General features: G+C 42.4%; 4 protein-coding genes across 5 annotated transcripts; all 4 read left to right on the top strand.

Moving 5' to 3' along the window:
• The first annotated feature begins 3,787 nt into the window (after positions 1-3,787).
• On the top strand, positions 3,788-5,690 carry LOC141641599 (UDP-glycosyltransferase 91A1-like). The gene is made up of 3 exons (XM_074450255.1): positions 3,788-3,886; positions 4,487-4,924; positions 5,127-5,690. Exons 1-3 carry the CDS (start codon positions 3,788-3,790, stop codon positions 5,688-5,690), a joined length of 1,101 nt encoding a protein of 366 aa, XP_074306356.1.
• Positions 5,691-48,527: 42,837 nt separating this feature from the next.
• On the top strand, positions 48,528-54,787 carry LOC141643321 (receptor-like cytosolic serine/threonine-protein kinase RBK1). Its single transcript, XM_074452433.1, has 8 exons — positions 48,528-48,953; positions 49,461-49,949; positions 52,559-52,819; positions 53,000-53,154; positions 53,241-53,320; positions 53,415-53,556; positions 53,701-53,850; positions 54,117-54,787. The coding sequence occupies exons 1-8, from the start codon at positions 48,941-48,943 to the stop codon at positions 54,276-54,278; spliced, it is 1,452 nt and encodes a 483-aa protein (XP_074308534.1). The 5' UTR covers positions 48,528-48,940; the 3' UTR covers positions 54,279-54,787.
• A 1,133-nt stretch (positions 54,788-55,920) lies between these two features.
• Positions 55,921-57,075, top strand: LOC141643322 (uncharacterized). The gene has a single exon (XM_074452434.1). It carries the CDS (start codon positions 56,051-56,053, stop codon positions 56,693-56,695), a length of 645 nt encoding a protein of 214 aa, XP_074308535.1. The 5' UTR covers positions 55,921-56,050; the 3' UTR covers positions 56,696-57,075.
• LOC141643320 (putative U-box domain-containing protein 50) lies at positions 57,056-62,024 on the top strand. Of its 2 annotated transcripts, none has more exons than XM_074452432.1 (8): positions 57,056-57,174; positions 58,353-58,465; positions 58,668-58,795; positions 58,886-59,330; positions 59,727-59,867; positions 59,975-60,520; positions 60,788-61,495; positions 61,703-62,024. In XM_074452432.1, exons 3-8 carry the CDS (start codon positions 58,734-58,736, stop codon positions 61,886-61,888), a joined length of 2,088 nt encoding a protein of 695 aa, XP_074308533.1. In that variant the 5' UTR covers positions 57,056-57,174; positions 58,353-58,465; positions 58,668-58,733; the 3' UTR covers positions 61,889-62,024. The 2 variants fall into 2 exon arrangements, with proteins under 2 accessions (XP_074308533.1, XP_074308532.1); XM_074452431.1 differs by having other exon boundaries at positions 57,066-58,250.
• Positions 62,025-71,575: the final 9,551 nt, after the last annotated feature.

Here is a 71,575-nt window from a genome sequence, read left to right as displayed (position 1 = left end):
CCACTCCCGCAAGTGACTCCACTCAGCCAGGGACGCGCCTCGAAGATCGCAGACAGATACAAATTACAATCAACAACAATCAATAATGATAAAATCTAACAACCGTCACAATACCAACATTATACTTATCAACAATCATAATCAAATCACCAATCCACATCATGTGACTAATAATGAGTAGAGAAACCCTACCTGGAATGCAAACACACACAGCAGACGATCTTAGCAGCTGTCTCAAAATCTCTCCTCTACGAATCCTCCTCCTATCACATAATCATATTGTAATACTATGGATTTTCTTTGGTGACTACTCGACCGAGTAGAGCCTACTCGGCCGAGTAGTGCTGTTGTCGTGGGTGTTTTGGTTCTGCCGAGGAATACTCGGCCGAGTATAGTGAATACTCGACCGAGTAGAGGATACTCGGCCGAGTATAACGTTACTCGACCGAGTATCCGGTCTGGCGAGTGTTATTTTGACGGTTTGATTAGGGAGTGTTTAAGATTATTTTTATATCCCGCGTCAGTTTCTAACATCATTTCAAACTTCATCATTTCTACGTTAACCCTAATCTCTACCTAATCACTTCCTAATCATTCCATAGCATTGTTGTGTGTGTAATCTTCGGAGTTCTTGCTTATAATTCCTCATTCTACTGTTGGTAAGCTCTATTTCTATGTTATTCGTATTCGTTGGGGTTACTGTGTACATTTATGGAATTGGGAATATGGGGGTTGTGCAATGTGTAATTGTGTTATGTGATTATTGTATAGGAGAAGACTTCGTAGAGGAGCCTTTCTGATTGTTCGAGTTCATTCTACTGTTGATTGCTTAGGTAGGGTTTCCCTACTCAGTTTACTGTTATTGTTAAGACATGTTTGTTGTGTGACTATTGTTATCTGTTGATCATCGGAGTATGGAGATTGTTGTGACGATGTTGGTGTGAGGGTGTTGTGACGGCTGTGATGTCGTGTGATTGTGATTGTGGTGGAGTCACTTGCGGGAGTGGCTTCACACCCTAGTTCGCCCTCCGTGGAACCCGCCACGGGAGGGGATGTGCACATTAAGGGACAGGGATTGTTTGTCGCTCGTTGAGGAGCTGGACTAGGTGGGATCGGCTGCGGTCACCCACTGGCGGCGAGGATTACCTGTTGCGATGGGTAATCTGGCAGGGCTACACACTTCGGTGTGTAGTCGGTTACAGTGTGAGAACGAAAGATTGGGATTGGACGATGATCAGTTGATTACTTCGTTTGTTTGTCTCATATCGATTGAGTAATACTGACCCCGTTGTTGTTTGTGGAATCTGCGGTGATCCATTCGGGGATGGTGAACAGGCTTGACAAGTATTGCTAGTGATGAGCTTGGAGACAGTCATGGGAGTATTGTCATCACCAGTCATAGTATCACCGTCTGAGTCTTAGTTGATTTCTTTTATTGTCAGACATTGGAGTTGTATTTAGTTGAATCAGTTTTTGGATTTGGTTGATGTAAACTTTATACTTTACAGTACTTTAATAAATGTGCTCAGTTCAGACGCTTTTGATATGTACTAACCTCGGGCAACCGAGATGGTAACACACTTTCATGGTAGGGTGGTCCTGGTAAGGCACCTTGGTATGAGGGGGTGTTACACATACAATTATTACATACACAACTAATCATAAAACCTCCAATCCCATAAATTAGGGTTTAAACAATCTTAACCAAATGCTATAAAATTGGTATGTAGGACTTACTCTTGACGCAAGGATCACAAAGACACAAAAAACAATGAAATCCGACCTCTCAAGCTCCGGGATTTGTCAATAATGCGGATGAAGAGAACAACGTAGTTTGAAATCTCCTTTGAGTGAATTAGGTTTATAAAAAAGTGTTTAGGGAATAAGACGACGTAATATAACTACTAATCCGCACTATTAACAAAACCCGTCAAAATATTACCCGTTAACCTACTTACTCGATCGAGTAGCTAACGTACTCGATCGAGTGCCACTTACTCGATCGAGTACCCTACAGCCAGAATACTGTTTCGTAAATCAAAACACCCTTACTCGACAGAGTAAGGCCCACTCGATAGAGTACCCAGAGACTCATAAAACCGTAGTATTATAATTTCAGACCAAAGAAAGCATCATAACCCCATTAAAAGACCCGCTAAAAACCCCGGACCACCCGCTACTTTCTCTGACCAGCCTTATTTTACACATCAATAGACCCTACACAAGGCCACTTTTGACCATCGTATTAATAAGCCCTGGAAAGCTTATATTTCCACCTTTCCAACGACTCCAAGAACACCTCAAATCGACATCGTTTGCCATCTCAAATATCGACTGAAAGGTTACTCCATTGCAAAATGTTGAGTTCTTCGGCCAAAAGGTCGTGTTTGACAAAAAAAAAAATTATTAAAGGTTGTGTTTTACAAACTTTTTTTTAAAGGTGATGTTTGGAAGATTTTTTTTTTTTTTTAATGTTGTGTTTGACAAAAAAAACTCATGCTTTAATAACCTATTAACCCAAAATGATAAATAACAAATCTTACTTTTTTTTTAAGAAATAACAATTCTTACTTTTGAGTAGGTTGATTAGATTATCAAGTTAACCAAACAAAGAAATTATGGGTTATTTGTGACGAGTTCGGGTAAAAAACCCTAACCCCACCTACATTAGATTTGTGTCGTGTTTGTGTCAACTCATTTACATAAATGGTTGCAATGTCTTGATCCTAATCCACTAATTTTGTGTTGGATTCATGTCGTGTTTTCGTGTCGGTTTCCTTGGTGCCGAGACCATAAACATACAAATCAACTTCAATTTTGCCAAACTAGTTGTCAAAGCAAAACCTTAGGCTCCGTTTGGTAAGACACTTCAGGTAGCTCATTTGACCAAAGTAGCTTATTTGACCAAAATTTCAGCTACCTGATCTTTTTGCAAGTATTTGGTAATTAGCTTATTTGACCAAATAAGTTACCAGAAATAAAATGCTACCTCGGGTAGCATTTGAGAAATAAGGTACCTTAAATGAGATATTTTCCATCTTTTACCCCTTTAATTTATAATATAAAATAATTATCATATCCTTTTACGTCATTTTACCAAAATCAACCAGGTTTCAATTACCTTTTCTGTTAGTTTACCAAACAGAGCCTTAGGGTGGGTTTGGATTCAGAAATTTGGAGGGAAAAGAAAGGGAGGGAGAGTGGGAAATTTAAAAAACCCTTATTTGAATATCAATTTAGGTTGCAGGGAAATGGAGGGGGAGGGATCCATTTTCCACCCAATAAAATAAATCAAAATCTCTCTATAATAAGCAAGATTTTGAAGGAAATTGTATCCAAATAACCACTCCCCATTCCCCTCCCCGTTCCCTTCCCTCCCTTTCCCTTCTCTCCATCCCTTTTTCTCCGTTTCCCTCCACTTTTGTTATCCAAGCACACCCTTACTTTGACCTGGTCTAAAATCAAAAACCGTAAATTCGGATTACATATGTGATTGTGTACTTCGCACCACCGAACCCATAATATAGCATACCGAGCTCACCCAAGCACACCCTTACTTTGACCTGGTCTCATAGAAAAAACGCCAGGTGGGCTGGCGATTTCGCCATGTACCATAGCGACTAGGTGGGAATGGGGGATTGTTTTTGGAAATATAGCTCGAAACCAAGTCGCCAAGCGAGGCGGCGACTTGACTCCTAAGCATAGGCTCGCTAAATCCGATCCTACGTGACCCATTTTCGGTAATAAATTTGAAAGTTGACCCATTTTGATAATTAATTTGCCAGAAATGCCCATTTTGGAAAAAAATTCCATCATCACCATCTTGGTTCTCGCAAGCCACAGCACAAGAACAATGCTTCAAACTTGCTTACAGGAGTTACATCAAGTGAGCATGACAAATGCTGCACAAAGGTGTGAAATGAGTGTATACATTATGTTTTTCAGTTGCACAAATTAAATGCACTCCTTGGTCTACTACTTGTCAATCCCGGATATCCGGACATGCACGCATGATTCTTGCATTTCCATCCCCTGCCTTTTAAACCACAAGATTAGTCCATTTCTCAATTAAATCAAGCACACCAACATTCTTCTCTGCAATTTTGCATCAATGACATCCGAAAACATGAAAATGTTACATATTGTTATGTTTCCATGGCTGGCATTTGGTCACTTACTCCCCTTTTTTCACCTCTCAAAATACTTAGCTTCAAAGGGACATCATATTTCCTTTCTTTCTGCTTCTCGTAACCTCCAGCGTCTCCCGAAAATCCCTAACAACCTTCTCCCGCAACTGACTCTCGTCCCTCTTCCGCTTCCCCTTGTGCCAGGCTTACCGCCACCACAGATACATCCTCTGGCAAGATCCCTCTCCTTCGTAAAGCTTATCGTGGTCTTCAAGAACACGTATTGAGGTTTTTAGAAGGGTCTTCTCGGGTTGATAGGATCATACATGACTTAAACCCATGGATTGGCTCGATTGCAGATTAGACTTGGGATTAAAAAAGCCTTCTTTATCACCACCAATGCATGGACGATTTCAGTAGTTGCCCCACCACTTGACAAACTCGATAAAGAAGGCTTTTTTAATAACCGTCCATGCATTGGTGATGATGATATAGACGGCAAGCTCCTTTGTCGTCTCCGTGAGGCTAAGAAGAGTCTTGGAAACATCGATGAAGTTTCAGAGGAAACAGGAGCTTCAATCAAAAACACTGACGTAATCCTGATACGTGGATGCATGAAGTTGGAAGCCGAGTCTCTCCAACTGCTCAAAACACTTCAGAAGAAGCCTGTAGTCCCTACAGGTTTGATGCCGGTTTCCCATGATGACGACCATGACAGCGACACATGGCAGACCATAAGTGGATGGCTAGACAAGCACAGAGAAAGATCAGTAGTGTACGCGGCCTTGGGAAATGAGGTAAGTTGAAAAAATGCATCGTGTTTTCTAGTTTTGGTAAAGGTAAAGAGCTTACTTGTATTGTAAATACAACGGTTTTTCTAACGTATGCCCTAAGGGCACACATTAAGAAGCCATTTAAGGAAAGATTCTCAAGATTAGAGCACACGTTAGAAAAACGGTTGTAAATAAGTTAATTTTTGTATTCACATTTCATTTCAAGACAACTTATGAAAAATATGTATCTCCTAATCTTATCAAGGTATCACCGAGTCAAGATCAAATCACTGAGTTAGCCCTGGGTCTAGAGCTATCCGGGTTGCACTTCTTCTGGGCCTTAAGGAGAGCAGAAGGTAGCACAGTGGACATTCCAAACGGGTTCCAGGAGCGTACCCATGGACGCGGGCTGGTTTGGACTAAATGGGCTCCGCAAAGCAGGATACTGGCGCATGATTCAGTAGGATCGTTTTTGACACATTGTGGTTGTAGTTCGGTAATTGAAGGGGTTCAGTTCGGAAGGCCGCTGATAATGCTACCATTTGTGTTAGACCAGGTGTTAAATGCCAAAATCCTGAAGGAGAAACAGATTGGGGTTGAAATAGAGAAGGATGAAAATGATGGGTCGATTGATAGACGGTCAGTAGCGGAGTTAGTGAGATTGGTAGTCGAGGATGAAGCCGGTAGCATATATAGAGAAGAGGTTGTGAAAATGAGTCGAGTTGTTGCTGATATAGGCTTACAAACCCAGTATTTTGACAGATTGGACGAGTTTTTGAGGAACAAATAAGAACAATGGGCCTGCTTATTTGTCCATCCTGGAACAAAATTAAGTTTCTTGTCGATTGTCAAAAGAGTTATCTAATATGAGGTGTACAATATAAAAATGGTCTTATCTAAATTTTTTGGGCACAATCTTATCTAATTTTAGTAACGTTAACATTGTCGTCGTTCTATAAATGAGCGGAGTTACGTTCGATATGAGCTTATATTATGTTAGTAAATTACTACGGAGTATATGTGTTCTGTCACCTTAAACTTCTAACACAACATCCATTTAATTGATTTATGGTGCATAAAATAATTTCTATAATCAAAGATTATGTGTTAAAAAGAGTAATTATGAGACATAAAATGGGGCATGAAAAGAGAATAGAGAATTTTAGCTCAGTTTTGATTTTTTAACCTCTATAGTAAGTAGGAGTCTAGGATCAGTTTGAAGTTTGAACAATTTTTATAGTACCCCTAAAACCCCTAATTTGAGCATTTATCGCATAATACCCCTTTTAACATTCTTTTTTCTCCTATGATTCAAATGTATCTATCAATTTATGTTTTTGAAGTCAAGGGTACTTTATGTATAATTTATAGGGAATTGAAGTGAGAGCGTGCCACCTGATGGTATTGAAAATAACTCGAGTGATACTAAAATTTGCTATCACCCGCTCACGTTTTCTCATTTTCCTAATTTGAAACATCAATAGTCTCGTGTACAAGATGACTTCTTTTAACACATCTAGCTTAATTCATTTTTTTGTTATTTAGATATGTTATTAGTGAAATAAACTGAGCGAACTTAATTGTATTATGATGATGGGTATGTTAAATCGTAAATCTAAATCTTATGAATATATTCACTAATTAAAATTCAAAAATACCACAAAAAATCCAAAATTTCCTAACAAGAAATGGAGAGGCCATTTTCTTTTGGTGGTCCAGATTGTATTCTGACATTATCGAATGACTCAAAATTTATAGGTAAAAATAAAGGGATAATGAGGTTTGGTGAGAAAAATATTATTAAATGAATTTAAGAAAAGAAATAGAGAGAAAGTAATGAAGAAAATCCATTTTCAATTTTAAATGCAGATTCAAATATTTTAATTTCACATAGAAAAGCTTCTAGTCCTCTTAACCCTCTCATCATTTCCACCACTTTATACCTACAATTAACGGTGATGTGTTTAAAATTTGTACGGAGCAAGTACACTAGTACACTTGACTTGAGTACATGACATTTGAATTCCACTCAAATGCATTAGCTAATCTTTCCAACGTCTCCTCAAGAAAATTGAAGTTTAATCCAAACACGACGTATCACGTATAGTGTATTTAGTGCACTTTCCCCTCTAAATTTATCGGCTTTTTAAGAGGGTTAGGTTGAGTATAATTTTTTTTAAGACTATTTTTGATTTTTTATGTATCTTATTTTACATATTATGATTCTCTTCAATAAAATTATGAAAGAACGGTACTCTCTCTATCCAAATGAATAATTTATACAACTTTATTTTGTGATGAATGAATAAAATAAATGTAAATTATTGAATAAAAATAGAGAGAGTACTAGTTTATCGAAAAAAAAAAAAACTATCAATAAAGTTAAGCAAAACTAATACACAAATGTACCTCCTTTGTTATATAATACTCCGTAGATTTCTTGGCACATAAGCTAGTATCCAAACTCATCTATTTATAAACCTCATCCCAACAATAAATAAACTTTTTCAAGGTTCGTCACATGACTCAGCATACTATTTTTTTTATCCCACATTTTCTTTCCACAAATCTGGATACTATATTGTAATCCCTCAACACCCATGTCCAACAATAGAGGATTTGTAGACGAACCTCTAAAATAATTGACACATCATCTTACAAACTTATTGACAAACCTCTATTACTAATGTTATTGCTTTTTTTTTGGTGCTAAAGAGGGGCAAAGCCCCGAAAACAAATAAAATACTAACTAGCAACTAAACGGGGTATAGCTACCCCTAAGATATCTTCCCGGATAATAGTGCGAAGCCCTTCCGGTGGATGATCAATATAATGCACATTAGTGCTCTTTCCTACTCCCTCATTCGCGAGCCAATCAGCTGCTCTATTGGCCTCTCAGAATACATGATCCATCTTGACAGTCCACCCTTCTAGCTTAGTCAGATTGATGCACTGTTGGACTATTGGGCGCAGACTATTGCTTAGCAATTGCTCATCTTGAACGAAACTCACGCATTGCTTATTGTCCATGTGAACCAATAGTTTTCGAATTCCCATGCTCCGAGCTCGTTCTAACCCAACCACTAAAGCACGCATCTCCACCCTCATGGAACTACATATCCCGCATGAAAACAGGAAAGCACTAACAAAGTTTCCGGTCTCGTCTCGAATGATGCCTCCACAACCAGCGGGACCTGGGTTCCCTTTTGAAGCTCCATCCGTATTTAAAATAAACCAGCCGTGCGGAGGGGGATTCCACCTTATAAACCTCTCCTCATGGAGAGTTCCAGGGATCGGTATGAATATAGAAAAAGGGTCGAAGGCTCGCTTCGTGGTATCAAATTGTTGTCTGAGGAATCGAATTGGGTCAGTCGGGTTCTCTTCTGATCTTCCGAATGTGACATTGTTACGCCACCGCCATATCCACCAACATGTAATGGCAAATTTCAGCGACCAATCATGTGTAGCGAATGGTATCTCATTGCTTGCATTCTTAGAAATCCATTGTTTAAAGGGCATTGTAAAGAAGGACGGGGCATTAGAACACTCACCAAGTAACTCCCAGAGGTCTCTCGAGTATGGGCATTGCCTAAGCATATGGTCCGTAGACTCTTCGATTCCTTGACATCTTGGGCAAGCAGGGTCGTCATGGATGCCTCTCCGAACCCGGTTATAATTAGTCATCAGTCTACTATGAGCGGCGAGCCAAATAAACATCCGAATTCTTTGTTGTACCGGTAGTTTCCAAATGACATGCCACGCCATGGGCTCTTCCTCCGGATTGATATCGGTTGTCTTAATCAGAGAAAGGGCTGACTTGATCGAAAATTTTCCACTGGACGAGGCATTCCAATATAGCGAGTCTTCGACATCAGGTTCCGGAGATAAGTAGTACGCTGCTATTTTGAGAAGGTCATCTCGTGAAAGATAATTAGAAAAGGATTCCCATTTCCATCCTGTACTTTCGTCCCACATTTCTGCTACTGTTGCTCCTATGATGGTGTCGGGGATAGGCATAATTGCTCTATCTGATAGGCAGCCGGAGTCCACCCACGAGTGGTCCCAAAAGAGTGTTTTTCTGCCATTTCCCACGGTTACTGTGCTTCCTTTATTAATTATTTGTGCTTGCGAGGTAATGCCGGCCCAAACATTGGACATATTCGGTTTGGGTTGGAACATGTCGACATCGCACCGGCCATTACAATACTTCGCTCGTATAACTCGAGCCCATAAGGTCCGAGGTTCTGATAAAATTCTCCACCCCAATTTAGTAAGGAATGCTGCATTTGATTGTCTAGTGGAACGAATGCCAAGACCTCCCAACGATTTCGGTCGCTGAACCGTATCCCAAGATAGCAGGTGTATTTTCCTTTGTTGCTCATTACCACCCCACAGAAATCGCCTGGTTGTTCGATCAAGAGAGTCACAAACCGATCGAGGTATTTTCGCCGTTTGCATACTAAAATTTGCGAGAGTAGAGAGTGTAGATTGTACAAGAGTGCTCCTTCCTGCTAAGGATAAGTACTTCGTTTGCCAGCCCGCCAATTTCCTACTAGCTCTTTCCTCGAGATGCGCGAATGTATTCCTAGTCACGCGTCCATTAATGGTCGGCATTCCCAAATAAGTTCCCAAGTCGTTTGTTGACTCAAACCCGAGAATGTTTTCGATAGCTGTTCTGTCCGCGGCATTCGTATTACCAGAGAAAAAAAATTTTGACTTCGAAATACTCACTTTCTCTCCCGATGCTTGACAGAAATTATCTAGCACGTATTTTATCACATACGCTTGATCCGTCCTAGCCTCCGCAAAAAGGACCATGTCACCCGCGAAGAAAAGGTTAGGAATCGCAGGTCCATTTTTGCATATAGGAAGTGGAATCCAATCACGATTCCTCACCCGGACATCGATCGCTTATTGTAGCTTCTCAAGACACATAACAAATAAATAAGAAGACTTCTTTGTATACATAAACAAAACACCCTTTTTATAGTAAGGTGTAAAAAATAATTCTTGATTGGTTGATGTTAGAAAATTTCTTTCGATTTGGTTAAAGTTGACTTTTGGCATGAAATTTGTAACAATATTTTATCTAATTTTTTTTTTGATAAATAGCGGTTCCAAAGAATGTTTTTCTTGAAAGTGTTGACGTGCTGTTAAGTCAATTAAAGACATAATAATAGAGGTTTGTCAACAAAGATTTGTGTACTTTTTAGAGGTTTGTTACAAACCTCTCTATTATTGGGAATTAGATTTGAGGTTCATAAATGAGAATGGTTACAATTTTGTATACAAGTTTGTGTTTTTGGTTGTGATTGATAGTGGACCCCATGTAATATATTTTTATGAGATTTGTCTATATTTATGAGGTTTGTCTTGTATTGAGGTTTGTTGTTAGAGAGGTTTATATGTTGACTGATGTAGCATTAGATAAACCTCATTTGGGGTTTGTCTATTGCTAATGCTCTTAGCAATATAGGTTTATCAAGAAGTTTGTGGGATGATATGTCCATAATTTTAGAGGTTTGTCTACAAACCTTCTATTGTTGGACATGAGTGTTGAGGTTCATGGATGAGAGGGGTTACTAATTAGCATCTAGGTTTGTGGAGAGAGAATGTGAGAGCAGAAAAAATTTGTTGAGCCATGATATAAACCTTGAAGAGCTTTATTTGTTGTTGGTAGGAGGTTTGTAGGTAAATGAGTTTGTATTTTAGCTTATGTGGTATGAGAACAAACCTATTAGAGGTTTATCTATTACCAGTGCCCATAAATTTTCAAATCCAAAAATAGAAATTAAAACTATTTATTTATTATCGCATCTTTTTTTTTTTTTTTGATGACGAGGAGGTTGGATCCTCCCCGGATACAGAACCCCACCCTGCTAGGCGCCTGTACCATGTGAGTTCTTTCCCGCGGGTATTATTCCCTCTCCGGGCGTCAGGTCCCCAGGAAAGTGTTCATCTAGGGAATCGAACCCAAGACCTCGCAATTTCTCCTTAGGAGGCTTTGAGGTTACCCTAAAATTCCACTAGACTCACACATCTTGGGTATCCAAAATGTCAAATGTGTAGTGTAGGAGTAAGTTTACTGCATGTTAACATTATTATGTAGTATAGGAGTTAGTAAACATGAGTTAGTCTGTTCGTTAGTTATACCCATCTCAAACTTTTGGATACGTTAGTTGCGGCAAAATTGACGAACAAATGGACTCAAGTAGGCATCGACCAAAACGACTTGTATGTTATAGAAATTTCTCCTAAATAAGACCATAAGGGCCACACTTGATAGTAACTTTCTTGTCTCTTCCTTTCTAATACATCTACCAATTTAAATACAACATTTTAATTATATACGAAGTATGAATTCGCATAATATAACTCGTATTATTTTAAAAATAGCATTATCATAAAATAATGAATAACTTATTACAACGAAGGTTTTCTTAAATTGTTGGTTTAGAAGGAGTCTACTCTGCGCAACCTTATCTTTTTTTTTTTTTTTTGATGACGAGGAGGTTGGATCCTCCCCGGATACAGGACCTCACCCTGCTAGGCGCCTGTACCATGTGAGTTCTTTCCCGCGGGGATTATTCTCTCTCCGGGCGTCAGGTCCCCAGGAAAGTGTTCATCTAGGGTGTTCCGGGTGTAATTCCAGAGCAGATATTCGTTACCACTCGTAGCTCGTAGGATGTCGTCTTTGCTTGAATCCTCCTTGCGGTCTCCTGAAACGATGAACAAACTGAGGGCTCGGCTTTGGCCGAGCGTACTCACTCCGACGCTCAAGTCAGTAAACTTAAAGGATTAAGTTGTGTTACTTGGCTAGGTATGTATTGTAGAGAGATGAAGAGGATATTACCAGATGAATAGTGTATTTAGGTTAAGTTGTTGGATCCTTTCCTCAATGAAGATTGAGGAGTATTTATAGACTTTCACCTTTTGTCACATAGTGGCCAAGTGGCCAAGTGGCTAGAAGGTGGAAAGACCGTTGTGCCCTCGGCCGATGGACCTGTGGCGGCCTGGTCGAGGGTCTTGGATATGAGTACGCGGATATGTGTCCCGGCTGGCAGGTTGTCAGGCCGAGACCTAGGTGACAGGCCGATGGGATGCATCGGCTGGGTTGTCTGAGTCGTTGACTTTGCTGTGGATATCTTTGACCTTGCTCAGTGTGTTGACTTGGTCAGCGGTGCAGAATATGCCCCATCAATTTGCCCCCAGCGTAGTCTATGCCGTGGTATGGGCTCCGATGTATGTTGAGCATATATTCTGCGCAAGTAATTTGCAAAATTTTCTGCATCGGCTTCTCCTGATTCTTCTGATGCATCGGCTTCTTCTCCGTCGGCATAATCATTCGTAGGCCGTACCATATCCCCCCTCCACATGGATGTGTAAAGGGCATCCGATGTGGAAAAGAAAGTGACGCCGGCCGAGACCAGGGGTTGAGAGTGCTTAGGTTGTTTTTGATTGCCCCCAGGCCGGTGCTTCCTAGCTTGGTTGACCATGTGGCCGGCGGAGAGCAGTTACATAGGAATTTGTTGAGGAAGATGAACAGGTGAAGAGATGTGAATGGGCGTGTTGAAGACGCTTGGTCACTATTGCATTGATTGACATTCAACTGTTGCAACGATTGACATTCCGCGGTTCCATGTCTGACACGTGTATGTTCGCTGATTGGTTGACGCTTCATGGGCTGTGCCCTGATTGGTCCTTCTTCATGGGCTTTTCTCTATAAATAGGGCAGTTATTCCGTGATTTTGGCCTCCATTTTATTTTCTCAAATTTTCTCCAAAATCTTCATCTCTTTTAAACTTTCAAGGACTGCCTTTGTCTTCCCAATCTTCCGAGTCTTTGATCCGGCTAGTGTTTTTCTTTTAAGGTAAACGAACGAGTTCTTTCATCTCTTATTTCGTTAGTAATTTGTTGTGAACATGTCTTCTGCCGATGCTGGACCCAGTAAACCTTCGTTGGGGAGCCCTAGGTCTTCTTCTCCTGAAGTCGATCCTCAAATTCTGGAGGAATGGGAGGATGATGATTCTTATGGTGATTTTGGTGATGATTTCGGTGAGGAGGAGGAAAGTTCTCGTCCTAGTGAGGGGAGACAGTACGTCATGGATCACGGCGATGCCTGTAAGGTTCGCCTTGATCGTGCTTGGTCCCATAAGCTTGCCAGTTGTTCCGGCGAGAAATTTTTCGAGGGCCATTTTTTCTTTGGTAGGGGATACGAAATTGTTATCCCTGGGGAGGGTCAATCCGTCTGTTGTCCTCCACCGGGCCACACCGGCGTATACATGCGGCATTTGGAGTACGGGCTCCGGTTTCCGCTGAATGGGTACGTTATGGCCATCATCAGAGCCATGAACGTTGCCGTCGCCCAACTGCACCCGCTGGCTATGAGAACCATAATCGGTTTTGTCTGGCTTTGTCTCTTTAAGGGGGAGGCTCCGACGGTGAATTTATTCCGCCGACTTCATCATCTTAAACCATCGATCTCTGGCCGCGTCGGATGGTATAGTGTGCAAACGGAGCAGGGTTATGTCTCTGTTGACAAACTTTCTTCTTGCAAGGACTGGCAAGGTCGGTGGGTGTACGTTAAAGTGCCGGATGACTATCCGCTGCCCCGCTCCTTCCAGCACCAAGTTAATTTGCGGTGTGAGACTAGGGCGGAGCATGACAGATGGGTCACTCGGAAGCATCTGAAAATGGATGCCAGCAAGGTCCATCTCAAGGAGGATGAGAGGCTGGCAATGAGGCTTTTTGAGGTGGACAAGAATGGGATGCCGAAGAGATGGATTCCCCCGACGCGGATCGTTCTTCAGGATGAGCCGCTTTGCTATGTCGGCCTCATACCGGCCCTAGCACGGGGTGAGTGGGGTCGGTGTGAGGCCCATCACCGCTCTCAATGTTCCTGCTTTTCGAACCTCGATTTATTTCCTCTACTTGACTCTTTGTTTCTTTTGCAGATCACTTTGGACCGGACCTATCTGAGGATATCCTTCGGAGAATGGGGCTGCACAAAGATAAAACCGTTGCTAACTTGCATCCCAAGGCTCTAGCCCATGACCGCAGGACGTCGCCGAATGATCTTATGGAACAGCGGCTGAAGGTCTTGAGCAAGGAGGAAGCGCAGGCGAGGGTTGTTGGCGGCGTAGTGCGTCGGACGCGGAAAACAAAGTCCTCAGCGGCAACGGCGTCGACACCGGTTCCAACTCCCATCCCCTCCCTTAAGAAGGTGGAGATTGTCGATATTCCCGATGAGGGGGACTCTGATGCAGAGGGATCTCCCCTTATCCGTAAGAGGAAAGGGACAGCTTCTGCCGCTGGCAAGGAAGTGCCTTCTCCGGTCAAGAAGGCCAAACATGGTACCTATCTATCATGTGGCTCAAATTTAGTCGAAATATGTTAATGCTGATGCCTTTATTAAATTTTGTAGACCAACCACTGCCGGCTTCCGCTCCCATTGGGCAGCAAGCGGAGGGGATCCCCGCGCAGGTCGGTGATCAAGGCGTCACCGTCAATTCTTCATCCCAGAAGGTTTCCTACTCTCAGCTGCAGCTGCAGGCTGGTGATCAAAGTGTCACCACCGTCTCCCTCTCCCAAAAGGCTTCCGTCGCCCAGCTTATAGAGGAAGGCACGAAGCTAATTAAGGAGCTGGCGAGGTGGAACGTGGTTACCGGCGCTCGCCTCATGGAGCAGGAGAAGGCCGTGGCTCGAGCTATTTCTGAGCGTAATGCCACTAAGCAGGTGGCTGCGTCGGCGAAGCTGGATCTCCTTAATGAGCGGAGGCTTAGGGGAGACGTTGAGAAGGCGCTCTTGGCTGAGAGAAAGCTCAGGGAGGCCGCTGAAAAGGAGGTCCTTGCTGAGAGAGCCAAGGTCGAGGCTGCGGCGACCGAAGCTGCGAAGCTGTTGGAGAAATGTAACCTTGTTCGGGCGTGCCGACCTCTATCTCCAAAGAGAGGAATGAATCCGGGAGTGTTTAAGGCCCAAAGGCGGAGGTGGTTCGGGGTAAAGAGGCCATCATTAGGCAAAAGGAGAAGGACATTGAGATGCTCCAAACCGTTATGCTCCCCAAATCGTGCGCTGAATTCCGGATTTGTCCGAAGATGCTTTGCTAGGGAAGTGATCGGGAGCTTTTCCCTCTTTCCGCTCCTTTCCGTGGGGCCAATTTGACAAGTCGCTTGATGACAAGCTCGAGGCTAAGGAGAAAGCCGTGGCGGAGAAGGCCAAGGAGGCGGTGAGAGCGAAAATGGAGAAGGAGGCGGCCGCTGCGAAAGTAGCCCTTGCTGAGAAGGCTAAGGCGGCCAAGGAGGAGGCCGATAGGATGAGGGCAGCTGATGATGCCGAGGCCAAGGCCGAGGCTGCTGAAGATGAGGCTGCTCGGAAAGCTGCTGGGTTGCCCGACGAAGAAGACGCTACTACCGCCGCTGGTGGCGAGCGGCAACAGACATAGGGATATTGTGTCTACCATTTTGCCTTTTGTCTTTGTAATCTTTTTGTAATTTTGTTGAACATATTTAATAAGAGCTCGTTTCTTAAACTCCGGCTTGGCGAGGTTTTTACCTCATTCTCCTTTCCCTTGTGCTAATAGTTGAGCATAGCGTTTTTTGTTTTATTATTGTTATTTTTTCTTTTGCCTCTGTTTCCGCCTTGGCTTGGCCGAGGCGGTCTTAGGGTGTGTTCCTCAACTGTGCGACGCTTCTAAGGCGTTTTGATCACTTTGCGAGTATCGACTGCGTTGGTAGAGACCGTCGAGGTATTTATTTCTTGAGGATGATTGCCATTCTTGCCGGTGTGACGGTATCAGCCGGTGAGTGCTCCTCGTTATTGACTGCCGCTCTTGTCGGTATGACGGTGTGTGAGCCGGCGTCGTTTTCTTGATAGCGTGTTACGTGGCGTCTACCACTTGGAGTGATCGCCAAGCGTCTACTACTTGGGGTGAATGCGACGGCGCTGTATTTCTTCGCAACGATTGCCGCTCTTGTCGGTATGACAGTGTGAGCCGGCGCCGTTTTTTGATAGCGTGTTACGTGGCGTCTACCACTTGGAGTGACTGCCGAAGCGTCTACTACTTGGGGTGACTGCGACGGCGCTGTATTTCTTCACAACGATCACGTCGCTCTTGTCGGTATGACAATGTGTGAGCCGGCGTCGCTTTTTTTTTAGCGTGTTACGTGGCGTCTACCACTTGGAGTGATCGCCGCGTCTACTACTTGGGGTGATGCGACGGCGCTTTGTATTTCTTCACAACGATCGCCGCTCTTGTCGGTATGACAGTGTGAGCCGGGCGCGTCGTTTTTTTATAGCGTGTTACGTGGCGTCTACCACTTGGAGTGACTGCCGAAGCGTCTACTACTTGGGGTGACTGCGACGGCGCTGTATTTCTTCACAACGACTGCCGCTCTTGTCGGTATGACAGTGTGAGCCGGCGCCGTTTTTTTTTTATAGCGTGTTACGTGGCGTCTACCACTTGGAGTGACTGCCGAAGCGTCTACTACTTGGGGTGACTGCGACGGCGCTGTATTTCTTCACAACGACTGCCGCTCTTGTCGGTATGACAGTGTGAGACGGCGTCGTTTTCTTGATAGCGTGTTACGTGGCGTCTACCACTTGGAGTGACTGCCGAAGCGTCTACTACTTGGGGTGACTGCGACGGCGCTGTATTTCTTCACAACGACTGCCGCTCTTGTCGGTATGACAGTGTGAGCCGGCGTCGTTTTCTTGATAGCGTGTTACGTGGCGTCTACCACTTGGAGTATCGCCGCCAAGCGTCTACTACTTGGGGTGATCTGCGACGGCGTATTTCTTCTTCACAACGATGCCGCTCTTGTCGGTATGACAGTGTGAGCCGGCGTCGTTTTCTTGATAGATAACTGATGGGAAAAATTTACACTTTGATGGAAGGTTTGGATGATTTTTCATTAGGTAAAGACATGCGTCGGGGTGTCCACAGCTGTTTTGGACACCTCCGCCGCTACATCGATTTTTACAAGACTACCAACCCCCTAATGGCTCATCACAGGCACACCTCCCCAGTCAGCCACTAGTTGTCTCCATGAGGTCGCCCTCCTGCTGTAAGGACGGACCTTTTCCTTTTTCGGACTTCCTTGCCTCTTTGAGGGATTGCATATTGCATCCTCGGGCAGCTATCTGGATGTTGATCACCTCATCTTTCTCGTCTTTGGAGACGAGCTTATGCGCTTCCCCCCGGTCCGAGACGTACATCAGTGTTAGGGCCCGGATGGACATCACTGCGTCGGCCTCGCTCAGGGTAACCCGGCCTATGAGAACGTTGTATGCGGACGAGCCGTCGATGACCACAAATTCAGCTAGGATGTTCTTGGCCGCCGTCTTTTCGCCGAACGTCACCGGGAGTCCGATTGATCCCAGTGGTACCAGGCCGGCCCCGAGAAAGTCGTATAGTGGGTTGGTGCAGGGGCTTAAGTCTTTTATTTTTAGGCCGAGGCCGAGGAAGCATTCCCTGAACATGATGTTCGTGTATGCGCCTGTGTCGATCAGGCACCTCTTGACTAGGTGGTTGGATATGTCTAAATTGACTACAAGTGGGTCGCTGTGAGGAGCGATGACTCCTTCATAGTCCTTCCTTCCGATAGTCATGTCGGGGACGCTGGTAGAGGGGGTCCCTGCGTTGGGCACAAAGTTGATGGCCCGATATAGCTCGTTCGGTGTCGTTTGTGCCCGTGAGCGACCCTCCGTTCTCGTTGCCCCCGATGACAACATGGATCACCCCTATCCGTTCGAAGACGGATTTCCTATCTGAACTGCCGGCGTCATCTTTTTGGCCTTTGGCAACGTATTTGCCGAGGCTCCCCTTCCGGATCAGCTCTTCGATGGCATTCTTTAGATGCCGGCAGTCGTTGGTTAGATGGCCGGTGTGGCCGTGATATTCACAGTACTGGCTCGTGTCGCCGTCGCTTTTTGGCTTGGGGGGTCTCTCCCACTTTTGGCCCTCGTTTTTGCTCAGGGCGAAGACCTTGGCGGCTGATACGACGAGATGGGTTTTTTCACTATACCGCCTCTGGTGGTACGTTCCTGAATTCCACCCGGCGCCCGCCGAGTCCTGTTTCCGGGCGGATCTGTCCGACCGTGACCTATTATTCTCACGGTGTCTTTCATCGGATCGAGACCCGTTGTTGTCACGGCGTCTTTCATCCGGGTTGTCCTCCCGGTGGCTCTTCTTTTCTGAGTGCTCGGTCTCGCTGGGATCTACCCAGGTCTTGTGATAATCCTCTACCTTGATGGCTTGGTCGGCCAACTTCCTGGCGGCGTCCAAACCCAGGCCTCCGCTTTTGATGAGCTCATTTTTTAAGGCTCCCCTTGGGAGGCCCTTCATCAGCCCGAAGGCCGCCAGCTCGGGATTAATTTCTCGAATCTGCTGGACCTTTCCATCAAATCTTTTCACATAGCTCCGGAGAGACTCGCCTCCCTCCTGTCTGATAGTCAGGAGGTCAGATGTCTCCACGGCTCTCCTTTTGTTGCAAGAATACTGGGCTAGGAATGCGTCCTTTAGGTCGGCGTAATAGTACATCGAGCCGTCGGGAAGCCCCTTGTACCAGCTCTGCGTCATCCCATGCAAAGTTGTTGGGAAAACTCGGCACCAGACCTCATCAGGCTGTTCCCATACCGACATGTAGGACTCCAAAGCTTCAGCGTGGTCGGATGGATCACTATCTCCTTTGTATGAAATAGGTGGCAACTTGAGCTTAGTTGGCACCGGGACTTCTAGGACGTAGGCGTTGAGGGGCTGCCTAACCACGTGTCGAACGACACGCGGCGATCGGCTCCTCGCATCCCTAACCTCGGCTCCTCCCCGTAGCGGGAGGGGCTCCTTCTTCGACTCGGACTTCTTCTCCAACTCGCCGAGTCGGACTCCTGCGCTCCTTCGGGGTGAGCCTCGTTCGTGTGGCGGGGACGCTGTCCTCCCACGAGTGCGGGAAGGACTTAGGTCTACCGCGCCCACTTTGGGCTCCCCCGGCGTCTTGGCTTGGTCAGCTTCTCCTAGTGCTCCGTTCAAATTTCTTGGAGTCACGTTTAGGGCCCTAGTCTCCCCGGACGCTTTCCGCCGCTCTTGTCGGCGTGACGGTGTGAGCGGGCGTGTCGATTAGGTCCGGAGCATTTTCGGTTTCGCTACGTCAACCACCGTCCCATGATGGTGACCTGGTTGGTGGCGGCGGCGTGTCGGGTATTATTGGCATCCCGAACTCGGTTGGATTACTCCGCGGGTGGAGGGCTGCGCACGACTCGAGTTGTTGAAAGTATCATCTTGGTAGAACGCGGTTTCGTCGGTCACGACTGCGTCTTGTTGTTTCGACATTTTCTTAGCTTTTTGGGTGGGTTTTTGTTGATTTGTGTTTTTGTTTGGGAATGAATGTGACTAGCTTCTAGTGTCCTTCCCCACAGACGGCGCCAATTGTTCCGGATGTAATTCCAGAGCAGATATTCGTTACCACTCGTAGCTCGTAGGATGTCGTCTTTGCTTGAATCCTCCTTGCGGTCTCCTGAAACGATGAACAAACTGAGGGCTCGGCTTTGGCCGAGCGTACTCACTCCGACGCTCAAGTCAGTAAACTTAAAGGATTAAGTTGTGTTACTTGGCTAGGTATGTATTGTAGAGAGATGAAGAGGATATTACCAGATGAATAGTGTATTTAGGTTAAGTTGTTGGATCCTTTCCTCAATGAAGGTTGAGGAGTATTTATAGACTTTCACCTTTTGTCACATAGTGGCCAAGTGGCCAAGTGGCTAGCAGGTGGAAAGACCGTTGTGCCCTCGGCCGATGGACCTGTGGCGGCCTGGTCGAGGGTCTTGGATATGAGTACGCGGATATGTGTCCCGGCTGGCAGGTTGTCAGGCCGAGACCTAGGTGACAGGCCGATGGGATGCATCGGCTAGGTTGTCTGAGTCGTTGACTTTGCTGTGGATATCTTTGACCTTGCTCAGTGTGTTGACTTGGTCAGCGGTGCAGAATATGCCCCATCATAGGGAATTGAACCCAGGACCTCGCAATTCCTCCTTAGGAGGCTTTGAGGTTACCCTGGAATTCCACTAGACTCACACATCTTGGGTTGCAACCTTATCTTTATTTAAGTAATACATAAAAACATTGTTTTTTTATGTTAGAAACATACCTTTTTCATGTGGCATAACATTTATACGATTCTAATACAACTTATTGATCTTTTAATTTTATTTAATGGTATAAAAGATCTATTAATTTACAGCATAATCTCCGTATTATCTAATTCTTGTAAACACTAACAATTTTGAACCATTGATTTACTAGCTAAATTAGCTGCCATTAACCAATTCATTAGTGTAATTCTAGTATTCTACACCACATAAATTCTACTTTAATGAGAAATACACCGATTTGAGCTCGAGCTCGAGTGGCTTGGAATCGGCTCGAAAACTTGAGTTTGAGCTAGAATTCGGTTCAGAATTTTCCGAGTTTAAAAAAACAAAGCTCGGAACCGGCTCGGATTAGGCTCGAGCTCGGTTAAATCATTATTTTCTTGAACTTTTAAATCAAACTAAAAATAAATATATTTTAAAAAAAATGGCAAAATAAATGTTAAAGTAGCATTTTATTAAGAACAAAAACAATTATAAAACGGCAAAATAAATAATAATAATAATAATAATAATAATAATAATAATAATAATAATAATAATAATAATAATAATAATAATAATAATAATAATAATAATAATAATAATAATAATAATAATAATAATAATAATAATAATAATAATAATAATAATAATAATAATAATAATAATAATAATAATAATTGTTCCGGGTATGATTACGGAGCAGATTTGTTACCACGTAAGCTTGTAGAATGATGACTTTGCTTGACTCTTCCTCTCGACCTCTCCTGAAACAATGAACAAACTGAGGGCTCGGCTTGGTACCGAGCAAACTCACTCCGACGCTCAAGTCAGTAAACTTAAAGGGATTAAGTTGTGTGTTACTTGGCAAAGTATATTGTAGAGAGATAAGGGAGTTTATACCAGATTAGTATGTTTAATTGATTATTTGCGGATCCTTTCCTCAATGAGGGTTGAGGAGTATTTATAGACTTTCACCTTTTGTCACGTTGTGGCCAAGTGGCTAGCAGGTGGAAAGACTGTTCTACCCTCGGCCGGGGGACCCATGGCAGACCGGCGGGCCCTGTTGACTCCATGCCGAGGGGTCTTGGATGTGAGTACGCGGATGTGTATCCCGGCTGGCTAGTTGCCTAGCCGAGACCCAAGTGACAGGCCGACAGGCTGCGTCGGTTAGTCTGTCCAAGGTGTTGACTTGCTGTGGATATCTTTGACCTTGCTCAATATGTTGACTCGGTCAGCGGGTGCAGAATATGCCCCATCAATTTTCCCCCAGCGTAGTCTATGCCGTGGTATGGATCTTCGATGAGTGTTGAGCGTATTCTGCGTAAGTAAAAATTTCTGCCCCGGCTTCTTCTACCTCGGCTTGGTTCTGCTTAGGCCGTACCGTATCCCTCCTCCACATGGATGTGTAAAGGGCATCAAATGTGGAAAAGAAAATGGCGCTGGCCGAGATCGAGGTTGTGAGTGCCGTGTGCTTTTGATTGCCCCCAGCCGGTGCTGCCAAGCTTGGTTGAACAGTGGGCCGTTTGTCAAGTAGATACCAAGGAGCGTGTTGAAGAAGATACGTCGATTGGCATTCTGTCAAGGAGCGTGTTGAAGAAGTTTTGTAACTGTTTGTCGATTGACATTCCATGGCTGCATGCTTGACACGTGGCTCGGCGTTGATTGGTTGACGCCTCATGGGCTTTGCTCTGATTGGTCGGATTGAGTGGGCTTTGCTCTATAAATAGGGCAGTTAGCCCCTCATTTTGGCCTTCCGCATTTTATTTTCAAAAAATTTTCTCTTGTTAAGCTTTTCTTTCGCAGAGTTCCTTTCTCTTTCTAATTTCTCGAGGCGTTACTCGGTGTAACATTTCCTTCCAAGGTAATCAAACAAATTCTTCAATCTTTTTTCTTGTTAAATATTCGTTGTCATGTCTTCTGCTGATGCCGGACCTAGTAATCCTGCGCCGGGGGGTTCCCCGTCGCGCCTTGATGAAGAGGAGGTACTGGACGCCATCCCGATAAGGTCCGGGGGCCCCAGGTCTCCTTCTCCTGAGGTTGACGATCAGTATTTGGAGGATTTCTCGGATGATGATGATGGTGATGATGACAGTGATGATGTTGATGATGATGGTGATGATGAGGAAAGGACTCATTCCGATGAGGAAAGGCCGCATCTCTTGGATCACGGCGACGCCTGTAAGATCGGCCCTGATCGTGCTTGGACCAACAAGTTTGCCAGTTGTTCTGGTGCTGAATTTTTCGAACATCATTTCTCCTTCGGCAGGGAGTATAGGATTGTTATTCCTAAAGAGGGTCATGCCGTCTGTTGCCCTCCCCCGGGTTGTATCGGCGTATACATGAGACACCTGGAGTATGGGCTCCGGTTTCCTCTCAATGCATACGTTGCTGCCATAATTAAAGCAATAAACGTCGTTGTGGCACAGATGCATCCGTTGGCCATCAGGACGATTGTTGGCTTTGTGTGGCTATGCCAGTTTAAGGGGGACGCCCCAACGGTGAACCTATTCCGCCGGCTTCATCACCTTCGACTGAATGTCCAAGGTGGCAAGGGGTGGTATAGCATACAGACCGAGCCAGGTTATATCACCGTCTCCAAGCTTACTTCCTGCAAGGACTGGAAGGCACGGTGGGTATATGTTGAGGTTCCAGGGGATTATCCACTGCCTCGGTCCTTCCAGCACCGCGTCAATTTGCGGTGCGAGAGCAAAGGGGAGCGTGAGAAATATGTCTCCCGGCATAAGCTTAAGATGGACGCCTTTAGGGTCCATCTCAATGAGGACGAAAGGCGGGCGATGAAGCTGTTTGAGGCTGATAAGGACGGGACGCCGAAGGGATGGATGCCCCCGACGCAGATCATTCTTCAGGATGAGCTGTTCTGCCACGTCGGCCTCATACCGGCCCTCGAACAGGGTGAGTGGGGTCGGTGTGAGGCCCATCTCTGCTTTTAATGTTTCTGTTTTTGAACTTTGATTTATTTCTTTTACTTAACTCTTGCTTCGTTTCCTTTGCAGACCGTTTTGGCCCGGATCTGTCTGAGGAAACCCTCAAGAGGATGGGACTTGACAAGGACAAGAAATTTGTTGAGTTGCATCCGAAGGCCGATACACGTGATCGCAGAACGGCGCCAAACGACCTCATGGATCAGCAGTTGAAGGCCCTAGATGTGACGGCGGCCCAGGCGAAGGTTGCCGGTAACGTGCCGCGCCGAAAGCGAAAAGCAACGTCTTCGGCGGCGACGGCGTCAAATTCAGTTCCACCTTCAATCCCTGCAGTCCAAAAGGAGACGGTGGTGGTTGTCGATATTACCGATGAGGAGGTCACCGTGGCAGAGGAATCTCCTCTCTTACGTAAGAGAAAAGAGACTGCTGCTGCCGCTGCTCCTGCTACCGAGGCCAGCAAAGAAATGGGTCCTCCGGCCAAGAAGGTCAAGCCTGGTACAGATCTAACTTTGTGGTTCGATTTAGCTGGTTCATTAGGCGTTCCCGATGACGGGCTCTCGGCATGTCAATGAACGTTGACATGGATGCTTTGTCCGAATTTTTTGTAGATCAACCGCCGCCGTCTACCGGTCCTACTGAACGGCGTATTGAGAAGCGACCTGCGCAGACGGGTGATAAAGATGCCGCCGTCGTCTCCTCCTCCCCGAAGCCTTCCCCCGCCCAGATTAGAAAGATGCTGGCGAAGTGGGCTGATATGGCCGGTGCTCATATTATGGAGCAAGAAAAGGTCATGGCCGAAGCTGCTCCTCGGCTTGAGCGGCTCAGGCTTGAGCTTGCTGCTGCGACGAAGGAAGCTGAGAGGGCCAAGGTTGAGGCTGAAAAGGCGGTCCTTGCTGAGCGAAAACTTAAGGAGGATGCTGAAAAGGCGGTTCTTGCTGAGAGAGCCAAGGTTGAGGCTGCGGAGACTGATGCCGCTAAGCTGCTGGAGGAGCGTGACACGCTTCAGGCTGCCTTCGACTTCACTGTTAAGAAGAGGGAAGAATGGAAGTCTATGTATCGACTTCAGTCGAAGTCACACAGGAATACAAAGGCTATCCTCACCCAGAGGGAGGAGGACATTGAGACGCTCCAAAGCGTCGTCCTCCCTAACATGTGTGCCCAATACCGGGACCTGGCCGAAGAAGCCGCCAGGGAAGTGATCGGAGAGCTCTTTCCTGAAGGCTCCTTCCCGTGGCAAAGATTTGACGAGCTGTTTGATGATAAGCTTGATGCTAAGGCGAAGGCCGCGGAGGCGAAGGCTGTGGAGGAGGCAGAGGTGAAGAAGGAAAAAGAGGAGGCTGCGGAGAAGGCGGCCCTTGCTGAAAAGGCGAAGGCGGCCAGGGAGGAAGCTGAGAAGTTAAAGGCAGCTGAAGCTGAAGCTGCCAAGTCAGATTCTGGGTCGCCCACCAAAGATGATGCTGCTGATGTCGCCGGTGGCGGGCAGCAACAGGCATAGGGAGACGGGCGGTCGTCACCAGGTTCACCCGGCATCTCGGATAGCTTCAGCTGTTCGGGGGCCAATTATTAAGCCTTTCCTCCCTGCCATCTTTTGGCACTTCATGTCTTATGTCTGTACCCTTTTGCTGTTCCTTCTTTTTTGTAAACTTTGGTAGGTAGTGTTTAGGCTATCCCTATGGGGACGGCCGTCGACTTCTTCTTTGTATTATCTGTAAACATTTTTAATAAGAATTTGTTTATTTTGCCTCTGGCTTGGCCGAGGTCTTTTTCTCATTTTCATCTGAGTTGTCTTCTTACGTTATTAATTGAGCGCTTCTTTTCTGTTTCCACCTTCGGCTTTGGCCGAGGCAGTTAGAATGCGTACCTCAACTGTACTTAACGTTTTTAAACATGTTTGCGTGTCGGTCGCTTCCTCCACCGCCCGAGGCGGTTAAATTTGCGTTTCCCAACCGCCGTTGTGAACATGTTAGCGTATCGGTCATTGTGTCCCCGCTGCTTTCCGGCTTTGGCCGAGGGAATCGGGGTTACGGCGCGACAGCGTTCGTATCTGTAGACGTGTTGATCGCTTCCTCTTTCACTCTCGGTCTAGCCGAGGCGTCCGATTTGCGTTTCTCAACCGTACTTATACGTTCCTAAGCATGTTGAATCAACTGCTGTGGGGCAAGTCGCGTTTCCCTCGTCACCCCCGGCTTTGGCCGAGGTGATCGAGTTTACGTTTTTTCTTTGTTGTAAATATCTTGGTATGACTATGGGAGGGACATTTCACTTTGATAGAAAACTTGGAACATTCTTCATTAGATATAATCAAGCGTTGGGGTGCCTACAACGGTCTCGGACACCTCCGCCGCTATACAAAGTATTTTCTAAGATTGTCGGTGTTCCAGTGGCTCATTAGAGGTACTCCCCTCATGTCTGTCAGCCGGTATGTACCCGGCCTCATTTCTTCAACCACTTTGTAGGATCCTTCCCAGTTGGCCGTCATTTTGCCATGGATGTTTCCTTTGTTGGTGGCGGCTGACTTTCTTAGGACTAGATCTCCTACTCTTAAGTCTCTTTTTTGGACCCTTCGGTTGTATGCTCTTCTCATTCGATTTTGATATACTGCCAAGGTAAGCCGCGATGTGTCTCGGCTTTCTTCGACCAGGTCTAGGGAGACTCTCAGGCCTTCCTCATTCTCGACTGGGTCAAAGGTTTGCCTTCTGAATGTCGGCACCGACGCTTCGATTGGCAGTACGGCTTCAGACCCATAGACTTGGTGGAATGGACTGTACCCCGTTGCTTCTTTCTCCGTGGTTCTAAGGGACCATAGGACGCCGGGTAGTTCATCAGCCCACCTTCCCTTCAGATCTTCAACTTTCTTTTTCAGCCCGTTTAGGATTGTTTTATTAGCTGCCTCTGCCTGCCCGTTGCTCTGAGGGTGGCAGACGAAGGAGTATGCAAACTTGATACCGAGCTCTTCTAGCCAGTTCATCACTATGTCACTCCAAAACTCTCGGCCGTGGTCAAACACCATGACTTGGGGTAACCCAAATCGAGTTATGACGTTCTCCCAGATTACCTTTCTTACGGCCGCCGTCGTCTTGGCAGGTACCGCGACAGCTTCGACCCATTTGGTGAAGTAGTCGACGGCGACGATCAGGTACTTTCTTCCTTCGGAGGCCGTTGGAAATGGCCCCAATAAATCCATCCCCCACTGTGCAAAAGGAAGGGGACTAAGCACCGGTTGCAGGTCTCGGGAAGGTGCATGTATCACCGGAGCATGCATCTGACAATTTTTACACTTCTTGGTCTTAGCTCGGAATCCTCAAGCATGGTAGGCCGAAGTAGCCGGCTGGGAGAGCTTTGTGGGCTAGTGTTCTTGCCCCCATGTGATGTCCACAGATGCCTTCGTGAATCTCTGTCAGTATGAGCTCTGCGTCGGCTGGGCCGACACATTTCAGAAGTGGCCTTATTACGGACCTTCTATACAACTCTCCTTCAAACACCGAGTACCTTGCGGCGATCCTTCTTATCTTCTGGGAGAGACTGCGGTCCTCCGGTAACTCATTTGTCAGTTTGTACTTCATTATCGGAGTCATCCACGTCGTCTCGGCTTCTATGTCGCCCACCATGCCGACGGTCTCAGTGATACTTTTAGCATTCCTGATATCCACCAAAGACGGTCCGGTGACATTCTTGATGGTAGAACGGCAAGTTTTGAGAGAGCGTCGGCTCGGTTGTTCTCGCACTGGGAATGCATTGGATTTGGAAAGATTTCAATTTTGCAGTGTCAGCTTTTACCCTTTCCAGGTATCTTACCATCCCGTCGTCCCGAGCCTCAAACTCTCCTCTGATTTGGTTAGTAACCAATAGTGAGTTTGTCTTCAACACAATGTGCTCTGCTCCGGCAGCTCTAGCTAGCTCGACTCCAGTTATCACCGCCTCGTATTCGGATTCGTTGTTTGAGGCCGAGAAGGTAAATTTCAAGGCGTACCCAAACTCGTCCCCGTTTGGGCTGATGATAAGGATGCCGGCTCCTGAGCTGTTCGCCGTGGAGGACCCGTCGGTGTATACTTCCCAAACTCCGGGGTTTGGTTCCTCTTGATATGTGCACTCGGCCAGGAAGTCTGCAAGTACCTGCCCCTTTATCGAGGGCCTCGGCTTGTATTGAATGCCGAAGCCGGATAGCTCTACTGCCCATTTGATGAGTCTGTCGGATTGTTCAAATTTTTCCAATGCTTTCTCCAATGGTTGGTCGGTTAAGACCGTCACGGGATGTGCGTCGAAGTAAGGTTTTAGTTTCCTTGCGGCAACGACGACAGCAAAGGCTGCTTTTTCAATCAGTGGGTAATTTCTTTCGGCGGGCAACAGTGTATGGCTGACAAAGTAGATTGGTTGTTGCTGCTTGTCTTCTTCTCTGATGATTACGGCACTGAACGTGGCCGAGGTAACTGCTATGTATAGATATAACGTCTCCCCCAGCATCGGCCTGGACAGGGTCGGGAGAGTTTGAAGATGAGCTTTCAGTTGCCTGAAAGCTGTGCTCTGTTCCTCCCCCCAGCTGAAGTCTTTATTCCCCTTCAACACTTTGAAGAATGGGATGCTTTTGTCGGCTGACCGAGAGATGAAACGGGCGAGAGCCGCCATTCTCCCGGTCAACATCATAACCTCTTTTCGATTCCTCGGCTCCGGAAGGTCCAGTATTGCTTGGACTTTCTCTGGATTGGCATCAATTCCCCGGGCACTGACAAGCACGCCGAGGAACTTACCTGCCCGGACACCGAAGTTGCATTTCATTGGGTTAAGTTTCATCTTGTATTTCCTTAGTGAACAAAACGTTTCGCTCAAGTCGGCCAAGTGCTCGCCGTCAGACTTGCTTTTTACAATAGCATCATCGACGTAAGCCTCGATGTTTCGCCCTTTTTTATCTTGAAACACTTTGTCCACCAGCCTAGTGTAAGTTGCGCCAGCGTTTTCAAACCGAACGGCATCATTTTATACATGTATGTGCCGTGTATGGTGATGAATGCGCACTTAGGCATGTCTTCTTCGGCCATGAATACCTGATGGTACCCTGAAAAGGCGTCGAGCGGGCTCGGATAGTGTAGCCTGCCGTTGCGTCTATTAAACTATCTATTCGAGGCAAGGGATAACAATCTTTAGGACATGCTTTATTAAGATTTGTAAAATCCACACACATCCTCCACCCCCCCCCCCCCCCGATGACTTCCTCACCATTACAACATTTGCTAGCCACTGGGTAAGTACAAGGCATGATAAAGCCTGCCTCTAATAGTTTGTCTACCTCGGCCTTGATGGCCTCATCTTTCTCGGCCGAAGAGTTCCTCATCTTTTGCTTGACAGGGCGAGCGTTGGAGAGCACGTTCAGCTTGTGAACGATCACCTCTCGGCTCACTCCTGGCATCTCGCCGGCTGAGTACGCGAAGACGTCTTTGTTCTTTCTCAACAGGTCTAGGAGGTCGGCTCTGAACTTTGGCTCCAGACCGACACCGACAGTTACGGTGCGCCCTGGGTCAATTTCTACTTGTTCGGTCTCGGCCCCCTCGACCATGCTGACGCTGTTGGTGCTCATCGGATCACCCTCCTGTCGTAAGGATGGGCTCTTCCCCTTCTCTGATTTCTTCGCCACTTTGAGGGACTGCATGTTACACCCTCTGGCAGATATTTGGACATTGACAATTTCGTCTTTCTCGTCCTTTGAGACGAGCTTTTGTGACTCCCCCCGGTCCGAGACATACATCAATGTCAGGGCCCGGATGGACATTACAGCATCGGCCTCGCTCAAAGTGACTCGGCCTATAAGAACGTTGTAGGCAGACGAACCATCAATGACCACGAACTCAGACCAAACATTTTTGGCCGTATCCTCCTGGCCAAACATCACCGGCAACTTGATTGATCCCAGGGGTACAAGGCCGGCCCTCGAGAAGCTGTATAGTGGGTTGGTAAAGGGGCTCAGGTCCTAAATCTTCAGACCGAGATTGAGGAAGCATTCCCTGAACATGATGTTTGTGTAGGCGCTTGTATCAATTAGGCACCTCTTAACCAAGTGGTTGGCTATGTCAAGGTGGACCACCAGCGGGTCGCTGTGTGGGGCTACGACTCCTTTGTAGTCTGCCTTTCCGATGGTTATATCGAGGACGGTGGAAGCGGGGATCGCTGTGGTGGGCACAAAGTTGATGGCTTGGTAAAGCTCATTTAGGTGCCGTTTGTGCCCATTAGCTGACCCTCCGTTCTCGTTACCTCCGATAACCACCTGGATTACTCCTATCCTCTGGAACACCGATTTCCTATTCGCCCCGTCGAAGCTCGATTCCGCAGGCCGAGCTATATACTTGCTGAGGGCCCCCTTTCGGATCAGCTCCTCGATGGCGTTCTTCAGATGCCGACAGTCGTCGGTCTTATGGTCGGGCTGGCCGTGGTAATCGCAAAATTGGCTTGCGTCGCCCTCCGCCTTTGTCTTGGGGGGGCTTGCCCACTTCTGCCCTTCATTCTTGCTCAGGGCAAAGACCTCGGCCGGTGATTTTACCAGGGGGGTGAGACCGTGGTACCGCTTCTGGGTGTATGGTCCCGAACTCCCCCCGGCGCCCGCCGAGTTCTGTTTCCTGTTAGATCTTTCAGGTCGTGACCGATTATTGTCACGGCGACCTTCGTTAGTGTTCTCCCGGCGGCTCCTCCTCTCTGGTTGCCCAGCTTCGCTGTGGCCTACCCAGGTCTTGTGGTAGTCCTCCACCTTTATGGCTCGGTCGGCCATCTTTCTGGCGGAGGCTAGATTGAGGTCTTCGCACTTGATGAGCTCATTTTTGAAATCGCCCCTCGGCAGGCCTTTCATCAGTACGAAGGCCGCCAGTTCGGGGTTTAGCTCACGAATCTGCTGAACCTTAGCGTCGAACCTCTTGACGTAGCTCCGGAGGGACTCGTCATCCCCCTGTCGGATAGTCAGGAGATCCGATGTCTCCACGGCCCTTCGCTTGTTGCAAGCGTACTGGGCTATGAAATTATCCCTGAGGTCGGCATAACAGTACACCGAGCCATTAGGTAGCCCTTTGTACCAACTCTGGGCTATCTCGTGCAGGGTTGTTGGGAAAACTCGGCACCATATCTCATCAGGCTGCTCCCATACCGACATGTAAGACTCGAAAGCCTCGGCGTGGTCGGTTGGGTCACTGTCCCCTTTGTACGATAGGGACGGCATCTTCAGCTTGGTCGGCACCGGAACTTCGAGGACGTAGTCATGGAGGGGCTGTCTGACCACGTGCCGAATGACACGCGGCGATCGGCTCCTCGCATTCCTAGTCCGGCTTCTCTCCCCGTAGCGGGAAGGGCTTCTTGTTATCCGACTCTGGTGAGTCGGGCTCCTTTCTTCGTTTCTTCGGGGGTGGCCTCGTTGTTGCCGCGGCGACGCTGTCCTCCCGCGAGGTGGGGAAGGACTTTGGTCTGCCACTGACACCACGGGCACCGCCGGCGTCCTTGCATGCTCAGCTCCTTGTATTGCTCCGTTCAAGTTGATCGGAGTCACTTTATGGGCCCTGGTCACCTGCGGGTGTGCTGCCGACACCGTCGTTGCGGCGGGGGTGATCGGCGTATTACCCATTAGGTCCAGGAGCAGCTTCAGTTTGGCTGCATCGACCACATGTCCCATGACAGTGACATGGCCGGCGGGCAGCGGTGTTTCTGGTATTATTGGCATCCCGTACGCCGGTTGAATTACTCGGCGGTGGGGGATCGCCAATCTCGAATTGTGGATGTGTCATCCCGATAGAATGCGATTTAAGTCGGTCACAATTGCTTCTTGTTGTTTCGATATCTTCTTAGCTTGTTGGGTGGGTTTTGTTTTGTTTTGTGTTTTTTTTTTTTTTTGTAAGGGATTTGACTAGCTTTTAGTATGGCCTTTCCCACAGACGGCGCCAATTGTTCCGAGTATGATTACGGAGCAGATTTGTTACCACGTAAGCTTGTAGAATGATGACTTTGCTTGACTCTTCCTCTCGGCCTCTCCTGAAACAATGAACAAACTGAGGGCTCGGCTTGGTACCGAGCGAACTCACTCCGACGCTCAAGTCAGTAAACTTAAAGGGATTAAGTTGTGTGTTACTTGGCAAAGTATATTGTAGAGAGATAAGGGAGTTTATACCAGATTAGTATGTTTAATTGATTATTTGCGGATCCTTTCCTCAATGAGGGTTGAGGAGTATTTATAGACTTTCACCTTTTGTCACGTAGTGGCCAAGTGGCTAGCAGGTGGAAAGACTGTTCTACCCTCGGCCGGGGGACCCATGGCAGGCTGGCGGGCCCTGTTGACTCCATGCCGAGGGGTCTTGGATGTGAGTACGCGGATGTGTATCCCGGCTGGCTAGTTGCCTAGCCGAGACCCAGTGACAGGCCGACAGGCTGCGTCGGTTAGTCTGTCCAAGGTGTTGACTTGCTGTGGATATCTTTGACCTTGCTCAATATGTTGACTCGGTCAGCGGGTGCAGAATATGCCCCATCAATAATAATAATAATAATAATAATAATAATAATAATAATAATAATAATAATAATAATAATAATAATAATAATAATAATAATAATAATAATAATAATAATAATAATAATAATAATAATAATAATAATAATAATAATAATAATAATAATAATAATCTATATCTATATCTATCTATATTATTAAAGGAAGCTTTTTTCGAGCGATTACATAGAGTCCAACCTTAACGGAATACTTCATCACATCTAAAAATAAATTAATTAAGAAGATACAATATATTAGTTTTTAACTATGATGCTACCTCTTTTAAGTATAAATATAGTTTTTTTAAACTCTCTCCTACCCATAAATTTTGATGCTCACGTTTTTGTTTGGTCATTTAGATTAGTTTGTCTACTATTTTTGTTTTATTTTGATATTATGGAGTCTTTTTTTATGTATCTTAATTGCTCTAGGTGCACAATTATTATTATGATTCTACTTCTTTGATTATTAATCTCATAAAAATTTGTATATTTGATTACAGGAGGTTTTGACTTGATGCCCACATTCTATAAGCTATTAAGGTTTGTTTCCCTATTTTCATGAATTACATCTATTTCAATTTGTTAATTATGTTTTTATTTTATTTTATTTTTATGGGTGCTTTTTTATGATTGACTAAGACTTTATCTAACATCTTTGTACTTAATTTAGATGCAGATTTTTTTAAAAAATTTTAGCCTAATTGTTAAACATATGTTTTCTTTGCCGGATATTTATGAAGGTACAATTATCAATGAAATATCAAAGAGAGTTCCAGGTTCTATGACTTGCTAATAGAACGAGCGATATTAGAGTTTACAGCTTTCTTAAACTACCTATATAAAAAAATAATATTGGTGTTATATAAAATCTTACGAGCTCCAACTCAGAGAGAAAATAATCAATCAATTTAGTTTTAAAGGTGATGTAATATTAGTGCAGGAACTCCAATCGGTTTCGAAACTCAGTTTCGCATGCACCTGTCGGCTGTCGCCATTCAGTTATACGTAGAATTCTAATGAAAAAATAGAATTAATGTGTGCTTAGTTAATACATGTTTGATCTTAGTTAAAAAAAATTGAACACTAAACTCATGACAAAAATAAAAATTTTCATACGCAGTCACGAGTCACTCAAATTACAACGTCCACTTAATGAACCATATGCCATCGACTTATTATGAACCGATTAGTAATACATTCAGGGAAATAGAATGAAGAGAGAGATAATTTGTACCTTCTTTATAAATCTTACCGTGAAAGTAGATATAGAGAGTTCGTGAGATCTGTTATAAGTGGACCTGGTAAATTTAACCCGACCTGCATTGAATTTGACCTGAGACCCGAATGACTCGACCCTATTCAACTCAATCCGAATGTGTATTGATGTATTATGACCGTTATACCCGAAAAACATAAAAACAACCGATACGAAAATGACTCAACCAAAATAACCCGACCATATTTCTAATTAAAATTGTGCATAGTTAGAAAACTCTTACAATTCGAGTCATGTATAACATAAGTTTCATATTAGAAGTCACCGTGTAACAGCATTATCATATACATAGTAGTAGTGCAACTATTATTATACATTAACCTATTAAAACAAATAGATAAAATAATTTAACATATCCTAAATAAAACTGAAAATAAGAGTTGTATGAGCAATAATTTACGTGAAAAATTGAGTTTAGATACATTGCCTATCCACCATGAAAATTTGAAAAAAAAATTGAAAATTTGAGTTAAGCCAGTAGCCTATACGTCACAAACACCCTATATATACATTTCCAAGCATTGTATAGAGTTCTATTTTTTTTTTTTGTATTAATTTCGTCAATGGTTTATTTGATTAAAATTTCGTCTTTGGATATAGGACACATTGTTTTTTTTTTTTTGTTATGGTGTAGTCCAACTCATCGACCGTGCTTATGAATGAGTAATGTGGAGTAATAAATGTATATTGTAGACAGCGGGTTATAGTATCTCAAGCGATTAGTTTACCTGGCTTTGACAGTAAGATAAACTTTTTTTTTTTCACTGGTATTCATTATGGACTTTTTAGACTTATTGAGTTAACTTCTATACTTATTAAGTTGAAAAAGATAATGCAATTTATTTACGAAGTTAATGGTAACCAATTAACCATAGTCATAAATATGTATGTAACGTTTCGTCAAGATTAAGTTTCCAAAGGCATACGAGTTCTGGTGGGATTGAAGTACTCCTCCAACATTGCATCCTAAATGATCTCACCTTTACAAGTACGAATGAAATTGAACTTGGAGCCCTTATTTCAGTCAAAGAGTATGTACATACAAGGTCGCCTTTATAAAATCACAAATATATGATCCTATAACTAGCTTGTGGGACTTTGAATTTATTTTATTGGGAGATTTTTCACGTACTAAAACTTTGAAAAGGCGATATCTCATTCATTAATTCAAAGAGGATCAATACCACTACGAGTAAAATACGATTAAAATATTGCTCCCTCTATTTTTGTTATTACAAATGAAATTAGTATATATATTTCACCACTTGCACCTTAATATCCTCTATTGTAATTGTTCCGGGTGTAATTCCAGAGCAAGTATTGTTACCACCCGTGGCTTGTAGAATGATGTCTCGAGTTGGATTCCTCACGTCTCTATCGTTCCTCTTGGCCTCTCCTGCAACAATGAACGAACTGAGGGCTTGGCTTTGTGCCAAGCGTACTCACTCCGACGCTCAAGTCAGTGAACTTAGTGGGATAAGTTGTTATTACTCGGCTAAGGATGTATTGTAGAGAGATAAGGAAGATATTACCAGATGAATAGTGATTCTTAGGTTAATTGTGGATCCTTTCCTCAATGAGGGTTGAGGAGTATTTATAGACTCTCACCTTTTGTCACGTAGTGGCCAAGTGGCCAAGTGGCTAGCAGGTGGAAAGACCGTTCTACCCTCGGCCGCTGGACCCATGGCAGGCCGGCCGAGGGTCTTGGATATGAGTACGCGGATATGTGTCCCGGCTGATCAGTTACCAGGCCGAGACCCAGGTGACAGGCCGATGGGTTGCATCGGCTAAGCTGTCTGAGTCGTTGACTTGTTGTGGATATCTTTGACCTTGCTCAATATGTTGACTTGGTCAGCGGTGCAGAATATGCCCCATTAATTTGCCCCCAGCGTAGTCTATGCCGTGGTATGGGCTCCGATGTATGCTGAGCGTATATTCTGCGAAAGTAATTTTTGAAACTTTTCTGTATCGGCTTCTTCTATCTCGGCCTGGTTCTTATCAGGCCGTACCATATATATCCCCCCTCCGCATGGATGTGTAAAGGGCATCCGATGTGGAAAAGGAAGTGACGCTGGCCGAGACCAGGGTTGGGAGTGCCGGTTGTTTTTGATTGCCCCCAGGCCGGTGCTCCTTAGCATGGTTGATCCTGTGGCCGGCGGAGAGCAGATACCTAGGAATTTGTTGAGGAAGATGAATGGGCAGAGATATGAAAGGGCGTGTTGAAGACGCTTGATCACTGTTGCGTTGATTGACGTTTAACTGTTGCGATGATTGACATTCCGTGGTTGCATGTCCGACACGTGTCTGCTTGCTGATTGGCTGACGCTTTATGGGCTGTTCTCTGATTGGTCCTTCTTTATGGGCTTTTTTCCTATAAATAGGGCAGTTGTTCCGTGAAATTGGCCACCAATTTCATTCTCCCAAAATTTTCTTCTCTCTAAACTTCCAAGGCCTTCTTTGTCTTCTAATTTTCAGGGTTGCTACTCCGGCGAGTGTTTTTCTTTAAGGTAAACAAACAAATTTCCTTTCTTCTCTTGTTAAATAATCATTGTTATCATGTCTTCTCGCTGACGCCGGGACTAGCGCTTGGCGCTTGGGGTTCCCGTCGCGTCTTGATGGGGAGGGGATACTAGAGGCCATCCCGATAAGGTTTGGGGGTCCTAGGTCTCCCTCTCCCGTAGTTGATCCACCAATTTTGGAGGAGTTGGAGGATGAGGATGATGATGCTGATGATGATGAGAGGACTCCTTCTGATGGTGAGAGGACTCTTTCTGTTGTTGAGAGGCCGCCTATCCCGGACCATGGCGAGGCCTGCACAACTGGTCTTGATCGCGCCTGGACTAATAAATTCGCCAGCTGTTCCGGCGGAACTCTTTTCGAAGGCCATTTCTCCTTCGGTGATGGGTACAAGATCGTTATCCCTGAGGAGGGTCAGGCGGTCTGTTGCCCTCCCCCTGGTCACATCGGCGTGTATATCAGGCATCTGGAGTATGGGCTCCGTTTTCCTCTGAATGAGTACGTCGTGGCCATCATCAAAGCTATGAACGTTGTTGTGGCCCAACTGCATCCGTTGGCCATGAGGACGATAGTTGGCTTTGTGTGGCTTTGTCTCTTTAGGGGGAGATCCCAACAGTAAACTTATTCCGCCGCCTTCACCATCTACGGCCTTCGATCTCCGGTAAAGTGGGGTGGTACAGCGTGCAGACGGAGCCAGGCGTTGTCTCCGTGTCCAAGCTTACTTCTTGTAAGGACTGGCAACGGCGGTGGGTGTACGTCCAAGTGCCTGAGGACTACCCATTGCCTCGGTCCTTCCAGAGCCTTGTTTACTTACGGTGTGAGAGCCGGGAAGAATATGAGAAATGTATCTCCCGGGGTAAAGTTAAGATGGACGCTTCGATGGTCCCTCTTACTGCGGAGGAAGAACGGGCGAGGCAGCTGTTTGATGCTGAGAAAGGATGGCTGCCCCCGACTCAGATTATCCTGCAGGATGAGCTGCTTTGCCGCGTCGGCCTCATACCGGCCCTCAATCAGGGTGAGTGGGGTCGGTGTGAGGCCCATCTTTGCCTGTTGTATTCCTGTTTTAGAGCTTTGTTTCGCTTCCTTTATGTAACTCTTGCTTGATTTCTTGCAGACTGGTTTGGCCAGGGTCTGTCCGAGAAGACCTTAAAGAGGTTGGGGCTTGATAAGGACGGGAAGGTTGTTCAACGGCGTCCTACGGCTAACAAGCTTGATCGCAGACTGGCTCCCAAAGAGCTGATGGACAGGCAGCTGAAGGCTTTGGATCCGGAGGCGGCCCAGGCACGGGTTCTCGGAGGCGTGCCGAAGAGAACGAAGAAGGCGGCGTCCAAAACGGCGGCGGCGTCAGTGCCAGCCCCATCCTCGACTTCAGCGGTCCCGAAGGATCATTTGGAGGTCGTCGATATCACTGGTGGGGTGGTGACCGTTGCTCAGGTCTCCTCTCCTCTGAGGAAGAGGAAAGTGCCACCGTCTGCTTCCACCGTTGCTGGGGAGGAAACTGCCCCAACCAGCCCTCCGACTAAGAGGGTCCAGACTGGTACGGACCTAACTTGCGGTTCAGACCTAGCTGGTTCGTTGGACATTCCCGATGACCGACTTTCTGATGTGTCGATGCGTGTTGACGTGGATGCTCTGTGTAAATTTTTTGTAGATCCGCCGTCGGCAGAAGCCGTTCTCACTGAGCGGCGGCTCGAGAAGCAGCCTGAGAAGACAGGTGATAGAAATGTCACCGTTGACTCCTCGGTCCAGAAGATTTCTTCCGACGAGCTCGTGGCGGAGGGTGAGAGAATATATAAGAGGCTGGCGAAGTGGACCCGTCTAGCCGGCTCCCACATCATGGAGTAGGAAAAGAGCGTGGGCCAATCTGCGCCGTTGATCGCGAAGCTCAAGCTTGATCTCTCCGCTTCAAGGGGGGAAGCCGGAAAGGCTAAGCTGGACCTCTTTGCTGCCAAGAGGCGTGTGGAGGAGGTTGAGAAGCTGCTGGTGGCCGAGAGAGCCAAAGTTGAGGATGCTGATGCTGCCACCGCTAAGTTGATGGAGGAGCGAGACCGGTACAAGGGCGCTTATGACGCCGTGGTTGCCAAGAGGGACGAGTGGAAAGATTTGTTCCATAACCAGGCGGAGGCGCTTAGGGATGCGCGGGCTTCCCTTGCTCAAAAGGAGAAGGATATCGGAATGCTTCAAGATGATCTCCTCCCTAAACTGTGCGCCCAATACCGGGACCAGGCCGAGGAGGCGACCAGGGAGGCAATCAAAAAGCTCATCCCTGACGGCTCCTTCCCGTGGGATAAATTTGAGCAGCTTTTGGATGAGATGGCTGATGCTGCGGAAGCGGCAGCTGCGGAGAAGGCGGAGGCGGCGAAGGCGGCTCAGATAGCTGAGGCCAAGGCGGCCTACGATGCAAAGGTGAAGGAGGGTGAGAGGCTAAAGGAACTTGAAAATGTCGAGCCCTCCTCTGAGCCGGCCACCGAAGATGCTTTCTTGCCTGCGATGGAGGGCAGCAACAGGCATAGGGAGACGGACGGTCGTCACCAGACTCTCCCGGCATCTCGGATAGCTTTAGCTGTTCGGGGGCCAACTATTGAGCCTTTCCTCCCTGCCACTTTTTGGCGCTTCAAATGATATGTCTGTAACCTTTTGCTTTTCTTTCTCTTGTTTTGTTAGTAAAACTCCTGGTAGGTTGTGTTTAGGCTTATCCCTATGGGGACGGCCGTCGTCTGTACTTTCTCTGTAATTGTTTTCAATAAAGTTCGTCTTATCGGCCTTTGGCTTGGCCAGGGCTTCGATCACAATTCCTCGTTTGTCTTTTTGCGTTATTAATTGAGTGCCTTCGTTTCTACCCTCGGCATGACCGAGGCAGTTTGAATGCATGTCCCAACTGTGTTTAACGTCTTTAGCGTATCGACCGGCGTGTTCCCCGTCGCTCTCGGCTTTGAATGAGGTAATCGGGGTTACGGCTTCGACAGCGTTCGTAACTGTGTAGGCATATTGGTCGCTAGATTTGCGTCTCAATTGCACTGAGTATACGTTTCTTCTAGTGTATCGACCGACGTGTTCCCCGTCGCTCTCGGCTTTGGCCGAGGTAATCGGGGTTGCGGCGCGACAGCGTTCGTAACTGTGTAGGCATATTGATCGCTAGATTTGCGTCTCAATTGTACTGAGTATACGTTTCTTCTAGCGTATCGACCGACGTGTTCCCCGTCGCTCTCGGCTTTGGCCGAGGTAATCGGGGTTGCGGCGCGACAGCGTTCGTAACTGTGTAGGCATATTGATCGCTAGATTTGCGTCTCAATTGCACTGAGTATACGTTTCTTCTAGCGTATCGACCGACGTGTTCCCCGTCGCTCTCGGCTTTGGCCGAGGTAATCGGGGTTGCGGCGCGACAGCGTTCGTAACTGTGTAGGCATATTGATCGCTAGATTTGCGTCTCAATTGCACTGAGTATACGTCTCTTTTTTAGCGTATCGACCGGCGTGTTCCCCGTCGATCTCGGATTTGGCCGAGGTAATCGGGGTTGCGGCGCGACAGCGTTCGTAACTGTGTAGGCATATTGATCGCTAGATTTGCGTCTCAATTGCACTGAGTATACGTTTCTTCTAGCGTGTCGACCACGGAGGAGATAAATACTGACGGAAAATTTGGATGTTTCTTCACTAGATATAAACACGCGCCGGGGTGCCGACAATGGTTTTGGACACCTCCGCCGCTTATACAAAGTATTTTCTTAGGTTGTCAGTGTTCCAGTGGCTCATCAAAGGCACGCCCCCCATGTCTGTCAGCCGGTATGTACCCGGCCTCATCTCTTCAACTACTTTGTAGGGTCCCTCCCAGTTGGCCGTTAATTTTCCATGAATATTTCCTTTGTTGGTGGCGGCCGACTTTCTTAGGACCGTATCTCCTTTTTTAAGTCCCTTTTGTGGACTCTTCGGTTGTAGGCTCTTTTCATCCGGTTTTGGTATACCGCCAAGTTGAGGCGTGCCGTATCTCGGCTTTCTTCGACCAGGTCTAGGGAGGCTCTTAGGCCTTCCTCGTTTTCAACTGGGTTAAAGGTAGCCGTTCTGAATGTTGGCACCGTCGCTTCGATTGGCAGGACTGCTTCGGAGCCGTAGACTAAGTGGAAGGGGGTGTACCCCGTTGCTTCTTTCTCCGTGGTCCGAAGGGACCATAGGACACCGGGTAGTTCATCGGCCCACCTTCCCTTAAGGTCTTCAACTGTCTTTTTCAAACCGTTGAGGATGGTTTTGTTGGCCGCCTCCGCCTGCCCGTTGCTCTGTGGGTGACAGACGGAGGAGTATGCAAACTTGATGCCAAGCTCTTCTAACCAGTTCATTATCAGGTCACTCCAAAACTCTCGGCCGTGATCAAATACCATAACTTGGGGTAATCCGAAACGGGTTATAACATTTTCCCAGATTACCTTTCTGACGGCCGATGTGGTTTTTGCCGGTACTGCTACCGCTTCAACCCATTTGGTGAAGTAGTCAACAACGACGATCAAGAACTTCCTTCCTCCGGAGGCCGTTGGGAATGGCCCTAGCATATCCATCCCCCACTGTGCGAAAGGGAGGGGATTAAGCACCGGTTGTAGGTCCCGGGAAGGAGCGTGTATTACCGGAGCATGCATTTGACAGTTCGTGCACTTCTTGGTTTTAGCCTTGGAATCCGCAAGCATGGTGGGCCAGAAGTAGCCGGCACGGAGAGCTTTGTGGGCCAGCGTTCTTGCCCCCATGTGATGACCACAGATGCCTTCGTGAATTTCTCAAAAATTAGCTCGCATCGGTACGGGCCGACACATTTCAAAAGTGGTCTTATTACGGACCTTCTGTATAATTCTCCTTCAAACAACAAGTACCTGGCGGCGATCCTCTTTATCTTGGCCGATAGATTGCGGTCCTCCGGCAACTCATTTGCAAGTTTGTATTTTATTATGGGAGTCATCCACGTTGTCACGGCCTCGATGTTGCCCACCGTGCAGAGTGCGTCAGTGATGCTTTTAGCGGTCCTGATATCCACTAGCACGGTTCGGCTGATATTCTTGATGGTTGAACTGGCAAGTTTTGAGAGAGCGTCGGCCCGGTTGTTCTCAGATCTGGGAACGCATTGGATTTGGAAAGATTTCAATTTCGCTATGTCGGCCTTTACCCTTTCCAGGTACCTTACCATTCCGTCGTCCCGAGCCTCAAACTCCCCTCTGATTTGGTTAGTAACCAACAGTGAGTCTGTCTTCAACACAATGTGTTCTGCTCCAGCAGCCCTAGCTAGCTCGACTCCGGTTATCACCGCCTCGTATTCGGATTCGTTGTTCGAGGCCGAGAAGGTGAATTTCAAGGCATACTCAAACTCGTCCCCGTTTGGGCTGATGATAAGGATCCCGGCTCCTGAGCTGTTCGTCATGGAGGAGCCGTCGGTGTAAACCTCCCATACACCTGGGTTTGGCTCTTCTTGATATGTGCATTCGGCCAGGAAATCTGCAAGTGCTTGCCCTTTTATCGAAGGCCTTGGTTTGTACTGAATGCCGAAGGCAGAGAGTTCCACTGCCCATTTGATGAGCCTACCGGATCGTTCGAATTTTTCCAAAGCTTTCTCCAATGGCTGATCGGTTAGGACCGTCACGGGGTGTGCGTCGAAGTAGGGTTTTAACTTCCTCGCGGCAGCGACGACGGCGAAGGCTGCTTTTTCAATTAGTGGGTAATTTCTCTCGGCGGGCAACAGCGTATGGCTGACGAAGTAGATTGGGTGTTGCTGTTTATCCTCTTCCCTGATGATCACAGCACTGACCGTGGCCGAGGTAACTGCTATGTATAGGTATAGCGTTTCCCCCAGCACCGGCCTGGACAGAGTTGGGAGAGTCTGAAGATGAGCTTTCAGTTGCTTGAAAGCTGTGCTCTGTTCCTCCCCCCAGCTGAAGTCTTTGTTCCCCTTCAACACTTTGAAGAATGGGGTGCTTTTGTCGGCTGACCGAGAGATGAAACGGGCGAGAGCCGCCATTCTCCCGGTCAGCATCATAACCTCTTTTCGATTCCTTGGTTCCGGCAGGTCTAGGATTGCTCGGACTTTGTCCGGATTGGCATCTATGCCTCTGGCGCTGACAAGTACACCTAGGAATTTACCTGCCCGTACACCGAAGTTGCATTTCATTGGGTTGAGCTTCATCTTGTATTTCCTTAGTGAACAAAATGTCTCGTGTAAATCGGCCAGATGCTCGCTGTCGGACTTGCTTTTTACAATAGCATCGTCGACGTAAGCCTCAATGTTTCGTCCTTTTTTATTTTGGAACACTTTGTCCACCAGCCTTGTGTACGTTGCTCCGGCGTTCTTCAAACCAAACGGCATCATTTTGTACATGTATGTGCCGTTAGCAGTGATAAATGCGCATTTAGGCATGTCTTCCTCGGCCATAAATACTTGGTGATACCCCGAGAAGGCGTCCAGCAGGCTCAGCATGGTGTAGCCCGCCGTGGCGTCGATTAAACTATCTATTCGAGGCAAGGGATAACAATCTTTGGGGCATGCTTTATTAAGGTTGGTAAAGTCTACACACATTCTCCATGCCCCCGATGACTTCTTCACCATTACAACATTGGCTAACCACTCAGGATAAGTACAAGGCATGATGAAACCCGCCGCTAGTAATTTATCTACTTCGGCTTTGATGGCCTCATCCTTCTCGGCCGAGGAGTTCCTTATTCTCTCTTTCTTTGGGCGAGCGGTGGAGAGTACGTTCACTTGTGAACAATCACCTCCCGGCTCACGCCTGGCATCTCGGCCGCCGAGTATGCGAAAACATCTTTATTTTTCCTCGGCGAGTCCAGGAGGTCGGCTCTGAATTTTGGTTCCAGGTTGACACCGACGGTTATGGTGCGGCCCGGATCAATCTCTACCTCCTCGGTCTCTGCTCCTTCGACCATGCCGATGGTCCGGTCGTTTCCGGATCTGGGGTGTACTTGTATCCGGAAGGATTTTAGTTACGGCGACGCTCTCACCCTCACTAGATACCTTATCGTTCCGTAGTCCTGGGCTTCGTACTCTCCTCTGATCTGGTTGGTCACTAAGAGTGAATCTGTCTTCACCATGATACGCTCTGCCCCGGCGGTTTTAGCTAGCTCAACTCCGGTTATCACCGCCTCGTACCTGGATTCATTGTTTGAGGCCAATGAGGTAAGCTTCAAGGCGTGCTCAAACACGTCTCCGTTTGGGCTGATAATAACGATGTCGGCCTTCGAGCTATTCGTCGTGGAGGGGCCGTTAGCGTAAACCTCCCATAAACCGGGATCCTCCTTGTTCTTCGAGACGAGCTTATGCGCCTCCCCCCGGTCCGAGACATACATTAATGTTAGGGCCCGGATGGACATCACAGCGTCGGCTTCGCTCAAAGTGACCCGGCCTATGAGGGCGTTGTGGGCAGACGAGCCGTCAATAACCACGAACTCGGACATAACATTCCTGGCCGCACTTCCCTCGCCGAACATTACTTGGCGACTTGATTGATCCCCTGGGTACCAGTGGCCCCGAAAAACGTACAACGGTTTGTAGGGGCTCAAGTCTTCAACCTTCAGACCGAGGTCGAGGAAACATTCTTTGTACATAATGTTCGTGTAGGCGCCCGTGTCAATCAGGCATCTCTTCACCAAGTGGTTGGCTATGTCTAGGTGGACCACACGTGGGTCACTGTGAGGGGCGATGACTCCCTCTTAGTCTTTCTTCCCAATGGTCATGTCAGGGATGTTGGAAGCGGGGGTTGCTGTGTTGGGCGCAAAGTTGATGGCCTGATATGGTTCATTCAGGTGCCGTTTGTGCCCATGAGCGGACCCACCGTTCTCGTTGTCCCTGATGACGACATTGACTACTCCTACTCGCTCAGAAACGGATTTCTTATTTGTCCTGTCGGTATCTGTTTTTCGGCCCCCGGCTACGTATTTGCCGAGACTTCCCGTTCGGATTAGATCTTCAATGGCGTTTTTCAGATGCCGGCAGTCGTTTGTTAAGTGGTCGGTGTGGCCGTGGTACTCACAGTACTGGCTCGTGTCACCGTCACTTCTCGCCCTAGGGGGCCTTTCCCACTTCTGACCTTCGTTTTTGCTCAGGGTGAAGACCTCGGCGGCAGATACGACCAGAGGGGTGTGATTATTGAACCTCTTCCGGTAGTACGGTGCCGAACTCCCCCCGGCGCCCGTCGAGTCATGTTTCCTGGCAGACTGGCCAGACCGTGACCTATTACTGTCACGGCGCTCTTCATTCGGGTTGTTCTCCCGGTGGCTCTTCTTCTCTGAGTGGTCGGCCCCGCTGGGGCCTACCCAGATTTTGTGGTAGTCCTCCACTTTAATGGCTTGATCAGCCAATCTTCTGGCGGCGTCAAAGGTCAGGCCGCCGCGTTTGATGAGCTCGTCTTTTAAGTCTCCTCTTGGGAGGCCTTTCATTAGCGCGAAGGCTGCCAGTTCGCTGTTCAGCTCACGAATTTGCTGAACCTTGGCGTCGAACCTCTTCACATAACTCCGGAGAGACTCGCCTCCCTCCTGTCTGATAGTCAGGAGGTCCGATGTCTCCACGGCCCTCCTCTTGTTGCAGGAATACTGGGCTAAGAATGCGTCCTTTAGGTCGGCGTAACAGTATACCGACCCGTCGGGCAGCCCCTTGTACCAACTCTGTGCCATCCCATGCAGTGTCGTTGGGAAGATTCGGCACCAAACCTCATCAGGTTGCTCCCATACTGACATGTGAGAATCGTAAGCCTCGACGTGGTCAGTCGGGTCACCTTCCCCTTTGTATGCTATAGGTGGTAACTTCAGCTTAGTCGGCACCGGAGTATCAAGGACGTAGGCGCTGAGGGGTTGCCTGACCACATGTCGGACGACGCGCGGCGATCGGCTCCTCGCATTCCTAGTCCGGCTTCTCTCCTCGTAGCGAGAAGGACTTCTCCTCCGACTCTGGCGAGTCGGGCTTCTTCTCCAACTCTGACGAGTTGGGCTTCTCTCGCTCCTCCGGGGTGTGCCTCGTTCGTGCCGCGGCGACGCAGTCTTCTCACGAGTGCGAGAAGGACTTAGGTTCACCACGACCACTTTGGGCTCCCCCGGTGTCTTGACAGGGTCAGCTTCTCCTAATGCTCCGTTTAAGTTTCTGGGGGTCACATTTTGGGCCCTGGTCTCCTGGACGGTTTCCGTCGCTCTTGTCGGCGTGACAGTGTGAGCCGGCGTACTCCCAATTAGGTCCAGGAGCATCTTCAGTTTTGCTACGTCAACCACATGTCCCATGATGGTGACCTGGTCGGCAGGCAGCGGAGTGTCTGGTATTATTGGCATCCCGTACTCCGGTTGAATCACTTGACCGGCGGAGGGTTGCACAACTCCAGATTCGTGGACGGTATCATCTTGGTAGAATTCGGTTTCGTCGGTCACGAATGCCTCTTGTTCTTTCGACATCTTCTTGGCTTTCGGGGTGGGTTTTTGTGTGTATTTTGTTTGGGAATGAATGTGACTAGCTTCTAGTGTCTCTTCCCACAGACGGCGCCAATTGTTCCGGGTGTAATTCCAGAGCAAGTATTGTTACCACCCGTGGCTTGTAGAATGATGTCTCGAGTTGGATTCCTCACGTCTCTATCGTTCCTCTTGGCCTCTCCTGCAACAATGAACGAACTGAGGGCTTGGCATAATGCCAAGCGTACTCACTCCGACGCTCAAGTCAGTGAACTTAGTGGGATAAGTTGTTATTACTCGGCTAAGGATGTATTGTAGAGAGATAAGGAAGATATTACCAGATGAATAGTGATTCTTAGGTTAATTGTGGATCCTTTCCTCAATGAGGGTTGAGGAGTATTTATAGACTCTCACCTTTTGTCACGTAGTGGCCAAGTGGCCAAGTGGCTAGCAGGTGGAAAGACCGTTCTACCCTCGGCCGCTGGACCCATGGCAGGCCGGCCGAGGGTCTTGGATATGAGTACGCGGATATGTGTCCCGGCTGATCAGTTACCAGGCCGAGACCCAGGTGACAGGCCGATGGGTTGCATCGGCTAAGCTGTCTGAGTCGTTGACTTGTTGTGGATATCTTTGACCTTGCTCAATATGTTGACTTGGTCAGCGGTGCAGAATATGCCCCATCAGTAATAGTCTACATCTTTCTCTCTTATATGAAATAAATATATTAGCTTGAGTCTATATTTAAATGTGTACATATCAGATAATTTAATTGGTAAAGTCGTAAAATTTGATATAAATTTATACTCACATTTAGTGTATGCTCTCCTTAGTCCTTACCCCAAAAAAAACGTTAAAGAATGTGGGATCCCTGTAAGGCAAGTATGTATTAGTGAACATTTGTCTAATTTGGGAGAGAAGTACTACGAGTAGTCAACGAGCTAAACATTAGTGTGTCAGGGTGTGTAATTCGGTTATTTTGGGATTCGAGAGCTTTTAGTGAATTATAAATGTATTCGGATAAGTACTTTTGTCAACTTGAAGTTAGAGTTTGCATCGGGCTTCTTTGGGCCTGTTCTTTTCGACTTAATTTCACCTCTTATTCAGCTCACTCCAGTTCAGTTAAACTTAGCTTATTTCAGCTCTATTTATCTGAGCAAATTTCAATTCAGTTCAGCTCAGTTTAACTCAATTCAGTTCAGTATAGCTTCATTCAGCTTAAAAGAACAAAAGAACGGAGCCTTTGTAGATGAGAGTTGATAATTGTATTGGCTATTTTTATAACTTAACGTTGGTTCGAGAGACAAAATATTACAAATGGCCCGGGCATGGCCCGGGCATTAAATCTAGTATATATATAAAAGAGAGTTTTTTCGAGCGATCTGAGAGCGTCCACATCATCAAAAATAAATTTAGGAAAGTATAATTTTTGATGTAAAAAATAAAGTGGAGAATCTTTTAATTATTATGAAAAAATATCGCTAAAAAAATATAAAGTGGAGAATCTTTTAATTTTTGATATTTCCAATTTTATATCAAACATTTACATTTCATTTGTAAAAAAATATCGCTAAAAAAATTATGAAAATAATATAATTAGCTTTGTGGTAAAAAATGCTATCATTAGAGTATAAATTTCATATTATTTGCACATATTAAAGATGGTGTACTTCTTAATATGTAAAATTGTGTACTTTTTGGTATGTTTTCTCCCACATTGGAAAATAAGTAGGTGTGGTGAACATACTACATATAAATAGTAGAATTGTCCCACATTGAAAGATTAGTATAAGGTGGGTGATTTTATAATTATAAATAGGAGGCATACTTGGAACTTATGCATCAACCCAAAATCTTTTGATTTTCTTAAGTATTGTCTTAGAGAGTTCTTAAAAGTTTATATCATTATATTTTCTACTTATAGATTTTATATGTCTCACATTGAATGTAGGTGTGGTAAATATACTACTTTTAAATAATTAATTAAAATTGTGTTAAAAAAAATTCTATCATTAGAGTATAGGTTCATATCATTTGCACGTTTTTTAATTATGATAAAAAAAAAACCAAAAAAAACGGATGAATATTAATAGATGTATTTGCTTATTATTAAATCGGGTTGGATGTCGAATTAGGTTCAAAAAATATGGTGTACTTTTAAATATGTTATTTATTTCGCATTGAAAAATAATGTAGGTGTGATAAATATATACTACGTATAAATAGTTGAATTGTCCCATACCATAAGATTATCATAGGTGGGGTGATCCCATGATTATAAATAGGATTTATCCTTGGAACTTAGGTATCACCTAAATATATTAAATCTCTTAAAGTATACTTATTATATAAGAAACTTTAAACATAATCTTGAATTAAATGTTTAATTTTTAAAGTTGCAACATTTTTTTAGGTGGGAGAAAGATCGATAAAATGGTTAATATTATAGCGGAAATTTTTCATGTTACCCTCGAATTTTGTTAGATTACACATAATACCCCTAATTTTAAGTTTGTACATATAATACCCTTGTGTTTACTTTTTTTCATAACGCCGTTACTCCTATGAGTAACTAGATGAGTAATTGAGCATGCCATGCTATTTGTGTTTTATTATTTAGGTATTAAATGTTAGTTTATTAAATAAAATATGGATTTAAGAATTAGGTGATGAAGTGTTTGTGTAATAGACGATAACAAAAGAAAAAGGCGTCAAAAGTCATAGGAGTAATGACATTATGACGAAAGTTGTCAAATGGTATTCTAGGAAAGAAAAAGGTGAACACAGGGGGTACCATTTGTAGAAACTTAAAATTAGGGGTACCACGTGTAATCTATCAAAGTTCAAGGTTACCATGAGAAATTTCAATATTATAATGATATAGTTAACTAAATTTTCATTTAAAAGAGAGAGATATCCGTACCAATAAAATAATAAAGGGGATATTATTTTTTAATTGTTATTTTATTGTCACGCCATCAAACTTAACGTCCATTTAACAACCTTTATATGGGGATACCATGGGCAAAAAAATGGAACCTCAAGGATACTATAGGCAGATTCTTAAAAGTAGTGGCAACATGGAAAATCTGACAAAATTAAGGAGTACCACAAGAAATTTCCGTATCTCAATTATGATAAAAAAAAATGAAGAAAAACAACGACAAATATTAATGGAGAGTACTTGATCATATTATTAAATTTAAATATAACTATTAGATATAATGAGTAACAATTAACCGTATTCGGTATTCGGGATCTGGTGAATGTCGAACTAAGTGCAAAGAAGATGGTGTAATTCTGAGTATGTTACTTATAAATAGTAGAATTGTCCCACATCGAAAGATTAGTATAAGGTGGGGGTGATTATATGATTAAATAAGAGTTAACCCACGTATATATTAATCTTTTTTTTTTTTTTTTGAAAGAGATATTTTAATAATATGTAAACAAATCATTAGACATAGAATGTAAACATTAAACATTTATGTTTTTTTTTTGCATTATAAATAAGTTAATTACCCCGTTGCAACGCACGGACATTCAAACTAGTAATAATAATAAATGAGGTTAAACGAGCTTCCGATTTCAAGCTCCACTTAACTTGGAATTGGCTTAGATTTGGTCCACCTTGATTCGAAATAGACCCGTAATCAATTTTGACCGATTTTGAGCCGAACTATGACTGAGCTGATTTTGAGGGCTCTACGAACTCGCTCAGATCATTTAGAGCCCTATCTTCAAGACTTCAAGTATATGGAGATGAAATACCAAATCCCCCAATAAGAGAATGCCAAAACTTGAATGAGACATCATCAACAATAGCAATATAAATGTGCAATAATAATGTAAACATTAAATGATAGAGAGAAATAAAATGAAGAGTATAAATATAGCAAAAAACATATTCCAAATTATAATCACAAGTTAATCTTACTTTTCCCACCTTTGCCTATCTCTTCCTAAGAATAACCAACCTTACAAGATATACCCTTTTCATTCTCAAGCATCATTTTCCTATTTTCTTATTTTCCTATTTTATTTCCCTCTTCTTCTTCTTGGCTTCCATCTTTTTTTTTTTTTCCTCTTCTTCATCCAAGGTCTCTTCGCGGCATTTAAAGGGTTAATCACCATTTACGACTTGAGATTTTTTTTCCGCGGCTTCCTTAATCATCTAGGAGCTCTCTTGCTGCTCTTCTCGTTTCCCTTAAACATTAAGAGAGCTCTTAGAATTTCCAGGAGAAAACCCGGAAATAAAATCCATAAAATGACTGCCCAAGGTAAAAATTTCATCGTTTTTATCCATCAAATGATCATTTTCATAGAATGTACGCTTTTAGCATGCAATAAGTAGTAGTCGGTTAATGTAATTTTTATTACGAGTCATCCAAAAACGGTCTTAGGCTGCGTTACCTGACCGACCCCTTACGTCATGGTAAAAAGTTCAAATTCATTACATTATGATTGTTTTTTGACACATTTGTAAGAAATTTGCATGGTAAAAAGTTTCAAGAGAACGACAATTCTCTTGTACATCGGTCTTTTTCGCGTTTTTTTGGCAAAAAAAGTTACCACTTTTTGTAAATAGTGATCATTTAATGGTAAATAACAACCACTTTGAAAAAAAAAGTGTCATTTTTCAGTCATAAAAATAAAAATGGTCACTATGGTCATTTGCCCAAAAAAAGGTCATTTACCCAAAAATAGTCACTTTTTTCTACCATAGAATTTGCATTAGGAAAATAAAGGGTGCTCTGTTTCTAAAATGTGTTGTTTTGTCCTGTAAGAAAAACAAATTGAAGAAAAGTATGAGGGAGCAGAAAGAGATGAGATGGAAATAGAATTAAACAAACAGGAAATAGAAACAAGCGAACCATCAGCATCACCGAGAGGAGTACTAGACATTCCGATATCATCAGATTCATCGTCGACTTCAATGAGCTCAACAAGCAGCAATAATTGGGATTCTTCTTCAATCGATAAAAATGGAAGCGATGATAATAACAATAGTAATAGCAGCGACAACAGTTTAGGAACGCAATGGAAAGGGTTTATTCACACAGTGAAGAAGAAATCGGGTGTTCGGAAATTATCAAGCACTACCATTAATCTGTTGAACAGCTATGACATTTCAGCCAAGAGCATTTGTAAGAAATTGGCTAGGATTCGAAGTGGCGATGATGGTATCGATTGTAGGCTGTTGCCCACGCCTAAGCCTTCTTGGAGGAATTTTGGGTATTCTGAACTTGCTACTGCTACTGATCATTTTAGTCCTGGTATCAAACTCATTCTTTAACTTTACTGCCTTATCTTCCTTTCCTACTATCATTTCAAATTTTAATTTATTATGTTCTTTGATTTTGGATTATGATGATAAAACAAAACACATTTCACTGCACATCGTTTTATTATAATTAATTAACTACTACATAGAATTTAACCTTAGCTTAGAACCAAGGTTAGACGAGCAGATTGATTGTCCAAGTAGTAATGGTTTAGGTGAAGTAACAAAATAATATCCATAATACTACTCCGTATTAAAAAGAAGTTGACTTTTAAACAAGCTTATGTGTTTGGCAAGAGTAGCTCCCTTTGTGCACGTGTACATGTGTGTTATGTTTGTAATTGTAACAAGTAATTCTACACTTTGCTACTCCAAGCAACTGTGTTGTCTTCTATGTCAACTAGGCTTGGTTATAAAATTGTGTTTTACATGTGCGGTTGTGCCTCTTTGACAGATTTTATTTTTGTTCTTGAAAAATTTCCATGTTATTGCAACTGTCAGTTAACTTAACATAATTTAAAATATCTAACATGTTTATGTCAAGAGTCAGTCATGTAGCACAAGTGGTGTTTGTGCGCTTAATTTTTGAGGGCTTTGAAGAACTTAAGATCACTGAATACGCCACTAACATAGGAACAAAGAAAAATGTCCAAGTCATTAAAGGCGGGCTTTCTAATAATGATAATGGAGGCTAACATACAATGAGGACTAATCTATCTTCACCAACCTTATTACATCAACATATTGACTAATTTTGTTGATTAAAAGAGTTTCATTGGGCTCAGTTGTCAGCATCACCCTATCAAAAACCACCATGTTAATACCAATGAACAATGCTGATAACAAAATAAACGACGTAAGATAAAAACAACTTTTGAACTCGGTTTAAGGCAGTTTAACAAAATACGGAGTATTATAATGATGATTACACTAATGACGGTATACGAAAATGAAAGTGCCATTAGGACAAAGATGTATACATCATGATCATGTTAGTAGTAGTGATGTTTTGTCACTCAAACTTAATGCTTATGTTTCGAAGCATTGGATACGTATATTTCAACACTTATTATTCCTAGTTCAAAATGGATGCTCCGAGTATAGTACTGGTTGCGGGAAGTGCTTACTAACATAGATACATGTGATTAACGATGAGCGTATTCGTGGCAAAGAGATTAAACAAAAAAATAATAATTCAAAGGATCAATGGATAAAAATGCTTTTTAATATTACACTTTTTAAAATTTAACACCTTTTGAAAAAAAATTTAAAATTTAATACCTTAATGTGCACTTTATTCACATTTTGGTACCTTAAAAGTATTAAGTTTTTAAAAAACTTTTTATAAGGTGTTAGATTTTAAAAAGTGCAATATTAAAGGGTATTTTCATCCATTAATCCTAATTCAAAATTTGAAAAACTTAGACATGAGTAATGAGACGTTAAATGTGCCTAACTTAATGGGCTACAAAGAGAGCATTCATGTGGTTTTGGGCAGTTTAGTTTTGAGGCGTAGCTTGCAACATGGCAAGCAAACAAGTAAACAAGTCATTGCCGTATAAACAGAGAGAAGTTGCCTTTTCTCAGTGGGCCAAGAAAGACACACAACATGTTAATGTGATTTATGTGAAGAGATTAAATAGTTGTGACTAGGCATCCAATGAAATTAACTTCAACCAACACTACATTAAGTTGAGTAGTTGACCCATAATAGTATACCTAAACCATCAACACTAATTAAAACAACAATAAATCTTCCTTAAGATATGACACTATTTGTCTTGAATTTAAAACTGTCAAAGATTATATCACTTGTGTTTATAAAATAAATATATATATTAATTTTGGTTACTATCTTTGGCAACTATGTGTAGTGAAAATTTCAGAATTTAACGAGTTAAAATACTAATTCCAGTCCACACCGATCCAGACTAAAAAACCGGAATCCTAAAAAGTTTGGACCGTGACTGGACTGCAATTTTTTATTCCAGTTCCGGTCCCTTTGATTCCGATCCCTATCTGGTCCAATTTCCCTGTCCGGACCAGCTATTGCACAACCTGTTAGCTCACCATATGCGAGAGCTCTCATAACACCAGGTAATCTCATAATGTTTTTTTGGTTGGCTAAAGAAGCTAAACCTGATGACAATCAAACCAGTTACGTCGGACTACCATCTAGTCGCTGAAGATTTCTAGTCAGAATAAAAACCTGAACTCTAAGGAAATTCCATCAAGAACACTACTGTACTATTTTATGTTTCTGACAATAGAAAAATAACTAAATAAGTAATGTAACTGTAAGAAATACTAAAAGCAACACAGTATTTAAGAAGACCACAAGTTAAGGTTCCAGCTTCAGCTTCAGTGTTAACTGTTAAGTAGGAATAAAGTGGAGTAAGAATGTAGGTTGATTAAGAGTTTTGAGTATTTTCTGTATGCCAGTTCAGAGTACTATGTCCGGTTATAAACCAAGTCGGCCATTGAAAACATTTGCATAGAATTCCTTTCAAGTATATGCCAAGATTAATGAAGTCAGGTTTCCTTTTCAATACACATGAGGTTTCATGTAATATATCTAATGATAAAACTATTGATGGACAGAGAGGCTGCTAGGAAAAGGAGGGCATGCAGAAGTGTATAAAGGGTGTTTACCTGATGGTTCTGTTGTAGCTGTGAAGAGGCTAACGAAGAAGGGTGAAAAGCAAGATGAGGAGAGGACTGCTGATTTCTTGTCAGAACTCGGTATCATTGCTCATGTCGACCACCCAAATACTGCTAAACTTATCGGCTTTGGCATTGAAGCCGGTTTTTACCTTATCCTCCAATTCGCCCCAAACTGTAGTGTCGAGTCTTGTCTCCAAGGTGATCCTTCTTTCGTCTCTATCTTCTTCACATATAATGTCACCTACCAAATTAAATTGCTGTTACAGTAAATGATCAAATCACAACCCAAACACTGAGCCTTGTAATAGACGGTAATGAGTTAGTCTCACATTTAAGACCCGTCCCATTTAAGTTTTTTTTGTGACCATAAAACTGCAGATTCATCACGCGGTATGAATTGGCAAACAAGATTCAGAGTGGCTCTAGGGGTAGCCGAAGGATTGAGTTATCTCCATCACACATGCCAAAGGCGAATCATCCATCGAGATATCAAAGCCTCAAACATACTTCTTAGTGAAAACTACGAGCCACTGGTAACACACTAGTTTCATACTTACATTCCATTCCGCTTATTAAATGTCATGCCAAATTTATAAAATATTTCATATGTGCAATGTAGATTTCTGATTTCGGACTAGCAAAATGGCTCCCAGAGAATTGGGTTAATCATGTAGTGTTCCCGATTGAGGGCACATTTGGGTACGATGACAAAATCCCGTCTGCATACTTTATCCGACTCAGACACCTGATGTTGCTGTTTCAATTATTTTGGCTTTTTTTTTTCCTTTTTCAGGTATCTAGCACCAGAGTATTTCATGCATGGAATTGCTGATGAGAAAACAGATGTATTCGCTTATGGTGTCCTATTGCTGGAGATCATAACAGGTCGTCATGCTGTGGCTATTGACGCCACTCGACAAAGCCTAGTGATATGGGTATGTTATCTGAACTATCTGTTAGAACATGTGAAATCAAGATTGTTTCACATTTGAGACCAACCCAAATACTTCAATTCCTTCTGACAACCCTGAGAACTGATGGACTCCCTCCTCACCCCCCACGTTCTCTCTGAACGACAGGCAAAACCGTTCTTGGACTCAATGGACATGGAGGTACTAGTGGATCCTAAATTGGAAGACAACTATGACACCCTGCAAATGAAGCGCATAATGATGATAGCATCCATGTGCATTAATCACACAGCTAGCAACCGTCCTTACATGAACAAAGTACTATATTTCTCTGTTTTCACCTCTCTCCTGCATTTTTAGACACAACCTCACTAAACTTGAGCATACCAGAGCAGTGACACACTGTCACTGCGCGTTTTTTTTTTTTTTTTTACTATGGGTCTTCTAGAATCAATCTCTCCATGTTTATTAAAGCGCACAAAAATGCAAGGGTAAGGCTGCGTACCATCAAGGTGTTTGGAAAATGTTGTTATTGTGTTGGTAATGTTTACCTACTAAGACCTTTGTTTTACAATTTGAACGAGGTTGTGGAGCTACTAAAGGGAGAAGGAGGAGCATTTGATCTGATGAAGCAAGAATCTACCGCTCCAAGGTCAATTTTACTGGATGCCTGTGACCTTGAAGATTATACTTGCTCGAACTACCTCCAGGATCTCAATCGCCATATGGAGCTGGTCATGGAATGACATATTTCTTTCCTTCACATATTTTTTGGGAGGGGATATTACTCATTACTACTTCCCCAAAGCCTTCTCGCACTCAAAAAAGCATCGGGTATTTATTTCACCCTCATAGTCTCACATAAAGGAGTGTCGGAAGCCACAGATGGAGTGTTAATAGTTTCCCTCTTTTTTATCCTTCGCTTCCAGAGGACAATGTCGATGCTGCAAACTTTTAATTTGCTTAGCATGTGACTGTCCCCATGGAGCAAAGCTGTAGGAGTTTTCAAGTGTAAAGGGCATAAGGTTTAGAAAGTTAAGTGTTTTTGTGGTTACGGCAATGAGTAGCGATGATCAAGATCTCATTGTCCTCTCACCAGTCACCAGGAAGAAAGTAATAGTGTAACTAGTGCGGCCCGGGATTGTACTGCTATCTACATTGTTAGAGTTAGCATGGTTTCAGGTCTGAAGCAATTCATACTGTACAAATCTATGTCTTTGATAATAAATATGATTGAGCAGTGATTTCAAGCAATTATTCCCTAACGTTCAAAAGGATAACATTCGTAGTACTTTATGAATTCTAAATCCATTTCAACCTCTAAAATCATTTACCTTATTTCCCGGTTCATTCCCACTGAGTCAGGAAATATCAAATTAAACAAGTTTAACAAGTCTTGCTTAAAAATCTATGAACACTTAGATCAACTGGTAAGGGGTTGTTCTAACTTAACCATACACCTCGTGTTTGAGACTTGAGAATGCAACAGTGTTAAAACTCATGAGGGAGAGCTTTACCGCCCTAGTGGTCCTACCTGACTCGAACCTGGCTAAACCGCATGGTCTACCCACGAAAAAAAAATCTTGCTTAAAACCATCTTAAATTGACATTTTACAATCCTTCTTTTATTTTTCGTCTCATTTAAATCGTTTGGAAGAAATTTGAAGAAAAAAATAGAATATGGGGTTTTTTAAATGTGACATAGAGGACAAAAGGTGAGTATTATGAATTTTTTCCAAGAATTATAAACACGTGAGTATTACGAATTTATATGAAATGGTAAAATGTCCAGCAATTATAAAAATCACCAGCTACGATTCTAATCGCATTCAGTGGATCACCAATGATAACACATACAGTAATAACCGACTTTATATCCCTCGTTAGAGTTGTTTTAGCACTTTAGCTTAAGGTCTACTTTTAGGCTATCGTGATCTACTTTGTAACACTCTTTAATTCTTTCCTGCCTGGACACTACATAGTACTTGTAGTATAGTACATAGAGACCGAAAACTTTGACCGGGTAACTTTGGTCACAATTTACGATTTTATTTCCAAACCAAATCTCATCAAGATGGAATTTTTAACTGAGAGTTCTCGTTAGTTTGATTCCGTAAAATAACTTTGACGGATCATAACTCCTGACTAAGATTTCAGATGATAATTTTTTTCCAATTGAAGATCTCGTAAAGAGTTATGTCAAATAAAAGATTTGTTTTTTTTTTTTCAGAAAAGGAGAAAGATAATAAATAAATAAATGAAATAGTTGAGGATACGTACACATTTCCTTATTAAGTTTATTGAGTCATGTCTTTCCTCACGTGCAAATAACTTTTCCTCTTTTTTATTTTCTTAAAACAATCTCTTTCGATTCTTTGATCTCTAAAGACCACCTAAAGATTGGATATTTGGATCGGACCGAAGCGAGCAACAACAATATAACCAAAACAAAACCTCACCTCAAAATAAGCCACCACCATCCACCAGCACTTCTTCTTCAATCAATCAATCACACAAAATGGAATTGGACACAGAAACAGCAATAAAAGCAGCACTACTAACCCTAACCGTATCAATCTTCCTCATAATCTACAACCTCCCTAAAAAAGCCCTATCCAATCTCCGTACCAATAACCGAACCTCCATCCAATCCAACCGCCACTTCCTCAACGGTGCCCACCTCTTAAGCCGATCCAGATCCACCCGCAACAAAGCAACCTCCTCCGCTTTAGCCAAAGACGCCTTATCCGAAGCTGATAAAGCCCTATTACTCAAGCCTAGAGACGCCGCCGCGCATATCCTACGCGGCTTAGCGCTTGATCAGCTTGGACACCGCGCGGCGGCGTTGAAGGCGCTTGATGCTGCGCTGGCGCCGCCGGTGGTGAAGTCGTTGTCGGCGAGGGAGAAGGGTGATGCGCTTGTTAAGAGGGCGGAGATTATGATTGGGGTTAATAAGCGGCGGCGGGTTGACTCGGCATTGGAGGATTTGGTTGAGGCGGTGGAGTTGACGAGGGATAATTGTAAGGCGTTTTGTTTGTTGGGTCAGTGTTATGAGTTTAAGGGGATGGTTGATGAGGCTGTTGGTGCGTACAATCAGGCTCTTGTTTTGGATCCGGCTTCTGCTTTGGCTCGTGACGGGTTGGACCGGTTTAAGTCGTCCTGATTTCTCGACTTTTTGACTATAGCCTAGTAGCCTCTAGGGTTGTGTATTGTGTCTGAGTGGAGAGGTGAGCATGGTTTTAAGCGAATTCTTGTGTAAGACGGTTGAGGTTAATCGTGTATGTCCGATTAGGTCTAAGACCACACACTACACACCACACCGACTACACACTACACACTAGTCGGTCGGTGTAGTGTGTAGTGTGTAGTGTGTAGTGTGTATAGTCGGTGTAGTGTGTGAGTCAAGAGTTGAGGATGATTTTAATTCTTGTGTAAGACACTAAGATGGTTGTTGAATCGGGCATGTTTAGTTAAGTGTTTTGAGCAAAAGTGTACATGATATTTGTATGATGATGTTTGGAATTGATGAATTTGTGTCTTTTACATGTGATGTTAGGGTGCGCATATTACCAGGTAGAGCGGAATTCGGACAGAGGCTGGATTAACCGGTTCAGTTCAGGCCTAAACCATTTAAAATACGGGGTCAGTCTCCGGTCCCTTAAAATTTCACATTACGATTTTAACCGCTAAACCACGTCCTCTCAATCGTTACATTCATCTTCGCTCCACGCACAATTCCTCCTGGCTTTCTTTTTTCTCTGCACTCTTTGCCTAGTCGACATCCACTCTTTGCACCATTCTTCCCGGCTTTATGTTAACACGGCTCTTTAGGCCACACATACATACTTCTTTGATCTCTTGAAACCTTAAAATACAACCCTTAAGGTTGTATACATTTTCCTTACAATAAAATATCTATTCAACTCCACCCTCAATCATTAATTTGTGCAATCCAGTTCCTCTTGTTTGTGACGGTCATAAGCTTGTAATCTCATCTAGATAACCACTCTCTCCCACTTGCCCTCTCACTTGTTACTTGTCCCTCCCACTTGTCTCTTCTGATGAATTTTATCCGATCACAAATGAGAATTTGTACTATCATAATAAGCCATATTAATATCATCACAAACAAGTAATGACTGATGCAATCAACTAACCAAGAATGTGTGGCTTATAGCTGTTAGATGACAATGTCATAAAGATGATTAGTGAGTAACAAAATAAAAGGAAGAAAAGTCAAAGAAAGTTGATATGTAAGCATCACATAGTCAAACAACCAAACAAAAGAACCATTCCTAGAAATTTCAATCCTTCAAACCTCCAATCATCCTCTTTCACTCTCTATCTCCCTCCCTCTCCCTCTCTCTCTCTCTTCTCAAGTCTACTTCCTTCGGTACGAAGCAAGAATTCACACCCAAACTCCAAATTACCTCATAAATTCTATCATCTTTAGTTTAATCTCATTATTATTCTTAATACTTGTTTTTCATGAGATCATAACAAAGTTTGTATCAAGATAATGTCAAATATAGAAAGAATTGGTGTCCATGAGAAAATATATGTAGCATTAGGAAATGAAATGCAAGAAGAAGAAGCTCTTTTGACTTTAAATTGGGTTTTAAAGAAATGGGCTTCTTCTTCTCAATCTCATCATCCTATCTCTATTATCATTCTTTTCATCACCACCTCTTCTTCCAATCATTTTGTTTACACCCCATGTAAGTCTAGAACCTCAATTTGGCTTCTTTTTGACGGTTCATGTTAGTCGACCCGTAATCATCTTCATCTTGTACTAATTAAAGTGGTATTGTTTGTTGTAGTTGGGAAGCTGCCTGCGAGTTCAGTAAGTGACGATAAATTACAAATATTAAGGAAGTGTGAACGAGAGAAAATTGATCAACTTCTTTCCAAATACATAGCTTTTTGTGGAAAGGTATCTCACCTTTTACTATCATCATTGCTTTTTTGTAATCCACTTTTGACTTGTATAATTGTATTTCTATCCACTTCTGTTTCAACTCATTAATTTGTCGAACCATATCATAAAAGTATCAGCCCTCGTGACTTTACCAGCTAAGTGAGGATCGTAAATTGTACAAACTTTTTTGTAAATATATATACTACTCTTATCTCAGGTAAAAACAGAGGTACAAGAGATTGATAAACAAGATGAACCAATTCAGAGCATCGTGGTTGACTTAATGAACAAGTATAGAATAACCAAGTTGGTCATGGGTATGATTTTCATGAGATCCCCATCAGGGTATGTCATAGACAGATAGACTCGTCTTGGTAAATTCGTCTTCTTTCGAGTTATAAAGAATTTGGAATTAATTGATTTTCTGATCAATAGGAGATCAAAGAGCGCGATTAGCAGGTCATTCTACGTACAGCGAAACAAGCCAGAATACTGCGAATTATACATCTTATGTAGTGGGAAACTGGTTGTTATTAAGGATGAAAATGAAGAAGGGCACATAGAGGATGAGCAAGGAGTAGTTATGGGAAAACTGAAGCAAAAGGGTAGTTTGAAAGATTGGTTGGGAAAGATGTTGCATCACAGCAGCAGCCATGGGAAATCCCAAATATGCCCTTCTTCCAGGGCATCCACGACGACTGTTGATTCCGATTCTCCTGTTTCAAGGAATGTGAATCAATGGGAAACCTATGAGCATGAAATTGAGGAGTATTTGAAGGAGTTGTTAGGGTCAAACTCAAGGAAAGGTAAAGAGAATGTTGAGAATGATGAGTCAAGTGTGAATAATCCAAGTGAACAAAACATTCTTGATTGCGTAGAGGTATGTTTCAGCAGCTACAAACTCGTACAATAATTTTATTCTTCTTATAACCTGGGTTCAAATCCCGCCAGCATCCTATCGTTTTTATAACTCCCTTGCACCAAAAAATAAATAAAAATTAATTGTTGGCTTAGTCACAAGAGTAGTTACGGGAAGATAATGGCTTGTCAAACATAAGGGCCGACCCGGCCCAGCCCGCTAACATAACGTTCAGATAAAATTCACCCTTTTTATGAATCAGAAGCACTAATGAATGATGTCCGGGTGTAGTGGTAAAAATTGAGGTATAGTGGACAATAGGTCACGCACCAGATCCCATTGTATTATATCGGCCTTGCGAAGCGTAATAGATTATTTTGGTGTCACTTGAAACATGAACAGATTCTGAAATTGCAGGATGTTAGTGTTAAAATTGAGGCTCTGAAAAAGGAAATACAAGCCGCACAGCGGATGACCGAGGTTCACAAAAATGGCACAAAGGCTGAAATAGACAGACAAGCCAAAGCTTTATGGGCTATTTGTTTGTGCAATTACCGGGTAATTTCTCAGAACATCATGCAAGTGACATAGTTCAAATTCCTGTGGGCTGTGGCATCAAAAAATATATATTAGCTGACGTCCTGGTGCTTATATATGTGTTTTAGATCGAAGAACTTGAAGCTCATATAACTGAAGAGATTACAGCACGAGACGACATAACCAAAGAAATAGACAATACAAAAGAGCAGCTGTATGAAATCCTGACTGATGTACAAGAGAGCAAGAACAGTCTTACCTCGTTGCTCGACCTCCAATCTGAACTCTCAAGCAAGCTGCAAGTCTCCTCACTGGCAAAGCTAGGAGCTGAGGCTCAGCTAGAGCACAGTGCAACTGCAAGAACAGAGTTAGTTAGAGAGATTGAGGAACTGAGGAGGCAGAGGGATGTTTTTCATCGAAGGATTGAGTTTTGCAAAGAGAAGGATGCAATTGAAATGGCTACAAAGGTTGGTAGTGATCCAGTGAGCTGCAGGTTCAGGGAATTTAGTGTGGAGGAGGTCAGACTTGCCACAGATAACTTTGCTAAGTACAGGAGATTGACCTGTGGTAGGGATTGGAGAGGTGCTTACAAAGGCAGGATCAATCGGTTGTCTGTTTCTATCAAGGTGATTGATCCCGATGTTGATTTGTCTCAAGGAATGTTCCAAGCTAAGGTAAGAAACGATTGTTACTGATTTCATCTTATTTTCGGCTTACAAAAGTTTTATTCAGGGTAATCATGGGAATGGTTAGATCTGATAAGAATCTAGTTTGGCACGACATTTAGGGGTGGTACTTATGACGTGGCTCAAAACCGTTCATCATCAAAAAAATGTGAATTGGCCCCTTTTACACGGAAAAAAAAAATAGTTTGCAATGGTAAATCCAATGCTTGACAAGATCTTCTTACCTGCTCCATTGACGTGTGAGGGTTGATGCAGGTGAGTCTCCTAGCAAACACTCGGCATCCACATATTATATCATTCATAGGCTTCTGCACGGAGCTTAGATGTTTAGTTTTCGAGTACATGCACAACGGCTGCCTAAGGGACATTCTTTTCTCGAGGCCAAAAAGCAAGTTACTCCAGTGGCACCAACGGATCCAGATTGCGGCACAAGTCAGTACAGGTTTGGGCTTCCTCCACCTAGCACAACCTAGGCCTATAGTCTATGGTGGTCTGACTGGTCTCAACCCATCCCGCATCTTCCTAGACCGGAACTTAGCAGTAAAAATTCATCCTTTCGAGCTTGTGCCATGCTCTAATGGGGATTATATTCAAGCTGATGTTAGTTCCTTTGGAGACTTGCTGCTTCAGCTCCTTACTGGGAGGAACTGGGCAATGCTTGATTGTGAGGCAACTGTGATCGACAAACAGGCAATCCTTGAGGCATTGGATGACAATGCTGGTGACTGGCCTTCTAGTTTAGCAGAGGAGATTGTCGAGTTAGCCGTGAAATGTAGGTCAGTGAAACTGGATCCTGATGTGGATCTGACGATGTCCTCAGTGACGAAGGAGTTGAAAAAGCTGAAGAAGAAGGCCGATGATATAATCAATAGGAGAGAATATCATATGGGAGTTGAAGATGGCATGTGCTTCGGAGAGGAGTCGACTAATGTTCCTTCTATCTTCATCTGCCCGATATTTAAGGTATGTCTGAAGCATTTGGGAAAAAGAACCTATTAAATATAGATAGGTGCCCTGCAGGTAAAGCAGAAGCACAGGGATCCCTTCCTACAGGACAGATAGTGCTTTTGAGTTTCTCGCGACCTATGAATTTAGGATTTGGATCAAGATCCAAATAATTTAGTCTTAGCATCGAGAATCCTATGGTAACGAACATATTTGAAATTGCAGGTAGTGATGGACAACCCGCACATAGCAGCAGACGGGCATTCATACGAGTTGGAAGCGATAGAAGAGTGGCTGCGAATGGGACACACTACGTCTCCTGTAACAAACCAGAAGTTCAATCATAAGCATCTAATTCCTAACAATAATCTGCGGTTTCTCATTGAAGACTGGCGGAGCAGCACTTCCTAATATCTTAGCTATATTATAGGTTAGACAAGTTATTCATGATTTTACTAAAGCTAGAATATCCTAGTTGTATTTGTATCGCCGGTATATATAGAAATTATGATGGTCATATTGGACAAGAGAATAGTATTCATCTCAATAGCTTCTCTCACTTTCCACGAACGAACTTATATGCGAATTAGATGCTCTAGATTGATACTAGTAAATATTAAGTTTTGTAAGCAAAATGCTATAGATTGAGAAATAAAAACGATTTACAAAACTCCGGTGTGATTCTCAATTTCAAACCAAATTTTCGATGAAAAAGCTATTATCATGTCAATGTGGACTCGGACAATACAAGAGCAGTTTTTTTCTCTACTATCGGCAATCTTGAATAAGGGTTATTTTTTCTACTTTCGACAATCATGAATTTAGGGTAAAGATCCTCCAAATGTAGTTCCACTGATACAACAAATTGTCGTCATAAATACAGTAATCTGCATACTCATATTCAATTATTCAATTAGATAATGGAGCTCGGATTTATTCACATTTTACAACGTCTGGACTGAAGGAGAGAGTACCCGATGGCTTCTACTTGTGCTATCGGTTATAGTGTATCAACCTGAAGAAACATCACCAATATCTGCAGTGATCTTAGACCAGATTGAGGAGTAACGCCTATATTGCTCTGTGATCCTAATTATTTTTTTCCTGGTTCCTGCAGGAAGACATGCAGCTTGTACGCGTTAATATTGTTAGAGATTGAGTATGTACGAAATAGAAATTGACAATAATAACAACGCACCGAATCGGCTCCGCTTTTCTAATAGAATAATTCGACCCTTAACAGTGCCCGGGTATAATCGAACTTTCTACTGAGATAAGACGGTGCCCTCTGATGCCAAAAATCAGAGACGTAATATAGAAATATTTTGTGTAGAATGTTATACGTTCTTTGATGCAAATAGAAGATTATGATTTTCTGTTGTGTCTTTTCTTCTCATCCTTCATCTATCTATCTATCTTCTATCTATATTAATAAAGGAAGCTTTTTCCGAGCGATTACAGAGAGTCCAACTTTTACGAACTATCTTAATTATTTTATATTTAGTAATAATAGATAAATAATTGAAATAAGATAAGAACAATAATGTCCTAGGTAAACTACGAAACTTAATATCAATAAAAAAAACAAGACGAATGTGCCAAAAAAAATAAAAAAATAAACAAGAAGTTCAACTAGATTCAAACTTTGTAGTTGAGCATTGTAAGACTATATATACACATATGACATACACGCATGATTCAGATTTTATGATTTCCTCTTAATTGCTAGCTTCGACTACTTTTTTTTTTTTTTTTTCTTTACAGATTGTGTATATGTATATATTAATTTTTGTATAGCATCATGTAGCATGTTTTTTCATTGATAAAATATATTGTATACCTACTTTCTATGCTCCAACAAGTATTTCTTAACCATTTATATAAAGTTTTCATCTTTCGTACTAATAATTTGGGTTAAAATTTTAGGTACAACGTAAGTTGAGCATATGAGATGAAATTCATGGATGAAAGATCTTTAAATAATTTATTCTTACAACAGGTATGGTTTATATTGACGATATTGATATCGTGATATGTACAAAAAAATCTTTATAGCACCCTTTCATATCGTAAAGACATACGGAGTATATTTTTTGATACGTTTTCTTTTCGCAACCATAATGCTTTTTCCAATTTTGAATTATACAAATTCAACAAATACGTTAAGCATATTGAGTTACAATTATGAATGAATACTGATCTTCTCTTTTTCGTCTTATATGGTAGGATGATATTGACATAGAGCATGCACCTTTTGTCAATAAGGATAATGATTATTATACTTCAATCATTTACAGAGAATTCAAGTTTTCAAAAAGACAGTCTAGCCATATGAGAGACTCCTCCATTAACGAAACGCTCTGAAATACTAAATAAATAATAGGGATATTCTATATGGTACTCCTCAATTTTTTGACTTTCTACATGGTACCCCTATACTTTTTAAAACATACATGGTACCCCTAATTGTTGTCATTATGACTAAGTGTACCCCTAAACTTTATTTTCCGTCAATTAAAGTCAGTTTTACGCGTTAAGTGATTACTTGGACACGTAACCAAGCTTGTCATTTATTATCCACATGATATAAGGACTCTATTAAGGCTCAATATCCATCTTTGGACGCGATAATTTGTCATGGGATCAATAAATTTTCCGTCAAAATTTTTTGGGAAATTCCCACTTGTACCCCTCTGCTATGGGCTAATCCCACTTGTACCCCTACATTTCACGAAAGCCCACTTATACCCTTCAATTTACTAGTTATTCTCACTTATACCCCTCAAGTATAGACTAGTCTCAATTGCATCTTTTACTTTTAAGGAAAGTCCACACTCCAACATCATAATACTAAGCACCAACACCTAAGACGTTAAGTGAATTCTCGCTTGTCGTTATGAAGCGGGGAAGAAGTGTTAAGTACCCTTACGTATGATGTTAAGGGCTATGTAAACAATATGATACTTTAATTGAAATATTTGTTTTCTCTCCAACAAACATCGTTTTTCCCTCCAAATTCATTTTTATATGCCTCCACTTCATCTTCAACGTTCATCTTTTACCTTTTACCACACTTCATCCTCAATATTCATCATTTACTATACTTAAGGGGTATATGTGAGAATAACTAGGAAGTTGAAGGGTACAAGTGGGCTTTCCTGAAAAGTAGGGGTACAAGTGGGATTAGCTCATACCAGAGGGGTACAAGTGGGAATTTCCCAAAATTTTTTAGCCCATATATATCAATTAATATTAGGATTGAGATGAATATTGAGCCAAATAGAGTCCATATGTTATGGGTTAATAAATGACAAGCTTGGTTACATGTTCAAGTCATCACTTAATGCCTAAAACTGAGTTTAATTGACGGAAAATAAAGTTTAGGGGTGCACTTAGTGATAATGACAACAATTAGGGGTACCATGTATGTTTTAAAAAGTGTAGGGGTACCACGTAGAAAGTCGAAAAGTTAAGGGGTACCATGTAGAATATCCCTAAATAATATAAGTAGTTGAATAAATAAATTGTGTGACAATTCTATTTGCCCTGTATGTCGACAAAAGTGAGAGGTGGACTAAAGACTTAAAAGTTTATCGAGTCAATTAATTACTCTTTTACAAATGAGTAAAGAAACAAATGAGTTAATAATATTAAGTGTGTATAAGATGATTACAAAGGCTAAGTATTTATACAAAAATAACCACCTAAAAATAAGTTAACTAAGCCTAATTACTAGCTAACAACAATCTACAAAGTAGGATTACACGTAACTAAATACCTTAAACAACTTAGTTAATATGTGAGAAAAAACTAAAGGAGGGAATATAGCCATATAGGAGTCAATGCTTGACTCGGTTAATTAAGCTTTTGGATGTTGTTGAGTGTTTGACGATTGTACTTCTTTGACATTATTAAAGGCATTTTTAAAATAGTAAGGTAAACAATTGACTGAGATAAGCCCAAAACATTATACGTTAACAAATATCCGGGATGGAGGGAGTATTTACTTCATAGAAACTTAAATATTTGAGAATGAGTCATTGTAATTCGTAAAGCTATAGAAATAGAAATAGAAATAGAAATTTGAGAGTTTACCTTTGACTATGTTTCTTAGACATACATGATTACATGTGTGTTAGAGTTTGGCTAAGCCTTTAGATATTTGTATATACCGCTAACTTAAACTGATGAAGTTTAGCTAAGCCTATTAGATATAGTAATATCCCATCCTTGAAGAAACATACATGTGTGTTAGAGTTTGATTTATTGATTTAATAAGAATGTTTTTTTTTTTTTCAATACAAATGAACTATAGAAGATAAAAAAAAGAACATCCAATAGATAAACTGTTAGTTTATTTCAATGGAAAGCCAAAACCAACTTGATATCAAGGAAGCTTCTGAAAGTATTCTAGCAAAGCTTCCGACATGATCAAAATTGTATTAATGTTATGACTTTATTTCAGTGGCCAAAGAAAAATAACTCGAATCTCGACCGATCAAGAAGATGCGCGTAGCAGCCAAAGCAGAGTTGACGAAAGTCCTGGCCAAACCCGCACATACTTAAGCGCATGACAGAGGATTCCACGCCAACTCCTAGACCTGCGGGCGCAGCTGGGCAACCAGACAACAAGGCTACATCTGTCTGTGAACACCAGGACCGACCTCCTTATGCTTATAAAAAAGGGCGCTTCCTTTTGAGTAGGGCTTTCGACTTCGAAGAAGAGGTATAAAGGGAACGAAAGTTGGATCAAGTGGTGGCGAGAGGATCAACCACAGGAAAGCCGTCCTTTCGATCGAAAGGCGTTTGGACCCAAACCTGCCTCTTCTTTTGTTTTAAACAGGGGAATTACGTATCGAACAGAACCCAAAGAAATGGTGGAAGTCAACCTTTTTTGTTTTGCAGTTTCATAATCAGGTTGGGTTTTTGAAGCCCGAAAAGGAGGTTGAGAAGTGAAGGAAAGGTAATTTAATTGAACAGTATGATATACATAAATTCGAAATTTTTAGGTAGTATGTTTGATATTGGACTTATCTTTAAGTCATGTTCTTTTCAACTTAATTTCAACTCTTATTTGGCTCAATTCACCTCACTTCAATCCAGCTTAGCTCAACTTAGCTCATTTTAGTTCAACTGAGATTTCAGCTCTATTCATCTCATCAAATTCTAATTTAGTTAGCTCAATTCATCTCAGTTCAGCTTCATTCAACCCAAAAGAAAAGGGCCTTATTTAACTAAAAAAAATTCTAAAATTAACAATTTTTTACAAAAATTTAAGATTGCACTCCTTTTACCTTTTTTTTCTTACTACATATGTACATCATAGAACACTACAAGTAGGCCCGTGCATCGCACGGGCATTAAATCTAGTATATATAGTAAGGATTTGAGAAAAAGGGGAAACATGGTGATGTATTTCTGAAGGTTGCAACTCTTCAGAAATTCAGATACAATTAATTAAATTTCGCGGAATTTAATTACTGCCCCCGTCATAGTTATTCGAACGAAAATTATTCCGCAATCCAGTAAATAATTAGACGAGCGTACACTCTGTACTTCCCGAACTCGTATTATATTATTTAGAAATTACCCATCAATGAACCGACCTTAATTACGCCAAATGAACCGGTAATCTATAAATATTATTAAAAGGCTAGACATTAAACGCCACGTAGATAAATGTGACATGGCAACAATTAATTGTGACGTGGCAAAATATAGTCCATGTGGAAATACTAGCATAGTAGTACACATGAAAAAAAATAAATATCAATTCCACATTTAAAAGTTACTCTCATAATTAATGGTAAAAAACTAAATTTAGATAATTTTAATTTCATAGGATAATTTTTAAATCACTCTCATGCAAAGTGAATTTAATAATAATAATAATAATAATAATAATAATAATAATAATAATAATAATAATAATAATAATAATAATAATAATAATAATAATAATAATCTATAGATATAATTAAAAAGTAAGCCAAACTATCAACCATCAACTATATGTCTTATTTTAATTTCATAAAATAATTTATAACTCATGCAAACTTTTTACATTACATTTCTCCTTGCTCCATATTTATGTATGTAAAACCAATAACTCTATGATCTAAATACAAAATCTATATATATAACTTAAAGGCATGCTAAATTACCTATCATAATCTACATGTCATATTTATACAATAATATAAAAAGGCTACCTTAAGCATATGTATAAGACATGCGACAACGTAGAATCACTAGAAACTTTCATTTGATAATATGTGACTAATTAATAATATTCATTCATAGAATTAAGATAGAATACTTATTATCACGTTTATGACCTCTTATTCATCTCTAACTCTTCATTTTCTCTTTAGCTCCTCCTTTTGCTTTTTGATGATTCCTTTCTCCCCCTAAATTTGAAATCCTTATTTGATGATAAGTTAATATAAGTAAAGTCTTTAAAATAAGCACTTTTATTTTTTACCCTATTTTTCTAACATTTTAGCATATTCATATGTTATTGAAAGTTTACATTGCATATAATTTTTATTAATCATTTGCATTTGTGAAAAAAATAAAGTTATATCATACATAAGATTTGTGTTTTATTTGGTATATGTGACTAATTAATAATATTCATTCATAAAATTAAGAAAAAAATACTTAATCACGTTTATGACCCCTTATTTGTTGGAGCTTGTGTCCTCCACAAATTAGTGTGATAACATTTGTAAATCTCTTACAGGTTCACAAGGGTATACTTCGTATATTTAATCAGTTGATTAACGTTTACCTAATAACGGTTGGCTTGCTAGAAAGTTTGACGTTATTATCATACAGATGGCGGTGATCAACTGGTCCCTAAAGGTCACACCTATAGGATGTGTTTGAGAAATGTGGTTATAGAAATATAATCACATTGATGCCCAAAATGACTAAAAAGTTAGTCAATGTGTTGATGAGATAATTATTTAATAAAATTAAATAATATTAAGTTGAGACGAATTATCTGTCAATTCGTAAATTAAATATAATAAGATATATTTAATTAAATATATATAATGTTAGCTTGGACGAATTAATCTGTTAATTCGTAATTAAATATAATCAGTTGTATTTAATATCAACAAGCAGGATGTGTCATAGTGGTAATAGTGAGGGTACACATACCAAGAGGTCATGGGTTCGATCCTCACTAGATGACAATTCAACACATATTATATATTTTTGGAAAGACCAAAAATAAGGATAAAATACTCCTTGTCACGGTTCACTTAGCCGAAAATTAGGAGAGTTCTTTCTTTCCTAATTGACTTCAAGTTTCGGTCTGTATAAAAAGAAAGGGAGAGAATTATTTCTTCCCTAATGCTTTTTCTTGACCTTGCCTTCTCTCTCTCATCACAAGAACACAAAAACAACTAAATTTTACAGAAAATTTTAGATCGATTCTAGCATAATCGAAGGGCATATCTCAGATCGTCTTGGGTGCAACTAATAGGCGAATATCAATTTTGATATTGTTCTTAGGCCATATTTGCTAGAACCAAAGGTTATTTCTGAATCTTTTACTTTTGTTTATGTATTTTATTTTATGACCTTTGATCATCTTTGTTAAATCGTTATAATCCTTCTAATTTAAGGGAAGTATACAGATTATTTCCCACAAGTGGTATCTGAGCAATAGGCTACGATTTTAATTTTGATGATTTTCATAAAATTTGTATGTGAACAATAGGATTTTCGAAAAAAAAAAAATTAGGGTTTCGAATTTTTTTTGTGGTTCGAAATTTTTTTTTGTGCCGTTTTTTTTGTGCCGTTTTTTTCTTTCTGTTTGATGATATTTTTCCATTCTATTTTTCATATTATAGTTTATAATCAGTTAAAATTATCATATGAAGAATTGGTAGTTTTTGATTTAATGCAGATTAAGTTAAAATTAAATGGAATCGTCGTGTTTATGATAAAAAGATTGTTTTTGCTATATAGTTTTTGGCATATAAATTGATCATGTTTATTATTTCATATGCTAATCATGTTCTAATAGCAAAGGTAAACAATTTAGTCATCAAATCTTGTTTTAGGGCATATTGCCGCAAAAAGAAAAAAAATAGGAGGCCGTTTTTTTAGGGTTTACCGGAAAAAAAAAACTTTATTTTAATTTTGTTTTTTGGTAAACCGAGAGAAGAAAAAAAAAATAGGAAAGTTTTTTTATTTGCCTTTTTGCCGAAAAAGAAAGGGAAAAAATTTTTGGAAAGTTTTTCCTTGTTCTTCCAATTTACCGTATTAAAATAGGAAAGGGGCTGTTTTTTTAAAAAATCAGCCGTGACAGCTGATAAATAAAAAAAAAAATGTTTTTTTTTCTTCCCAGCCGAGACCAATTTAAAAAAATTGGATTTTGTTTTTATTTTTTTTTATTTTGGCCAATTAGTTATTGTGAATCGGTTCACAATTTAATGATACCGTGTTATTTTAAAGCAGTTTAAAATTTTGACGGATAGAATTCATATTACAAGTTTAATATGGATTAAGTATGAAATTAATGTGATTAAATTGCGGAATTGTCACTTAATTTAATTTAAATAGGTGGTTTGGATAAATTAATCAATATAATTAATGTATTGTATTATGTATGTTTAATTTATTTTAGTTGATGCTTTTAATTTTGTAGAATGAATCGAATGAATGAATTTTATTTACGTATTTAATTTTTGCAATCGGTTGTAATTTGTAATACTTAGTGTGACCTTAGTCAAATTATGTTTTCGTAATGAAGGAAACATGATTTCTTATGTAATTATGAGATCTCGAATCTCCTTTATTTTAGTTTTGGGTTTTTGAAATTAGAATGTAATTAATAGGTCAATTATGTAATTTTATTTATTATAATTTCAAAGAAGACTAAAGATGAAGATTCAAGCTCACTCCCGCTACATGGATCAAGATGGAACATCAAGACAAGTTTCTCGGGTCCAAGGATGGATTCCAAACTTGTATTTATTGTTCATTTTGATAGGATAGGCCACACTAGGACTTTTACTGTTTTTTTTACGTTTTTCATTTTTATTGCTTTTCATTCACATGTTAGTAATTGCATCATATTTCGCCTAAAACCAAACCACCTACTACTAAAATGCATGAAAATTGACTCATATAGGTTGTATGTTAGTTTTCATGGACATGCAGATGTCACAGTCTTTAAGTCATCACCTTAGTTTAAATCATTCTCGCATGCTAGATTATAGTTCACTTAAAATGAATTAAAAAGTTGATGGGATCTTCCTCTAAAACGGAAATTGAGATTAGTCTTTATAAGGGCAAACATCTATGAATCCCTTCTTCGTCGGTAGGCCTAATATGACCCCTTCTACGTTGGGTAAGTAGTTGTGTTGACTTAGTTTACCTCAACATTGTAGTCCGAAGAGTTTCTCGTGATTATGATGGACTAAAGATAGTATTTACAAAAATTTATCGACCAAGAATTCTAACGGTAGAATTAGCTAACAGGTTAGCTTATCAATTTACAGAGAATTGAGTCTTGGGGTCATTTATATAATTCTTGAGGGAGGTCAATTGTATGAATGTTTTTGAGTCTTCGCGTTATGACATTAGTTCATTAGACTTAAAATAAAAACGATGCATGCTTATTATTTTATTCTTCTTTCGCAGTGTAGAACACGCTTATTATCAATAATACTGTTACAACAAATGGCTGGAAATAACGCAATCCCAATGTCTAGTGCCACACTAGATCGTTCGTCTCCGCTTAAAATGTTCATGGACCAAATGAATCACCACTCGATTGAAGAATGATGGGTCCAATTTTGCGGATCGGGAGGCGGCACTACGGAATGCTGCTAGTGCTGACGGTAAGCTCAGGTATTTAACTGAGCCAATACCGGTCAACCCAGGCCCAAATGCAGGAGTCAACGAGTCACTCGCTTATAGTGATTTCGTTATGGAAGCGGGTGTGATAAAGAACGTACTCATCTTTGCAATGGAAACCAATTTGCAGAGACGCTTCATTTCCCAAGGTGCAAACAAGATTTTCACCACGCTCACTAATGAGTTCTCAAAGGCACCGAGAATCATCACATATGA

Source organism: Silene latifolia, chromosome 2 (genome assembly GCF_048544455.1).
Source record: "Silene latifolia isolate original U9 population chromosome 2, ASM4854445v1, whole genome shotgun sequence".
Lineage (NCBI taxonomy): Eukaryota > Viridiplantae > Streptophyta > Magnoliopsida > Caryophyllales > Caryophyllaceae > Silene > Silene latifolia.
Note: the sequence above shows the minus strand (reverse complement) of the source record. Positions and strands in the feature narration are given on the sequence as shown.

Bases quoted from the DNA above. Each gene is read 5' to 3' on its own strand.
- LOC141643322 (XM_074452434.1), top strand. From the start codon at position 56,051: ATGGAATTGGACACAGAAACAGCAATAAAAGCAGCACTACTAACCCTA.
- LOC141643320 (XM_074452431.1), top strand. From the start codon at position 58,052: ATGTCAAATATAGAAAGAATTGGTGTCCATGAGAAAATATATGTAGCA. The intron at 58,796-58,885 runs GTATGTCATAGA...TCTGATCAATAG, and splicing joins TTCATGAGATCCCCATCAGG to GAGATCAAAGAGCGCGATTA. The intron at 60,521-60,787 runs GTAAGAAACGAT...GGGTTGATGCAG, and splicing joins AAGGAATGTTCCAAGCTAAG to GTGAGTCTCCTAGCAAACAC.
- LOC141641599 (XM_074450255.1), top strand. From the start codon at position 3,788: ATGCCCATTTTGGAAAAAAATTCCATCATCACCATCTTGGTTCTCGCA. The intron at 3,887-4,486 runs GTGAGCATGACA...GCTCGATTGCAG, and splicing joins GCTTACAGGAGTTACATCAA to ATTAGACTTGGGATTAAAAA. The intron at 4,925-5,126 runs GTAAGTTGAAAA...TTTCATTTCAAG, and splicing joins ACGCGGCCTTGGGAAATGAG to ACAACTTATGAAAAATATGT.
- LOC141643321 (XM_074452433.1), top strand. The intron at 53,155-53,240 runs GTAACACACTAG...TGTGCAATGTAG, and splicing joins GTGAAAACTACGAGCCACTG to ATTTCTGATTTCGGACTAGC. The intron at 53,321-53,414 runs GTACGATGACAA...TTCCTTTTTCAG, and splicing joins CCGATTGAGGGCACATTTGG to GTATCTAGCACCAGAGTATT.